The sequence below is a fragment of the Schistocerca americana genome, chromosome 3 (assembly GCF_021461395.2).
Source record: "Schistocerca americana isolate TAMUIC-IGC-003095 chromosome 3, iqSchAmer2.1, whole genome shotgun sequence".
NCBI lineage: Eukaryota > Metazoa > Arthropoda > Insecta > Orthoptera > Acrididae > Schistocerca > Schistocerca americana.
In genome coordinates, this window is record NC_060121.1 from 221,022,329 (window position 1) to 221,094,417 (window position 72,089).

General features: G+C 42.4%; 1 non-coding gene across 1 annotated transcript; it reads right to left on the bottom strand.

Moving 5' to 3' along the window:
- Positions 1-37,985: 37,985 nt before the first annotated feature.
- Trnaa-ugc lies at positions 37,986-38,059 on the bottom strand. The gene has a single exon. It is a non-coding gene; the product is annotated as a tRNA-Ala (tRNA).
- Between the last annotated feature and the right edge of the window lie 34,030 nt (positions 38,060-72,089).

A 72,089-nucleotide genomic window follows, 5' to 3' on the forward strand; every position in this document is an offset into this window, starting at 1 on the left:
TGAATTAGCAAATTTCTCTTTTTCAGGAACCCTGTATTTTATGTTCTCTCTCTAACTCAATCATCTTCACTTATTTGCAATCCAAATAGCAAATCTCATCTACAGATTTAAAACTAAGCTCCGTCCGAACAGGCCTTGGAAGGCTCAACGGCACCGACGACCGCCGTGTCATCCTCAACCATAGACGTCACTGGATGCGGATATGGAGGGGCATGTGGTCAGCACACCGCTCTCTCGGCCGTATATCAGTTGACGAGACCGGAGCCTCTACTTCTCAATCAAGTAGCTCCTCAGTTTGCCTCACAAGGGTTTAGTGCACCCCGCTTGCCAACAGCGCTCGGCTAACCGGATGGTCACCCATCCATGTGCTAGCCCGGCCCGACATCGCTTAACTTCGGTTATCTGACGGGAACCGGTGTTACCACTGTGGCAAGGCCGTTGGCATCTACAGATTTTAATGCCTCATTTCCTAGTGTAAGTCTCTTAGCACGATCGGACGCCTATTTTCAATTACCCTTGTTTTATTTTTGTTGACTTTTGTCTCGTAGCCTCTTTTCTAAATAGATTCGAAATTTCTCCTAAGTTTGCTTTACTGTTTGCTTCACGTACAGATTAAGTAACGTTGTGGGGTGGCTACGGTTCTGTCACATTCCCCAGTCAACGACAGTCTCCCTTTCACGTCCCTCGGCTCCCATGGCTGTAGTCTCGCTTCTGCACGAATTGTAGATAACCTTTCGCTACTTCTATTTTATCCTTGTTAGCTTCAGAACTTCAGAGAATGTATGCATCATCGTTATCATAGGTTTTCCTGGCCATTTCCCTATGTGTGGTTTATGACCACCCTCCACTTGTGTCTGTCCTCATACCATTCTTCTCTCAGGCCTGTGTCCCAGCTGATTGCTTTTGTTCCTGTACCATCCTCCACTCATTCCAAATTTTTCTTGTCTTCCTTTTAGTCTACTACCGATTACATTTGTGTATAGCCATTGTTCTGCTGTACTTTCTTTGTCCATTCGTTTGACATGTTCAGACCATCTCAAACGGGCCTTTGTCAGTTTTTGTCTCAAGGATGTGTACACACTTGCTTCTTCCCTTGTTTTTTCATTTCTTACCCTATCCTCTCTACTTTTCTTGGCAATAGCTGATAACAACTTCATTTGTAAGACTTACAGATTCTTGTCGGCCTGTTTGGTTGTTGTGCAGGTTTACAGGCCATGTGTTGTTATGGAGCTAAAGTATGATTGAAGGAGATTCTGTTATGCTCTTAAGTGGACTTGGTAGCGCGAACGTGATGGCCGAACTCAGTGGATTTTTTTATTTCAGTTATTGATCTCATGCTGTGTCCTGTTAACGCTCGAAATGATCCACACGAGGTATTTGCAGCGGTCCACTGTTTCCAGTTCTGAAACTTCCAGTCTTATTTTTCCTTTCCTGACTTGATTTACATTGCATCCGTTTTTAGTTATTTTTTGTTATTTGTGTGCTTTTAGATGGTCATTTCAAATGGCCTTCTTCCGCTGTATTGCCCCAAATGACTGCACCATCTCAAATACAAATACGTGATGTTGTTATGCTTCATTTATTTCATACCTTCGTCTGTGGCAGTGATAAAAAGTAATGGGGAACGGCATTGTTGAACTCCTGTAGCTGTTTGGAGCCGTTCACAATTACCATTTGCTACCTGTAAGCAACTGCAGCAGTCTTCGTAAAGTATTTTAACTTTCTGAATTAGTTTTCTAGGTACATTTTTATTTCTAGTTACATTACGAAAAGCTTTCTCTGTAGTTTTGGAAAATCTTGATATGTAAACAGATTTATTTTCATTTTGCTAAACACCATGTTTCGATCGTAAACAGATTCTCGTGAGATTTAACGTGACATTGAAATTAGGTCTATGACAAACCATTACTATTAACAAGCATCATGTCATAAACCAATTCGTTAATTCAATTGTAAACCTTGAGCACATATAGCATACAGTAGATCTGTAACGAAGCACATTCTCTATATCTATGAGGGTTTAAGTGTATAATGTGCGAATGAAACTTCAGTGATGTATTAATTTTTCGTCCTCTACTAGTGAATTTTGTCCATTGGTTATTATTACACAGATTCGCCTTGATCTCAAGATCGGATCTATCAAAAACGACTTTACAACTTTGAAAATTCATAATGATTTATTCACTTAAGTTCAAATGGTTCAAATGGCTCTCAGCACTATGGAACTTAACTTCTGAGGTCATCAGTCCCCTAGAACTTAGAACTACTTAAACCAAACTAACCTAAGGACATCACACACATCCATGCTCGAGGCACGATTCGAACCTGCGACCGTAGCGGTCGCTCGGTTCCAGACTGTAGCGCCTAGAACCGCACGGCCACTCCGGCCGGCTGGGAAACTGAGTTTACTAAATCTCGGACGTCGGAGACGTAGTGCGGCGGTGTATCATCGTGCACGAACTGTACTCTGCACTCTTGTTCATGAAAGTCAGTCTGGGGGATTAAAAAGTTTTCCAGCATGTCTAAGTACACTGCTATGTTGATAAATTTCTCTTGGAAAAAGAAAGGTTCGTAAACTTTGCTCTTGTTCAATGCACAAAACATGTTCAATATTGCGCTTTCACGTTCATGTTCCAGAGATTTCTGTGAATTTCAGTTGCCCCAAATCGCCCAGTTGTGATTATTAACTTTATCACTTTTGTGAAAAGACGACTCGTCGCTAAACATAATCTTCATGTTCAGCCAAATTTCAGGCAGAAGTCCTTTTGATCAATCCTATTTGTGTCGTTTTAGTTCTTTCACCATTGTAAACGTTTATGGTATGAGATGCAATCGTTTTATTAACACACGCCAAACAGTCACATGTGGGAAGCCCAGCTCTCGAGAAGCACGCCGGGTTGATTTTGTACGACTGTTAACAAAGCTTTGTCTCATTTGCTCTACGATTCCGTCAGACGTACAGGGACTACCTGAGAATTTCTTATGCCATGCCGAGCATGCAGTTTCAATAAAACACTTATGCCACTCATAAACAGTAGGCTCACTGGGAGGATCTTTACCATACTCTGTACTAAAATAAAGTTGCATATTCGTAGCAGACTTCGGATCTTCAAACCAAACACAGCGGTCACGCACGGGTCTTTGGTGCAACTGCGGTCAACACTTACGGTGACGCGGTTCTGTTCTGGCGTACCATGTGTAGTGTGTATAGGAAAGATGAGAGAATGAAATTTTTCGATGATAAACTTTATTATTTTGTAAGCACTTACGGTAATAGTAATAGGAACTAAGAAAACATAATGTGTTTGAAGTCTTGAACGAAAATCGAAGATTAGGCTCCAGTCAGTTTTTTTTTATTATTATTACATTCTTCTGGCTATATGAGTCATTTCTTGTGTATGTTGACCGAATCAGCAATATTAACGATGTGTAAAAACTCCGCTTTTAAAGGGCAAATATACGATTCTTTATGAATACAAAAGTCATTCAATTAATTTCTCTATCAACCCGATACGAGAGAAGTATTTCTAGTGGATAGAAGACGCAGCAAGGCGAGGCGAAAAAGAACGTCCAATTGCCGAATCCACGCCCCACGGGAACAACAGAGGGTTCGTTTCGGCGGACCACGATTAGATCACACAGACTAGAAGAAGACCACACAATGAAGAGCAAAACGTCGATCTTATCTATTCTATCAAAATCAGCACTTGCAGTTACTCCAGAAAGGACAATTCCTACAAACGTCGACATTACATAAAAAGCTTTGTAGAAAATTTTCATTTTTATTTTCAGTTACTGTAAGGGGCACCTAAAATACTTAACTGATCGGTAAAAGCATCGTGATAGTATACACGAGAGTCAGAACTTGATCTGTTTTCATTCAAGATGGCATCAAGACTGTTAGTCTATACAGGGTGGTCCATTGATAGTGACCGGGCCAAACATCTCACGAAATGTGCCATCAAACGAAAAAACTACAAAGAACGAAACTCGTCTAGCTTGAAGGGGGAAACCAGATGGCGCTGTGGTTGTCCCGTTAGATGGCGCTGCCATAGGTCAAACGGATATCAACTGCGTTTTTTAAAAATAGGAACACCCATTTTATTACATATTCGTGTAGTACGTAAAGAAATATGAATCTTTTAGTTGGACCACTTTTTTCGCTTTGTCATAGATGGCGCTGTAATAGTCACAGACGTATAAGTACGTGGTATCACGTAACATTCCGCCAGTGCGGACGGTATTTGCTTTGTGATACATTACCCCTGTTAAAATGGACCGTTTATCAGTTGCGGAAAAGGTCGGTATCGTGTTGATGTATGGCTATTGTGATCAAAATGCCCAACGGGCGTGTGCCATGTATGCTGCTAGGTATCCTGGACGACATCACCCAAGTGTCCGGACCGTTCGCCGGATAGTCACGTTATTTAAGGAAACAGGAAGTGTTCAGCCACATGTGAAACGTCAACCACGACCTGCAACAAATGATGATGCCCAAGTAGGTGTTTTAGCTGCTGTCGCGGCTAATCCGCACATCAGTAGCAGACAAATTGCGCGAGAATCGGGAATCTCAAAAACGTCGGCGTTGAGAATGCTACATCAACATCGATTGCACCCGTACCATATTTCTATGCACCAGGAATTGCATGGCGACGACTTTCAACGTCGTGTACAGTTCTGCTACTGGGCACAAGAGAAATTGCGGGACGATGACAGATTTTTTGCACGCGTTCTATTTAGCGACGAAGCGTTCTTCACCAACAGCGGTAACGTAAACCGGCATAATATGCACTATTGAGAAACTGAAAATCCACAATGGCTGCGACAAGTGGATCATCAGGGACCTTGGCGGGTTAATGTATGGTGCAGCATTATGGGAGGAAGGATGATTGGCCCCCATTTTATCTATGGCAATCTAAATGGTGCAATGTATGCTGATTTCTTACGTAATGTTCTACCGATGTTACTACAAGATATTTCACTGCATTACAGAATAGCGATGTACTCCCAACATGATGGGTGTCCGGCACTTAGCTTCCGTGCGGTTGAAGCGGTATTGAACAGCAAATTTCATGACAGGTGGATTGGTCATCGAAGCACCATACCATGGCCCGCACGTTCACCGGATCTGACGTCCACGGATTTCTTTCTGTGGGGAACGTTGAAGGATATTTGCTGTCGTGATCCACCGACAACGCCTGATAACATGCGTCAGCGCATTGTGAATGCATGTGCGAACATTACGGAAGGCGAACTACTCGCTGTTGAGAGGAATGTCGTTACACGTAGTGCCAAATGCATTGAGGTCGACGGACATCATTTTGAGCATTTATTGCATTAATGTGGTATTTACAGGTAATTACGCTGTAACAGCATGCTTTCTCAGAAATAATTAGTTCACAAAGGTACAAGTATCACAATGGAACAACCGAAATAAAATGTTCAAACGTACCTACGTTCTGTATTTTAATTTAAAAAACCTACCTGTTACCTACTGTTCGTCTAAAATTGTGAGCCATATGTTTGTGACTATTACAGCACCATCTGTCCCAAAGCGAAGAAAGTGGTCCAACAAAAACATTCATATTTCTTTACGTGCTACACGAATGTGTAATAAAAAATGGGGGTTCCTACTTAAAAACAACGCAGTTGATATCCGTTTGACCTATGGCAGCGCCAACTACTGGGCCAACCATAGCACCATCTGGTTTCCCCATTCAAGCTAGACAAGTTTTGTTCTTTGTAGTTTTTTCGTATGGCGTTTGTTTCATGAGATATTTGGCCTGGTTACGATCAATGGACCACCCTGCATAAGTGAAGATCGTAAGTCTACAAGTCGTAAGAATAAGTTGGTACTAATTTTCAATGTTGTCAATCACTTTTTGGTACAAGCCATACAGATATACTTCCTGAGCAGTGGAATACTCATCTAGGTTATAGCTGCCCTGTAGAAAGCGTCGGGTCTGTTGCGACACCGACGTAAGCGACCTTGGGAGTTCTCTCCGACAACCTGATTAACGAGTTCTGAGCTGCAAAGCCGAGCACCCAGTTATCAGCGCTTCAAGTTCCAGAAAGTTTCGGAGGAGACGATAACGAGACGGCGGTATCGGGAAATCGTTGGCCGGAGTGGCGAAAGAGACGTGGCGGCGGCGAGGCCGAACGCTCCTGAAGGCGGCGCGGCGTGCGGGGCTGTGCGCAGTGCGTGCGTGCAGAGGCGGCTGCCGCGTGCGAGCCGTGAATCACCGCCGCCGCCACCGCTCGTAATTACGTATTTAATTGTTACCGTGACTTTGTCGTCCGCGCCCGCCATTAACGGTCACGCCGCGTTATCAGGCCGGCGCGGCGGCGCAAAGGTGAGGTGGCCACGGACAGCCCACCTCTGACCGCACGACTCGCGACCTTTTATGGGGCTACCAATCCGTGTTGGTACTTCTCCCTGCCACTCCTTCTTTTTTTCCTGCTTCCACCCCGTTTCCCCTCTTAGCTGTTCTCTAGAATATTCATGACGCGAGAATCGTAAATGTTAATTGCAGCTCTAAATTATTCAGATTATTCCGATGTGTTTTGCTTTCGGCTCTGCCTGGCGTGATTTGTTGTGTTGCGCCCGTACTGGACAGCGCGACTGATTAAAAAAAAGGGGGGGGGGGTCCGAATTTTGCGATAAGAGAGTAAAGCAACAAAGGAACTCGACCGCCTCGTGGGATTACGAACTGTGTTTCACTTCCAAGAGCTATTTACAGAAAAAGTAGCTTTTTTTGTCATACAACACGAAGATGAATTGCGCCTTGATTGCGAAAATCTTGCGTGTTTTGCGCGTATTCTACTTCCGTTTACTAATGTAAAATGGGCACGTGCAGAAATGTTAACAGTGCGGAGGGAAGAAACTTCGCGAAGAATATCGCCTCTAGCACCCATAACATCACAAAACTGCAATCACCTTTCGATCGTGCTGTCGGAGTAATTCGTCATTCTTGTCGGAACATGACTATTACTACATACATGTGAACACTGATAATTCGTGTACTTAATGCTTTACTGGTTGGTGGTCTGTATGATATGCCGGTTCAAAAAGACAATTCTAAAACCTCGACACCACAACAAGTATGACACGCCCCTTACTCCATTACAGGTACTTAACATAGCAGCGGCAAAAAGTTTTACTTTGTCACAACATATATATATATATAGTGTGTGTGTGTGAAAAAACTGAATTATTTTCGGGTTCTTCTGGCTGTGTTGCGACAAGAATGGTAGCATTATCATGTATCAGCCCCATCTTCGTTTCTTGACAAAAGAAGAACTACTGAGACCACTTTTCCATACATATAGCGCACGAGAAGCTTGAATATCCTGTCCGGGAACATTATTTTCGATTTGTTGTGACAAAGTAAAACTTCATAAAGACACTCTGATATGATGAATGTGTTATATATGTGTGTGTTATATATATCCAGTCATCATATCAGAGTGTCTTTATGAAGTTGAAACAGTCATTTTGAACACAAAGAGAGACACTGAAGAAATCCAAGAGAGAGAACAAAAATTCACCACGAAAACTTTGGGTTCAAATTGTAGTGACGAAGGAACATGCAGACTGAGAACAAACAGAGAAATTTAAGAGTCCACCAACATTTATTCGAATATGAAAAAACGCACGCGAAAAGCTCTATAGGGATTTAAGGATGGAATCAACTAGGCAGGTTGTGGAATTCTGCGAAAAGTGTCAGTACAGATAGAACTTGGGCAATAAAATGGATCGGTACACAAAAGGAAGACGTGAAGGAAGCAAAAATAAAACAACGTCATACACCAGACAGAAAAATTATGTAGCCAGAAAATTCACGACTGGGTAGTGTAATAATCTACAGTGACCGAACAATTTAGTGTGACTAGCGAAAAGAAACCCGCTCTGAGAGAATGAAATTAATTTGAGCACAAAGAAAAGATGAAACAAAACTCTGAACACGCTCCTTACTGTACACTGTATGTTCAGTATGGCCCAGAATATACATATATATATATATATATATATATATATATATATATATATATATATATATATATATATATGCCCAGTAGATTGCAGATTTTTACGTATTATTTCCGGAGTAGTATCATGCACTTCCTCTTCTTCAGCCGTATTTACATCACAGAAGACGAAACATTTTTAGAACATGTTTAACTGTATATTTCGCACGCTTAAAGAAGAGCCTCGAAACCCCTCAGCGCTGTTGACGAGTTTTCAACGCAAACAGCTTCTGGCTAAAACAATACCTGTCTATAGAGCTGTGACAACACCGAGATGTTGCCATAGAAACGTATACAAAACTGCGTTACGTGACTGGTCGTGGCAGTGGCACGAAGCAGACGCTCCAGGTCCCGTTTTAACTATACGTACTAGAGAGAGATGTCTATTTTATGATCTAATGTGACTGGTATCTCTTCACCTATTATAATTTTACTTGCCTTACAATAGAGACATTTGCTGATAACATTCGTGTAATTATCCAGTTATACGACTGTGATAATCAACATGTAATTTTAATGTTGTGCTGTTGGCAAGGCTGATACGCTTTACATCCATAGAATATATGCATTTGTTATCTGCGTTATCGGAATATCTTTAAAAAAAGTCATGTGCTTAATGACTAAAAGTTTACAAGAATATTGGTGAAATTTTTGATGAACTTTTTTTCGGTCAGTCTGTTCGTTCACGTTGATGCCTCATATACTTGAAGATTTCTGTTTCTTTTTAAATATTTGGCAGGCTGCCTTATTTAAGTGTGTAGGTTTGACAAACATTGCCTTATGTTACTGACTGTGTGTTTCTTTTAAGTTTGCACTAAACAAAGATAGGTTCATGCCAGTGAGATTCAATAATTCTCGGAATCTTGTTTCGAAATTTCTTCCTCTAAGTCCCGTCTATATTTTCTCACATCTCTATCAGTTTGGCATGAATTTTGTGAATCACGCAGTCTGTGGATGTATTTTTCCGGAGGATGCTGAATGCGTACATTGGTCCACTTTTAATGACCTCAGTTCCTATAACGAGTGGTTTGTTGATTTGTTTCAGCTCTATTCTAATTATGATGTGTTGGTGTCAGTAATTTCATAGTGAGTGGAATATCTTTATTTCTTTCTGTGTTCTCCAGCACCACGCAAAAAATGAATTTGAAATCATAGGAAACGGATGAACAACAGCTCGGTGTTGCGTCGTGTGACTGCGTCATGGTTTCCTCACTCCCGTTGACTGTACGAGACGTCTGATTATGGCTTACCACTGCCGAAATGTGGTGTGGCGGAACACGGAAGCTGGAATGCACGTAAGGCCCGCAGCGCCTGACGTTAAAGGCCTTCATTTTCGAAGCAATAGCGGTGCAATCTTACGTCATCCCTCCTGTGCGGGGAATGCTACTGAACATCCGGAACGAAGGCAGTAGACGAAGAACCAAATTTCTTTCTTAACCACGCATGAACTTTCCTGTAATAAACATGACGCGTTTCCAGCAGATGAAAATACAGAAGAAATATTGGTGGGTCTGTTGACTTGAAAAGTTAACCTACTTTCAAAATCAAACTTCATCCTCATGGAAATATTGAAGCAGTCACTTATTTTTTTTTCTTTTATTCAACTGCCAGTGACATAATTCATTATATACTGTTTGTCGTTGATACATCAGTATCGATTTAAATAAGGGCCCTCGGCTTCGACGAAAAGGTAATTGCGCTGGATTGATACTGATTTGACCTCTTTTTTTCTGAAGAAAATTGCTGTGTTTCGTTGCGAGGTGCTGATTTAATCAAAGTTATGTTGAAGCGCTGAGAAACAACTACTCTACTATCATTTCCAGTCTGTCACCGGAAAAAATCTTTTACTGCTTGCAGTTATCGGACTAAAACTTTTTTTTCCATATGTGTTTTCTACCACGTGAAAATCATGATTTTCATAAGCAAGTGAAATTATAGAGTCTAAAAGAACAAACGGTCAAATCTTGGCGCAGAACGTCCAAAACGGCTTTTAAAGTTAACAATTGGTAGCGCAGATAAGACGAGTGTATAGCGTGTAACAACATACAGATGCGTCTAAAGATGTGTTACAAGGCAGCAGTTTCCGAAATTTGGAAAAAAATCACTAGTGCCTTTGTTAGAAAAGCAGGATGTTCCATTGTCAGGGAGCCTTGTTGTCTCGTTGGTGCGTGAGTCTTGCGTACACCAAATCTGGCCGTTGGTATGTTGTAACATTTCCGTCTGTAATTACGTGAAATTTGCTTTATATACTGTATCTAATATTCAAAAGCATGAACTTTTACGGAGATTTCTTTCTGATAACTTTATCTTTGCTTGTAACGTTATAAGAAAACTGGGGCCTAATAGTCTTTTGATTAATCTTAATTACTTTGTAAAAATCAGGAATGATGATAATACTTTTAACTTTGATTTACTTTTGAACTAGAAAATAGCTTTGGTCCACAGTTAACTTTGAAGCAATTCGTTTGCAATATTATTGACCGTGAACAGAAATGAAGTTTAGCCTACTTTCTTAATAACTGCACTCAGAAAAGTTACCGGACTTCGAGAAAAATAAATGACTGCAGTCCTAATGAGAGTAATATGCAAACAGTAATTACACACAAAATGGCTTTTGAAACAATCGTGAACCAAACGAGAAGCTTCCGTATTTAATTTCCTAATTCTTAATGAATGAAATCTAATTTTTTCTTTTTGTTTAAAACGAAGGAAGGTCTTCAAATAACATAGTCGTAAAACGCAGTTAATTTTTTATGCTTTAATGAACATTTAGTCTACACACATAAATAAAACTCACTTTTATTAGTACAGCTCAAAGACAAAGACTTAATTGGCTGGCCGGGGTGGCCGAGCGGTTCTAGGCGCTACAGTCTGGAACAGCGCTACCGCTACGGTCGCAGGTTCGAATTCTGCCTCGGGCATGGATGTGTGTGATGTCCTTAGGTTAGTTAGGTTTAAGTAGTTCTAAGCTCTAGGGGACTGATGACCTCAGAAGTTTAGTCCCGTAGTGCTCAGGGCCATTTGAACCAAAGACTTAATTCCATCCAAGACCTAATACCGAGATAATAAGAGCGCAAGAGAGCTTTTTACTTTCGTACATGTCCCTTTTTTTTATATTCTAACAGTGTTATCTTTGCGTAATTTTTAGGTGAGTATTAGCTATAGGGTTCATGCATCGCTTGATTACATTGATGTTGGAATCAACAAAATTAAATATTGTTTTACTTAAGAGCGTTAGATGCTGTCATATAGTTCAAAAAATGGTTCAAATGACTCTGAGCACTATGGGACTTAACTTCTGAGGTCATCAGTTCCCTAGAACTTAGAACTACGTAAACCTAACTAACCTAAGGACATCACACACATCCATGCCCGAGGCAGGATTCGAACCTGCGACCGTAGCGGTCACGCGGGTCCAGACTGAAGCGCCTAGAACCGCACGGCCACACAGGCCGGCTGTCATTTAGTAATTATTTCTCTTCATATGGGGGGAAATTCGTTAAGTCTCACTGTAACGCCACAATGTGCCTTGCCGGGCGATGTCTGGACTCATGCTCCCATCAGTGGTCAGCTAGTGGTTGATTCTGGACTGCAGATTCACCGTCTAATACGTAATTTGCCGTTTTACCAATGTTGTCGAGTGGCTCCCGTCATTTTCCTGGATAAATTGGGATTAACAAAGACGATCACAATGCGTAACTAGCAGCCCCAAGCAGACTAGTAATTTCCCTCTCGTATAACACGAATTGCTGTAAGGCTAGTAAAAAGTGATCCGTCACATTCATTATACGTTCTTCGTAATTTACCTCTAGCGGGGCAGCATCTTTATATTGTGCTTGAAGAGACAGCTATCGTTCACTCATATTCAAATGCACTCGTGGCTAGCTCTACCCCTGACCTGCCTTCAGCTGAACATATGTGGGTCAGCTTGGACGTAACTTCAACTCAGATCACCCTGCTTACCCTTTAGGCTCATAGCACCACCACAGAAATTTACATTAGTAACTGGAAAGTAAAATGTAACTCGGATGAAATATGTTTCCCGGAAATGCTAAATGGTTCCTGGCGTTGTTGCAGCATAACTGAAAGAAAAAGGACAATGTTGGCAATAGGGGGAAAGAGAGGGGCTCTGGAGGTTGCGTACGTCATCCTTATGTATGCTTCGTTGTATATGTAACATTTACACAGTTATATGGATTAGATGAAAGGAATCACTCATGTGCTTTATCAAGTAAACAACCCGGCATTCACTACAAATTTGACTAGGGCAACGAAAGAATAACAAAGCCAATGTTCGAACCCGGCTTTGATTTAAAGTAATTCTAGTATGAACCATAGCGTAATCCCATTGGATAAGAAAATGTTTAAAAAAGTATTAAGAAGGTCTGACAGAACAGAAGTTCTTTTACAGACCCTCGAAAATTTGTTTTGGTTGAAGTACGAGGATAAGATCTTACAAATACATCCGTGAGGAAAGAGAATACGCGCTACACTTTTATGGATGCTCCTACAAATACAGTAGTTACAGCATGCCACTATTCTCGCAATATTATTTCATACAGAAATGTGAGTTAATCACTTCTGCAAAGAAAGAAATAATGGCTATGTCTTGCATTTGTGAGTTCCTGGATTCTGTGATTGTAAGTTGTCAGACTACACGTCTCATTTGCTTACGTCGATATTCTTAAGAAACCGGGGAACATGGGAGAGGTTATTTATTTATTTATTTACATCGTTATGCAGGAGCATTCTGTGTTACCAGCAGACTTGACATGTGCGTGCCCACGTGCCCATTTCCTGTTCCCCTGAACCATTCTTCACTCTCAGTATCTTACTTGACTAATCACTCTGCTTCATACGTCATGTTGTCGGCTCTCTACGACGACATGTACTCAAAATTATTTCCGGGGATTGGCAATAATGGATGAGGGAGAAATAGCTCCTTGCTGTATTCTCATTACTCCGAAGTGTGACACAATGGTGAAGACAGGAAACTCGTGTTCCAGGGACGCTAAGGCAAAATCTCAGTCCGGCTCAGTCACTACTGACGAATGTGGGATGGCTGAATGTGCATCCGCCTGAGACGTTAAGTCCCATAGTGCTCACAGCCATTTGAACCATTTGAATGTGCATCCGTAGACCCATTCCTTTTCGATCTTTTTTTTATTTCCCCACTTGAGTTAGAGTCTTATAAGTAATGTCATTGCCGGGTAGGAGACATTAACGACAAACAAACCTACATTCTTCGTAAGTGTGTGTTTGCTAGCGTAAGTGATTTTCTGATCTGATTTCGAGTGCTAGTGAATTGTTGCTCAGGGAAAGACCTATGCTTTTGTTCAAAGGCGTCACTTGTAACTATATTACGAATATGACATGCGACGTTACTGAAAGGTCAGTTCCTGTTTCACAGTTACAGTGCGTTGGAGGTGCTACCGAGTGAGCTATTTACACACACACACACACACACACACACACATACGCGCGAACACACACACCTAGTTACTTTCTTGTAATATGTTGGTGGATATATATGTCGCATACATAGAATATTGGCGGTATACTTGTCGCCTTCAGTCCACTTCGACCATTGCAGCTTAGTCTTTTGCAGTGTATATAGCGTTAAGTAATGTAGCTCTAATAACCATTCGCCAGTCCTTAGACAAGTGAGTGAATAGTAGAATTTAGTAGTACTGTTTGAAACTGTTCTTAGAAGGATGGGAGTGTTCACATTAACAGTGACTTTTTTCCATAAGTGAGAGAAGTAAGCAGATGCCATAAAGAGTGAATTAGACTTCATTCGTTTGCTGTCGATGATTTTCGCGTCTTTCAGCTCTTAAACTTGCTTCAGCAGTGTACTGCAGATACGGTACCGATGTTTCCTACAGGGCGTGTCATAGTAAATAACACATAGCGCAGCCATTGCAGAAAGGAAACAACGTATTTCTTATATAAAACTGTTGTAAGTCCGGCTCTGTTGTGGCGGTATGAAACGCAGTTCTAAAGAGCGGGACGGACTGCAGATCCCAGCAGCAGATATAATGTCCTTATGTTTCCTAAGGCAAAAACTAGAAGTAAACCAAAACAAACAGTAAAAACACATTATGTTCAACAACGAAAATCATATAACAAAAATAGTTATGAATGATGTACCCTTGGCAAGTAGTTGCCAGAGACTTTCCCAGACAGTTGGGCTGAAAACCAGATCAGATCAAATGATCTGGCCCATGAATCTGATCGTTAATGACTATGTTGATGATGATGGGTTTCTTAAATTTTCCCTTGAAATCCATCGACTTATTTATCACATATGACTTTTTCAACAAAACGTAGTTTTTAGAAACGTTAATTGATGGAGAAATGTAATCAATAACATTATCCCTTTACCGGGCATTACTACTACTACTGCTACTACTACCACAAACAATGCGAACGTTGATGTAACAGAAGATTTGCGTATACTATATTAAGGATTACGTACCATCTTTGTGTATCCACACCTTTTTAAGAATGTAATCTTTTTTTGGCTCCTGCAGTGAAAGTTGTATTAAAGATATTTGAAACAACTCATTACTAGAGTATGAAGACTGCTAACAGGAGTCTGATAGACCACGCCAGTTATTTCACAGTAAACAGAGGATGATGATGAAACGGATAGTTGAACACTCGATTAAGTCATACTTTTCGTTTGCATTCTCTCATCAAAACTAAAATATTTTTTACTACTTCCTGACGAGATATTGGCTGTGTACCTATAATCATCTGCTATCCTTGTAAATTCTCTTATTCGAAGATGGCATAACTCTGAGTTACACAGTCGATGTAGTGAGTGTGTGAATAGTTGGTCCGGGATAAATTTTGCTTCACTTCAAATTTTCGTATTGCAAATCGTTTCGTTTACATCTCTGATGCTGAATGAATTCAGTTGCTGACTCACCACAAAATTCAGATAACAGTGAACGGTTTTAGAATTATAGATGGCACGCAATAACATACCACCGGTAGTCGCCCTTCCGCCTTCATTGTCTTAATATAACACATGAAACCAGTAACAGTTCCATTACGTTTCACACACCTGTAATTTTTCGTATCGAGAGCGTTTTAGTAGTTAGAGTTAGCGCAATTCATAAAAGCAAATCTACTCTGATGGAAAAAATCACGATACCAAAAAATAATTAATGTGGAGTAACGAAATTTCGGGAATACATTTGTCTAAGTATAACATTTAACTGATTAACATTGCAAGATCTGGGGTTTATACAAGCGCGAGATAGCCATTGCTAATGTGGAATACTGGTGCAATAATAACCGGTGTAACCTTCAGAAGGTTGAATGCAATCATGCAAAAGTGCATGCATGGAGATGTGCAGGTGCCGGATGTCAGTTTGTGGGATGCATTTCCATGCCCGTGGCCGTCCGCGGTTGCCGAGCGGCTCTAGGCACTTCAGTCTAGAGCCGCGCGACTGCTACGGTCGTAGGTTCGAATCCTGCCTCGGGCATGGATGTGTGTGATGTCCTTAGGTCAGTTAGGTTTAAGTAGTTCTAAGTTCTAGGGGACTGATGATCTCAGATGTTAAGTCCCATAGTGCTTAGAGCCATATGAACCATTTTTCCATGCCCGTTGCACTTGGTCGATCAATACAGGGACTGTCAAAGCTATTTGTGGATGACTCTGGAATTGTCGTCCGATGATATCCCATATGTGCTCGATTGGAGACAGATCTGGCGATCGAACAAGCCAAGCCAACATGTAGACACTGTGTAGAGCATGTTGATTTTACATCAGCTGTATGTGAGCAAGCGTTATCCTGCTGGAAAACACCCCCTGGAATGCTGTTCGTGAATGGCAGCACAACAGGTCCAATCACCAGACTGACATACAAATTTGCAATCAGAGTCCGTGGGATAACCACGAGAGTGATTCTGATGTTGTACGAAATCGCACCTCAGACTATAAATCCAGATGTAGGTCCAGTGTCTCTAGCACGCAGATCGATTGGTTGCTGGCCCTCAACTAGCCTCTTCTAACCAACACACAGCCGTCACTGGCACTGAGGTAGAACCAGCTTTCATCAGCGAACACAACAGACCTCAACCCTGCCCTCCATTGAGCTCTCGCTTGACATCACTGAAATGGCAAATGGCGGTGGTGTGGGGTCTGTGGAACGCTCTCTACAGGCCGTCTGGAGCTGTCACTGAAGTAAGCGATTTGTAAGAAATCGTTGTGTCGCTGTGGTGCCAACTGCTGCTTCAATTGCTGCTGCAGATGCAGTACGATGCGCCAGAGCCGTACGCCGAAAACGGTGTCCCCTCTCGGTAGTGCTACGTGGCCGTCTGCAGCCCGGTGTTCTTGTGACCATATAAAGAGGGGTCCAAAAAATGTATCCACTGTTTAAAATTCCATAACTAGCAAACTAATTGACGGAGTTGTCTGATCTTTGGTAGTGTCATAGTTTGTAGTTCCGGCATTCGCGACATGCGCAACGTTGTATTGCGTTGTTTTGTTTTGTCAGATGACAGTCGCCAGATAGTCAGTGTTTTGTTCTTAGTTGCACCTAGTTACTCGAGTAAACAGGGCAGGCGCAAGGCTTACATTCGATGAAAGGAAGTCAGTTTTGAAGTGATATTTTAAGTACGAAAACATTAATGAGGTTCAACGGCAATGGTGAAATGAGTGTCAAACAGAGCCAACGACACGTTTAACGATTAGTCGCATTCGAGACAGATTTGAAGCCGAAGGCTGTGTTAAAGATGTACACAATCAACAATCTGGACGACCTGTAACAGTAACAAGTCCAGCTAACTCCCGTTGTGTGTTACAACAATTCACTCGCTCACCAGAGAAGTCTATGACGCAGTGTGCCCGTGAAACTGGAGTGAGTCGCTCAAGTGTTCGGCGCAATTTGAAGACAGCAAAGTGGAAGTGCTACATCCCACGACTGCTACACACAGTGAACGAGGACGATCCAGATCGCAGAATGGAGTACTGCGAGTAGTTTACTAACATGGTGCGCTACGATGATGACTTTGCAGAGATGATTGTGTGGTCTGATGAGGCACAGTTCAAACTCAATGGTACCGTAAATCACCACAATTGCATCTACTGGGCCGCCGAAAATCCGAACGTCCATGTAGACAAAGCCGTGAATTTGCCAGGAGTAAATGAGTGGTGTGGTTTGTCTTACCGGGGCTTGATTGGGCCATTCTTCTTTGACGGCACAGTTACCGGTGAGGTGTACCTTCAGAAGCTTCAGACTTCCATTTTACCTACCATCCGAGACTTGTATGGAGACGGAAGAGTTTACTTTCAACAAGATGGTGCCCCAGCCCACTACCAAAATTGTATTATGGCGTATCTCGACGAAAATCTACCAGGAAGATGGATAGGCCGTAGAGGTGCTGAAGAGCATCCACCACGTTCCCCAGACCTAACTCCTCTGGACTTTTACCTGTGGGGAACACTAAAGAACGTCGTTTATCGACAAAAGCCACGCACATTGGATGAACTTCGAGAATCCATCGTACATTCATGTGCAAATGTCCAACTGAACACGTTGCAGTCAGCAGTTCGTGCTGCAGTTCGGTGACATCGTTTGTGTGTTGATGTTAATGGTGACCATTTCGAACACCTACAGTGATGTCTTTAAGTTGGACTTTAAGCTACACTTTCACCAAAACTGAGATAACTCCGTCAATTAGTCTGCAAGTTATGGACTTTTAAACAGTGGATACATTTTTTTGGACCGCTGTGTATATTCTCGTGATCACCGCTGCCAGCAATCATGTACAGTGGCTACCTTCTTGCCAAGTCTTTCTGAAATATCGCAGAAGGAACATCCCGCTTTTCGTAGCCCTATTACACGACTTCATTCACACTCAGTGAGGTGTTGATGATGGCGTCGTTGTCGCCTTGAAGGCATTCTTGACTAAAATCAAGTCATCACGTCCAGTCTCAAAGGTAACTAATGTTCACGACCGTTATGGCGTATAGCTAAAGCAAACCTGGTTTGCATCCTCATAGAGGTGCTACTTTCGACTGAGACGAAATTTGATAGAAATGCGCCTACCAACTTTCATTTACGTCGCACAACTCCTTTTAGGTGCTGCTGTTCTTTCCCCTTTTTTTTTCGTCGTTGTATGTGAGTGTAGCGCGTTCATGGATCATCCGTTTACTTTAAATGAATGTTATATTTTGTGTATCAAATGCTATATTATGAAAGAGACAGCTCAGAGCAGCCGATATTTATTTAAAAAAAGAAAAACGAGTCGCGGGGGCGTCTGGTACTGCGGGCTCTTTGGGAGCGACTGTACCAACTCGGCGAGGAAGAAAGAGTTCTCAGCGATCGATCCGGAAGGCTGAACAGATTTCTTGAAGCGCACTTTCGTGATGTCGTGCAGTCCGCCTGTCTGGCTCATTAATGAATTGCCGCTTTAATTGATTAACTTGGCGACTTTCCTGGAAGTGGATTGTGACTTTTATATGACCGCCGCGCGCGCTGTCTGCGCTGCCCTACGCCACCGGGCTTACCTAACCATTAGATCGTTACGAGGCTGCGTCGGAGACGGGCCGATTAGGCGCCACTCGTGTTCCGCAGCTGTCGCTCCAAAGGCCGCCCTGCGACGCGACTTCCCGTCCTCCAGAAGTGTTGGCTCACTCTTGTCTTTGTCGTTATTCCAGTCCGCAGCTCCAACGTCGTAAAACGAGGATTATAGGCACTTGTTTCTTTATTATATACACATGTTGTTGGGGTGATCCATTGTTGTAATTTATAATATTAAAAGTCAAGATCACCTGATGTGAAATAGTTTGTTTATTTCACAGCTCAAAATTTGACAAACAACCTGTGGAGCTGTATTATTATAACTGGAGAATGTTTTCAGTTTGTAGGCGAGATTGATATGTGCCGTTCCCTGTGGCCGAGCGGTTCTAGGCGCTTCAGTCCGAAACAACGCGGCTGTTACGGTCGCAGGTTCGGATTCTGATCGGGTATGGATGTGTGTGATGTCCTTAGGTTAGTTAAGTTTAAGACGTTTAAGTAGTTCTAAGTCTAAGGGACTGATGACCTCAGATGTTAAGTCCCATAGTGCTTAGAGCACCATTTGCCTGATATGTAATTATATTTCTGGGAGGTCTGAGAATCTGAGGCTGAGAGGCAGTTACTTTCAAAACCCGTCACAAAATAAAGTATTTCACATGAAGGATTTCTTTTTTAAGGAGGAAATATGAGTCTTTATTTACAAACTGTTTTTGTACTTACGTCGTAATTTCGCACATTTAAGTACTCAACTACATTGACTCGCAACGTATAGTGGGTGTAAATAACAACGTATACAAAATTTAAAAGAGAGTTTAGAAAAGACAAGAAGAACACTATGCAGCCGGCCGGGGTGGCCAAGCGGTTCTAGGCGCTTCAGTCTGGAACCGCGTGACCTCTACGGTCGCAGGTTCGAATCCTGCCTCGGGCATGGATGTGTGTGATGTCTTTAGGCTAGTTATGTTTAAGGAGCTCTAAGCTCTAGGGGACTGATGACCACAGCAGTTAAGTCCCATAGTGCTCAGAGCCATTTGAACCTTTTTTTTTTTTTAATTTGTATTTGTCACATAGTGCTTTTGGTTCAAATGGCTCTGAGCACTATGGGACTTAACTGCTGGGGTCATCAGTCCCCTAGAGCTTAGAACTACTTAAACCTAACTAACCTAAGGACATCACATACATCCATGCCCGAGGCAGGATTCGAACCTGCGACCGTTGCGGTCGAGCTGTTCCAGACTGTAGCGCCTAGAACCGCTCGCCAACTGGGGCCGGCTACAAATTAAACTTTCGCTTCTTGAGAAGCCCCGCATGAAAAATGAGTGATCGTAAGATAGTGGATACTTTCTGGAAACACTTGTTAAAACATGCTGAAGAGAACTAATAAATAAACCACTGAAAGAAACACATTTTGATTTCCATGTAAGAGAGTAAAATTTATGAACTGCGTGTCATGTTTGAGTTCCAGGTTATAAACGTAGCTCAATGTGGCGAATATTTGCATCCACAACAGCCGGGAATCGCACTAGACAACATTTCATTACTGTTCGCAGCACCTTTCGAACCGTGGACCATGGAATGTTCAGTTGACGCGACACAGCTCGTACACTGCTTGAAAAGCGCACATTGCGTCCAGCATTTTCATCGTCAGCAACACTACTTCAACAATTGTGATTCAATTGGCCGTTGGCCTCCTGAGGAGCATTTCCCAAACCGCTAGTAAATTCGACCGTCCGTATCATGTCCTTCAACCCCGGTGCGGAAAGAGGACCTCCCCGTAGACTTTTAACGCGTCGATACTCGCGAAGACCAGAGGCACTAATTCTGTTGTTTTGGTAAAACAGCCTTACGAGTGACATCCCGCTTACCGTGTCCAGACGCATGTTGCCTATTTGCAAATGTAACCCACACTGACGCTTATGTTTCAACCCTATATCGCCGCACTAATACCGCCGCCTAACGGGAAGCCACAGCACTAACACTACTAACAACGCAAATCCTGCAGCGCACAGTCTGAACATCGTACCCATGAAGTTGAGCGCCCATACGATGAATAGTTTTCCGTATACGTTGGCTTAAGTATCGAAAGTTTAATTATAACCACCCTGAACGTCACAGGTGAACCAAAAAAATGTTCAAATGTGTGTGAAATCTTAGGACTTAACTGTTAAGGTCATCAGTCCCTAAGCTTACACACTACTTCACCTAAATCATCCTAAGGACAAACACACACACCCATGCCCGAGGGAGGACTCGAACCTCTGCCGGGACCAGCCGCACAGTCCATGACTGCAGCGCCTAAGACCGCTCGGCTAATCCCGCGCGGCTCACAGGTGAACCGTTTCCCCGTTAGAGATCCTTGCAAGTTTTGACTCTAGTGGTATTAAGAGATGGTGTTCAAACAGCCGTGTGGAGAATATCGTTTTAGAGATGTGGCTGAAAATTCCAGTTTACATTAGTACACGACTGGCATTTAGGTATTTAGTTCTTCGACTGTGGATCATGTGTTGGTGCTGGAGTTGTCCTCAGTTCCGTGCAAGACAGGTTCCCAACATTTTACAGTTCGCACACAGCAAGGTCTCTGTTTACCGTCAGACTGTTATAAGTGATCCTGTCTCAGGAAGACGGCCATCAAGTTTTTGAAGTGTGCCAGGATTTTTACCAAATCCTCCTCCCTACTACAGTAGAGTCTCGATTATCCGATCTTCGGTTATCCGACCCTTTCACCGCGCCGGCCGTGCGCCAGCCTACGACAGGTCAGCGACTAACGTGTTGTTTGTTGATACTCAGTTCATTGTCGCCGTCTGCTACTCCTCACTCCTCAGTGCTAACTTAGATCTGTAGTGGAGTGGACGTGTCGCACTTTATTGCAAAAATTTGTGGTGGTGGCTTCAAAACGGGAAAAGGTGGTCGTTTCAATGGAAGAAAAACTTACAAGCTTTAAAAAGAATAGACAATGGTGATACTTTATTAAATGTGGCGCAAGATTATAACGTCGGGAAAACAACAGTTGGAGACTGGGAAAGGAACCGCAATGAAATAGAGAAGAGGTGTTCTCAGCGAGCAACCTCAGCTGTTTCGGTAGACCGGAAAACCATGAAAAAATGTAATTATGAAAAGTAAGCGAAGCTTTGTTCCTATGGTTTACTCAACATAGAGATAAAGGTGTACCCATGTCGGGACCTATTTTGCAGGAAAAAGCCTTAAAGTTTCGTAACGAACTAAACGAAGGTGAACCTGATTTCACAGCTAGTGTAGGGTGGCTCGATAGATGGAAGAGAAGATACGGAATTCGGCAACTTAATGTCTGTGGTGAAAGGCTTTCAGCAAATTTTGAAGCTGTTCAATTGTTTAGGAATAAACTTCACAAGGCATTGGACAAGGAAAACTTAACAGGCGATCAAATTTTTAACTACGACGAGACTGGTCTTACAAAATGTTACCGGAAAAACATTAGCGTCAATGGCCGAAAGGCAGCGCCAGGCTACAGACGTAGCAAAGAAAGAGTGACAATTCTTGCATGCAGTAATGCCACAGCAAATTTGAAAATGAAACTGTCTATGATAGGGAAGCCAAAACAAAAAAATCGAGAGCATTTAAAAATGTATCTAAAAATGCTTTACCGGTGAAATATTACAACCAAAAAAAAAGCTTGGATGAGCTCAGGCATTTTTAAAGAAGGGTTTTTAACGAGATCGTGCCCCAAACTGAAAAGTTTTTGAAAGCCAAGAACTTGCCCCGCAAAGCACTGTTGCTTCTAGACAATGCCACTTGTCATCCTAATGAGGATGAACTTCAAGATCAAGATATAAAGGCCATGTTTTCCCTCCAAATGTCACATCCTTATGTCAGCCTATGGACCAAGGACCTTAGAGACACTGAAGAAAAGCTACCTCAGAAACTTGCTTTCGTCTTTAATTAATGCTATGGACAAGGGAGAAGACACGCTAGAGCAGTTGTGCCGCATTAATTTGAAAGACCTAGCTTATGACGTGGCCCAATCTTGGGAGAGTGTTGGAGCAAATACAATTGCAAAATTATGGAAAATTTTGCTACAGGAAAATCAAGAAAAATCTCCAGATGATGAAAATCTACAGCAGCAGACCGAACCAGAAAATACCACCCTGCTTTCATTGTTACGAATAATTCCGCGATGTGTTGACGCTACAGAAGATGACAAAATGAATTTGGAGTGACAGATGAAGAAATAGTCAACATGGTAAACGAAAAAGAAGAAGACGAAGAAGCGGATGTAGTGGAGGAAAGTGCGCCCAAGATTTCTCACAACGAAGGACACAAAGCCTTAGAAACTGCTTTAAAATATGCAGAGCAACTGGAGGAAACATCGTCTACTGAGGTTTTACTTCTTAAGAGACTACGTGATTTAGCGGTTAAAAAACGGCAAACAGCAGGCAAACAAAAGACAATTACTAACTTCTTCACACTGTAAATATCTATTCAGTCTAATTTGATTTGTATTGTCTTAAATTTTTAACTCATTTGGCCTACTTTAGTTTAATTTTTGTGTTTTTTTTGTATTATTTTTCGTGTTATTCGACCTTCCCGCTTATCCGACCATGCCGCGGCCGGTTTAGGTGGGATAATCGAGACTCTACTGTACTCAACTTTTGGATTGTCTCACCCCATAAATGACATGCGTGACAGCTAACTCGGACAGAGTATAATCAGCCAACAAGAGCATCAAAAGAAACTTTCATATAAATACAATATAAGGTGAACAATAGTAATATCATTCGTTTACCACTGACGTTGACACTGTTGGCAGGCATGAAAACTTACCCTTCCTTGCAGTAAACCGTAACTGTGGTGCAAATCAGATTCCGATGTGAACGTGTTGCATACGAAGCAGGCAAAACTACTGTGAACGTTGGCCTAAGGGGAGCCCAGCATCCAAACCACCAAGCCCCCTAGCGGGTCACGTAAGACAACTGTTTCCTTTGATCTCCTGTAACAGCTCTACAAATCTGTGTATGTAGCTTCTAAACATCCCTTTTTGACCAAGTGAGTTGGAGCATGGTGGCTCCACACGTTTTCTGCTGAATTTCATTGAAATGAGAGTCCTAATCCACTCTGCGTAAATGTTATAGTGATTCAGTCAAAAATGCCAACATTGATTTCAAATGGTTCAAATGGCTCTGAGCACTATGGGACGTAACTTCTGAGGTCAACAGTCCCATAGAACTTAGAACTACTTAAACCTAAGTAACCTAAGGACATCACTCACATCCATGCCCGAGGCAGGATTCGAACCTGCGACCGTAGCGATCGCGCGGTCAAGACTGTAGCGCCTAGAACTGCTCGGCCACACCGGCCGGCAAACATTGATTTCTTTTCCATGTGACTAGATTAACATTTCGAAGTACCTCTCTTCTGACGGTACACCGAATCACTAAACAAATTCCAAGACGATTTCAGTTTTAACAACACCAGTAGCAAAAGGGAGAAAATAAAAATCTACACAGATCTTCGGCTGATATACTGTACTTCAGATACGGCATTGGCTTAGTTTATTACATAACTGCTTAATAATCCTTATCAGTAGCGTTCAGTGTTATGGGTTCTCCATTCATTCGCGACTTTAGCTAACTTCTGCCACAGCGTCTACATGCCATCCTTCAAATTTTGTCAGGGTTTCCCTGCTCTTCTAGCTTGATTAAGGCAACCTGGACAACGACGTGGAGGCAATCTCTTCTCTGGCATCCCAGCTGCGTGCCTAGCACAATGTATAATGGTTCATCTTTCTTTCTAAATGTTCGTCTTACTTAGATACAGGCTATACTGCCACAGTGATTGATTGTTCTCCAATGTCATCTACCTTCTAAAGTCAAATAAAAATAAAAGCGGAATCGGATCTAGTGTGTCACAAGTAATATGCCAACTGAAGTTGGTTTACAACCGTGAAACGTATTATTGTCGAGAATCTTATTTACCGCGTCGGGGATATAAAATATTGCATCTATAAAGGGAAGGACAGATCAAGGAATCTCAATACAGCCTGCCGGGGTGGCCGAGCGGTTCTAGGCGCTACAGTCTGGACCGCGCGACCGCTACGGTCGCGGGTTCGAATCCTGACTCGGGCATGGATGTGTGTGATGTCCTTAGGTTAGTTAGGTTTCAGTAGTTCTAAGATCTAGGGGAGTGACGACCTCAGAAGTTAAGTACAATAGTGCTCAAAGCCATTTGAACCACTTTTGAGTCTCAATACAGACGTTTTATTCGCTATAGGATTCTCACACATTTTCAGATATGACTGTGATTATACAAAACCGCAGACCTAACACTATCGAGAGAGACTGGAAATATTGTTTCTTTAGCGATCACTGTGCATCCTGGGTTTGTGTGGATGTCAGGCTGCTCAGAGGAAGTTGCACTATCTGCGTGGCGCAGCGTTGCTTTCGGCCCTATTCTCCAATCAAGGCGGCGGGAGAGATATAGTGAACATTGCGAAAATGGAGTCGTCAGTCAATTCTCTGTTCCTTCCACATACAGCCATTTTAGAGCTGCTGAAGAAGACCTTACCAACGAACGGCGCGCTGATTACGGCGTCTGTTCCCTGCACGAAATTAACGTCTTTGGAGTGTACCTGCCCAACATCCGTCAACATCTTTCTCACCCCTCCTACTAGGCAGCTACATCACAACATTAGCTTACAATTTTTCTGCTGTTACAGATCTGCTAAGGACTGCTGAGTACACATTCAGTTTTACAATCACAGAGCAATTGTGGTAGACTCTGCAAAACACGGTCTTCCTATTTGCTATAAGTGTGTTTACCTGCACTTCGTGTATGGACTTAAATGGATCAGTGGAAAATGGAAAAGACCATTTTCGAGGCTGAAGAGATGAAGAAAAATGTGAAATTCTAAGGTCTAGAGGACATTACTGAAGCCATATTCGGTTTTATAATTGCAGAGCGATTATGGAAGACTCGGAAAACGACAGTCTTCCTACGTACTATAAGTGTGTTCGTCTGCACTTCATATATGGATTCAATCAAAAAAGAAAAGAGCATTTCTTGCGCTGGAAGAGAGGAAGAAAAGCGAGAGATTTTGAAACGTCCCCTTAGAAAAATTATAAATGACTGTGCTTAAACTGACACACAATATCTTTAGTGCAACGCAATCTGACTTTCAAAAATCCCTACAAAAGAATGGCCCTGACTAACAATAACCTATACCTTTCATGAATCACTTACCTCACAAAAATCTTCGTTACTCGAACTACTGCAATACAGCGAGCGCCACTACTGCCAGCTAAATAAAAGATTCTAACTACTGAAGGCACTAACTACTGATAGGAATAGTTAGCAAATGAAAGATTTCGATAGAGAACAAACAATGTATTTACCTTAATAGTGTTCAAAGTCATAATATATTTATCAGTTCATGATATACAGTGTTACAAATTTACTCTTTCTGGCGCACACACGGCCAGATCGTCCGCTCTTAAAATTCTGCCATCTCTCTCCCCACATCCACCACTGCTGGCGGCTCACCTCCAACTGCGCAATGCTACGCGCTGTTAACAGCCAACTGCCCAACACTACAATAGCAAATTCCAACAATGCCGACCAGCCTCAGACTACACACAGCGCAGTCAGTGATTTTCATACAGAGCGCTACGTGGCGTTACCAACATAAAAACCTAAACAGCCTACTTACAATTTTAAAATCGAAATTATCTCCACTCCAAGAATTACGATCTTCTCCAGTTCCAAGGGATGCAAGACAGAGCAACACGCCATCACAGAATTACGAATTGAACGGCCAGTTGGCGTGGCAAAAAAGTGTCAGTATGTGAGGAAAGGACCATCTTGGTTCAGCCCTAAGCTGTTAAAGAGTGGATTGTACAGACCACTTCAAGATGTTATTTAAGTCTTGTCACATTCATCTCCTCGAACGCTGGCCCGGGTTACACTTTACCCAAACATCCAAAAGATGTAGCTTTAAAAATACGTTTATTGAACATTAATTACACCCGGTCAACTTCGAAAAGGAAATTAATTCATTGATATCTACATCTATATTCACATTATTACTCTGCTAGTCAGACTTAGTGTTTGACAAACGGAAGAATCACTTTCAGTCAATTTCTCCAAAATTTCACTCTAGAGTAGCAACTGCTAATAGTAAATACAGAGGACGGACAAATGTGCTGCACGCAGTCTCTTTAGTCGGATTGTCGTATATTCTTGGTCGTCTGCCAGTAAAACGCAGTCTTTGGTTCACCTTCCCTAATATTTCAGTTTAAGCTGGTCGTAACTGTAATCCCTAGATATCAGATAAAACGTCAGCTTTTAACCGTCAGGTTTGAAGTGTTATTAAACAAAGTGTTATACATGGCACGATAGTTGAATATTTGTTTCTAAGATTTATTTCATGTTTTCCGACGTTGAAGGGAATTAATCAGTGCCATTTTTGCTGGTTATTTTTCTTAGCGCAGGGTTTTTTCAAGTTTTCTTCTTTTTTTCCTGTTCCAGGTTTTTAATTTTCATAGTCGAGTTTTTAACACTAACAACGGAGAATCATATGTAATAATTGGAAATCAGCGCTAGTTACGAACCGCAATTCAATGTATAACTCGTCTTTATCGCTGAGCAGCCAAGTGGTTGGTGACTGTTGACATAGATATCACCACTGATGGCGATTATGGCCTAATCTCCCATCGTCGACAAAGGCTTAGGCGTGACACAGACTCGTCTTGAAAAAGGATCGGACAGGGAATCGGGTACTGCATTTTAGAAGGATTATCCCGAAATTTTCCAGAGATCCTTTCACGAAATAACCGAAAGTTAAAATCTGGATGATTCGAGGATTATTTTAACCCTCCTATCCCTGAATGAGAGCAATGCCGTAGCTAAAGCACTACCGCTCGGTAGTGCGCAAAATGGCGTTACGTTTATGACCAACACATTCACTCCTGTGGCAGCCATTATCTAGAAGTAACCAGACTAAATAAAGGTCCATTTCCGCTGCGCATACGCTTATAATAGGAAGTGAAGCTGCAGTGAAGGAGAAGAGAGCAGCTTGCAGCAAAATATCTGAATATGCATGCGTTCCGTAGATAGTCCGGCAAGTGGACCGGGCTGCAGCTGTTTGCAGCTTCCCAATTGCCTGCGCCGTATTTGGGAACGCCTCCGAGAGGCGCGCGTTTAAAAGCGGCCGTCCCTGCCGCTGCCGGCTCGGTTCCACGTCAGAACGCGGCCGCTCCGGATCCCTTACAAGAGCCAACACTCCCGGCAACAGTTTTGTGGAGGCGCGCGGGACTAACTAACCGTGATGTATTAGCCGATAAGTACACGACCCGGCTCGCGGTCTCTATCTCGGCGGCGATTTCTCGGCGCCGCCCGACATGACTGTAAATTAATGCACGCCGCATCGGGCCCCTCAGGTAATACTAATTAGCGGCGTACACGGAGCAGCGGCCGGCGCAACAAATCAAGTGCGTCCAAAGCAGTGGGAGAGGTCGCAGAGGGGGAGGGAGGAGGGGGGAGGGGAGCGGTTGGGGAGACAGCGTCGCGCCGTCGATAGGATGGCCAGCCGAGGCGACGCCGCGGGGACATCTCATACAAGAGACCAATTAGAGCTCAATCAGTGAAGAGTCACCACATCAGATGAACACCAACAGGACGAGGGGAAAAAAACAGGCACGCACACGCAGTCACACGCGGGGCGGAGAGCCGGAAGGACGAGGCGAGGTCCAGGCGGACAGAGGAGAGGAGCGGGCGGAAAGAAAACGAGGAAAAAAGGCGGAGGAGCCGAAGGAGGCGTTAATTGGAAGTAGGGACAGCGTGAGGTCGAACTGGCCCTGCCCGGACAAACATTAAGCCCGGCACGGAATTAACGACAGCGGGAAAAGCAAATAGTGCGTGACAGTCGCGCCTGTACACAGGCGGGTCCGCAGCGCCGTCGTCTCGCCGCGGCCGGCTGGGGCCGGTTTAATTGTTGGTCGTTCGTTAGGCGGGCGCGATATCTGGCCGCGACACCTGCGCGCTCGGGCCCGCCAGCGCCTAATTGTGGCCGACCGACCCTCGGGGAACCCCCGCCGCAGGCGCCGGCCGCTTGTTTCCTGCCGAGCGTGCTGCGGCCACGCGCTGCCGTGATCGCTTTTCAATGACCCGAGTTTTCCTGGGGATCCCACACGACTGGTGCGTCTATAGGAATATTCCTGGTGCGTTCTTCGCAACTTACGCGCCCTTTTAGGGTTCCGCATCTCGGTAAAAATGGTGCCCTTGTAAGGATCACTTTCTTGTCCGTCTGTGTGTCTGGCTGACTGTCTTCTGACTGATAACGCGCCTTTGTTTCAGGGACAGGCAGAGGTAGAGAGCTGAAATTTATGATAGCTGGTACACGAAGGGTCATGGAGTAGCGATATGGACAAACACAGGCGATGGTAGTATCGTGTACAGAAGATGTAAAATGGCAATGCATTGGCAGAGTCGTCATTTGTACTCAGGTGATTCATGTGGGAAGGTTTCCGACGTGACTTGGCCGGACGGCGGGAATCAACAGTCTTTGAACGCGAAATGGTAGTTGGAGCTAGACGCATTGGACATTCCATTAAGGATATCGTTAGCGAATTCGATATTTCGAGGCCCACAGTATCAAAACTGTGTTGTGAATACCAAATTTCAGGCATTACCTCACGCCAGGAGGGCAGCGCGGAGGGTAAAAATCGAAGAGGGAGACTAAGAGATGAAAACACTAAACAGATTCAGAAGGATGTAGGTTGCAGTAAGTACTTGGAGATGAATAAGCTTGCACAGGATAGAGTAGCATGGAGAGCTGCATCAAACCAGTTTCTAGGCTGAAGACCACAACAACAACAATAACAACAACAAGAACACCTCACGCCACAGACAACGCAGCGGCCGATGGCCTTCACTATACGACCGAGGCTAGCGGCGTTTGCGTGGAGTTGTCAGTGCTAACAGACAAGCAACACTGCGTGGAATAAACGCAGAAATCAATGTGGTATTTACGACGTTAGAACAGTGCGGCGAAAACTGGCAGCAGACGACCGACGCGGTCCCGAGTTCGATTCCCGGCGGGGTCAGGGATTTTCACCTGCTTCGAGATGACTGGGTGTTTGTGTAGTCCTCATCATTTCATCATCATTCCTGAAAGTGGCGAGATTGGACTGAGCAAAGGTTGAGAATTTGTACGGGCGCTGATAACCGCGCAGTTGAGCGCCCCACTATCCGAAACATCATCATCATCCAGCGCAGTCAAAAGACACAGCCAAATATGTCACATAACTCACTCACCAAAACCTATAAATGACCTGCCTATACATATGTGGTTGGGTGGTCTAGCGGTAAAGCGCGTGCCTGGAAAAGTCGCGGAATCGAGTCTAAGTTGGACAACGTATTGTTTAGTCGTAGTTTTAACCTAGCGCTCTACTTTCAAGGATGCGCGGAGTCGCCACAAACAGCACGTGGCTCGGATTTCACGTTAATCTGTAGGTCTCCTTTCCCCAGTTGGATGATTGTGGTAGATTGGAGACATGCAAATCGCCAAAGTGGCGTCCAATTGAAAGATTTTCATCAGGCCCTTGAGCTACAACAAATTACTATTATTTTCATCTGCATACGTAATTCCACGTCTACATCTACATCTATACCCTACAGCTTACCTTGTGGTAGACAGTAGAGGGTACTTTGTGCACCATTGTCACTTCCTTCCTTTCCTAATCTAGTGGCAAATGGTCTGCGGAGAGAACGATTGTCACCAAATATGCAGACTGAAGGGACGAATGAAAATTTCCGCCAAGACCGGGATTCAAACCTGAGTCACCTGCTCACTAGGCAGATGGGCAAATCACTACGCCACCCTGGCACAATGGCTTTGCACAACTGCACGGATTACCGTAGCACACCTCCATCCACAATCCAAATTCCCATTCACTCTTCAGCCCACTTGGTATTTACTCTGCACTCGAACAACATTGCAGAGGCTCTTCAACTGTACTGGAAGAGCACCTGAGCACCTAACGAAATGGGGGATCCTGCCTGAAACTCAGACATAGGTGCTTTAATCAAATGGAACTAAATGGTTTCTGATACCTTTCCAAGTCTCAGACATCTGTGATATACAAGGTGTGACGATAAAATAATGAGACTGACTTTCTTTGCAAGATGTGGCAACTCTGCAGGCTTACGGAGGCAATATATCTTTGACCTTGGTCTACAAGCTGCCTGTAGTCCAAGCAGCACATCGATGCAACTGCTCAGTCATGACCTGTGTGGTTGGTTTTTTCAGTACGATCCAGAGAAAAAAACGCCAAAGTTCGCAATGGTGCTCAAAGGGATCACCCAGACAAAAAAAAGCTCGCATGTCAAAGTCAAAGGTGAAATCCATGCTTGTGTGCTTCTTTGATTCCAAGGGAATTGTTCATAAAGAGTGGGTGCCTCCTGCACAAACAGTTAACCAATATTACTACAAATAAATTTTAGAAAGACTTCATAAAAGAGTTCTTCATGTCCATGCCAACATTGCTAATAATTGGATTCTCTTCACGATAATGTGACATCCCATACTGCTCTGTCAGTACAGCAATTTTTAACCCCAAAACAAATTTCAGTACTACCACGGCCATCTTATTCACCAGATATCGCTCCGTGCGACTTTTTTCTATTTCTAAAAGTCAAAACGGTGGTCAAGGGGCACCATTTTCAAACAACACATGTCCAAAAAGCTGTGACAAGGGTCTTGGAGGATATTACGGAAGATGCGTTCCAGAAATGTTACCATCAGTGGCAGAAGCGCTGGAAAAAGTGTGTGCAATCGGAAGGGAACTACTTTGAAGGAGACAACACTAAACTTGACTAAAACAGTAAGCAAAATTGTTTTCACATTAGTCTTATTACTTTATTGTCGCACCTCGTACATATGCAGACTGTGCGACGAATGAAAATTTCTGCTAGGATTCGAACCCGGATCTCCTGTTCCCTAGGTAGATGTGCTAACCCCTACGCCACCCTGGCACAGTGGCTTTGCACAATTGCACAGACTGTCCTAGCACACTTCGCTCCTCAATCCAAATTCCTATTCACAGCTCAGCGCACATGGTATTGCCTAGAAATTCGAACGACATAGATGCCTACGATATTTCACATGGCGTTCTTTCTAGATTCAAGAGAAAACTGTGGCAAGTTAAAGCTCTCAGCCACAATGAAACGGGATCCGAGATCCGCACTGCACGAAAGGTGGCAGTCAGGGTTCGCAACTCGATTCAGCGCCGAATTTTAACTTTATACGAATGTATGAGGATGGACCTTGCCATCGGTGGGGTGGCTTGCGTACCTCAGCGATATAGATAGCTGTACCGAAGGTGAAACCACAACTGGGGGGGGGGTATCTGTTGAGAGGCCAGAGAAACATGTGGTTACTGAAGAGGGGCAGCAGCCTTTTCAGTAGTTGCAGGGACAACAATCTGGCCTTGTAACATCAACCAAAACGGTCTTGCTGTACTGGTACAGCGAACGGCTGAAAGCAAAGGGGAATTACAGCCGTAATTTTCCCCAAGAGTATGCTATTGTATGGGTAAACGATGATGGCTTCCTGTTGGGCAAAATATTCCGGAGATAAAATAGCCCAACATTCGCATCTCCGGGTGGGGTCTACTCAGGAGGATGCATCATTGTTATATGTGTGAAATATTATGGGACTTAACTGCTAAGGTCATCAGTCCCTAAGCTTATACACTACTTAACCTAAATTATCCTAAGGACAAACACACACACCCATGCCCGAGGGAGGACTCGAACCTCCGCCAGGACCAGCTGCACAGTCCAGGACTGCATCGCCTCAGACCGCGCGGCTAATCCCGCGCGAATTCATCATTAAGAGAAACAAAACTGGCATTATACGGATCGGAGTGTGAAATCTTAGATCCCTTAGTTGGATAGGTAGATTAGGAAATTTAATAATGGAAATGTATCTGTTCAAGTTAGACATAGCGGGAATTAGAAAAGTTCGGTGGCAGGGGAAACAGGACTTCTGGTCAGGTGAATACGTGGTTATAAATACAAAATCAAATAGGGGTAATGCATGAGTAGACTTGATAATGAATTAAAAAATATGAATGAGGGTAAGCTACTGTGAACAGCATAGTGAACGCATTATTGTACCCAAGATAGCACGAAGTCCACACCATCCAAACTAGTACAAGTTTATATGCCAACGGGACTCTGGCGACAATTTTGTTGTTATGAGCTCTAGATTAAAACTGAATAAATTGGAGAAAGATAGGAAACTGAAGATATAGGACCTACATAAGTTGGACGAATCAGAGGTTGCTGAGAGTTTGAGAGGGAACGTTAGGCAAAGGTTGACTAGAACAAGGGAAAGGAATACAGTAGAAGACGTATGGGTAGCTTTAAGAGACGAAATAGTGAAGGCAGCAGAGGATCAAATAGGTAAAAAGATGAGACCTAGTAGAAATCCTTGGATAACACAATAGATACTGAATTTAATTGATGAAAGGAGGAAATATGAAAATGCAGCAAATGAAGCAGGCGAAAGGGAATACAAACGTTTAAAAAATCAGACTGACAGGAAGTGCAAAATGGCTAAGCAAGAATGGCTAGAGGACAAATGTAAGGATTTACAAGATATTTAATTACGGAAGAGATAGATGCCGCCTACAGGAAAATTAAAGAGGCCTTTGGGGAGAAGAGAAGCAGCTGTATTAATATGAAGGGCTCAGATGTAAAACCAGTCATAAGCAAAAAAGTGAAATTTGAAAGATGATCGAAGTATATTGAGGGTCTGTTCAAAGGCGATAAACTTGAAGGCAATATTATAGAAAGAGAAGTGGACGTAGATGAAGATGAGATAAAAGATACGATACTGCGAGAACAATTTGACAGAATTCTGAAAGATTTAAGTCGAAATAAGGCCACAGGAGTAAATGATATTCCGTCAGAACAACTGATAGCCTTGCGGGAGCCAGCCATGACAAAACTCTTCTATCTCGTGAGCAAGATGTATGAAACAGGCGAAATGCCATCACACTTCAAGAAGAATGTAATAATCCCAATTCCAAAGAAAGCACGTGCTGACATGTTTGAAAATTACGGAACTATCCGTTTAATTAGTCATGGTTGCACAATACTAACACGAATTCCTTACAAAAGAATGGAAAAACTGATAGATGCCGACCTCGGGGGAGATCAGTTTGGATTCTGGAGAAATGTAGGCAATACTGAATCTACGACATATCTAGAAGATAGATTAAGGAAAGGCAAATCTACGTTTATAGCATTTGTAGACTTAGAGAAAGCTTTTGACAATATTGACTGGAACATAGAATACTCTCTTTGAAATTCTGAAGGTAGTAGGGGCAAAATACAAGGAGCGAAAGACAAGCAGTAAAGGAAACAAAAGAAAAATTTGGAGTAGGAATTACATCTGAGGGAAAAGAAATAAAAGCTTTGAAGTTTGACGATGACATTGCAATTTTGACAGAGACAGCAAAAGGCTTGGAAGAGCAGTTGAACGGAATGGACAGTGTGTTGAACGGTTGGTACATGATGTACACCAATAAAAGCAAAACAAGGAATGCAGTCGAATTAAATCAGATGATGCTAATGGAAACAGATTACAAAACGAGACACGTAAAGTAGCCGATGAGTTTTGCTATTTAGGCAGCAAAATAACTGATGATGGCTGAAGCAGAGAGAACGTAAAATGTAGACCAGTAATGACAAGAAAAGTATTTCTGAAGAAGGTAAATTTGTTAACATCGAATATAGATGTGTTAAGAAGTCTTTGATGAAAGTATTTGTCTGGAGTGTAGCCATGTGTGGAAGTGAAATACGGACGATAAACAGGTTAGACAAGAAGAAAATAGAAGATTTTGAAACATGGAGCTACAGAAGAATGTTGACGACTAGATGGGTAGATCGCCTAACTAGGTACTGGATAGAATTGAGGAAACAAGAAATTTGTTGCACAACTTGATCAAAAGAAGGGATCGGTTGGTAGGACACATTCTGGGGCATCAAGGAATCACCAGCTTAGTACTGGAGGGAGTCTAAGAGGTAAAAATCTTATAGGGAGACCAAGAGATGAATACAGTAAGCGCATTCTGAAGGATGTAGGATGCAGTAGTTACTCGGAGATAAAGAAGCTCGCACAGGATAGAATAGCATGGAGAGCTGCATCAAACCAGTCTTCGGACTGAAGACCACAACGACAACAGTAACTTACAAACGTCAGTTCCATTCACTTCCCAGTATAAAAGCACTTGTGCCAAGGACGGACAACGACTCAAAATGTCTGTCTCTTTTACTGATACTGTCCACAGAACGTATTTTCATTCTTTCTTTCTTTACTTTCATCCCTCGTACTTCTAGTTTTTCCTCTCACTTCATGTAAACCGGTTTGGGAGTATACGTTAAATAATGTGAGAGAAACTCGCCTTTCTGGCTACTATTTTTTTAATAGTATTTCGTAGTGCTCGAGTCCCATCTCCCACAACTGCGGCCTCACCTTAGCACCAAATCCACATCCTTCCTCTGCCTTTGTTCAAATTTGTTTCCCTTAGTACCAGAGAAACCTACTCCTAATTATATATCCTGCCACATTCTTTCACAAAGTCAATTAAAGCAGTAAAGGTCCACTTGTTCTCCCTTAATCATTTTTAAGTATTTCGGCTCCTCACGTCACACTCCAGGATATCGTTTATGTTTTAAAAACGGTGCCAGATGTGTTACATTGATTTCCTGAAACCAAGACAAAAATTCCATCAGTAGGCCGAAAAAGAGGGAAAGCTAATAGAAAATAGTGCGGATGTTGTATAATGCGATCTCTATCGAACGAAAGTGATTTCTTCCTATGAATAACTTTTTGGGGTGCTGATCAGCCCGAAATGTGATATGCAAAGCGGTGTCAGTAAAGCGTGAAGGCCATCTGGTGATCTACTAAATCCCGTTTAGTTTCCCTTGGTTTTCTTCTGCTGTGATTTTCCACTGTGTCACGACGTCTTAACTTGGTCGAGGAGTTCTACTCCAAAGAATGTAACATGTTTCCCATTCGTCAGTTACGTGTTCCATTGATCATTTGAACGATTTTTTTATCTAAATGATGTGGAACGAATCAGTTTACAGAATTGAGAGCGAGACGGCAGCTGGAACTATGAAAGAACCCCTTCATATTCAATAATGAACTTCGGCTAACTGCCGGCCGGAGTGCCCGAGCGGTTATAGGCGCTATAGTTTGGAACCGCGCGGCCGCTACGTCGCAGGTTCGAATCCTGCCTCGAGCATGGATGTGTGTGATGTCCTTAGGTTAGTTAGATTTAAGTAGTTCTAAGTTCTAGGGGACTGATGACCTGAGATGTTAAGTCCCATAGTGCTCAGAGTCAATTCCATAAATATTCTTATCGTTTGAAGACCGTGTCATATTGTCAAAGGGACCAAACGGCCACGGTTGCAATATGAGTTAAGGTCTACAACGCAGAGGAACTTCCATTATCTGTCTTAGGCATATTTTTAGTTGAAGCTGACAATGAACGTTGTTTTTCAAGTTCTAAATTTTGATCCAATGATGGTGATAGCCGAAACTAAAAGTAAAGAATTTTGTGTTCTGCCTTACGGCAGGTCTTGTCATGGGGGAAGCCTCGTCAGAGAGGTCCACCGCATGAGCGTCTAGGGAAATAATTCCAGTGGTGGTTTCCCGTTGCATTCCACTGATGATGCTGATGATGAAATGCTAATAATGACAATACAATACCCAGTCCCTGAGAAAATCTCCAACCTAGCCGGGAATCGAACCCTGGCTCCTTGGCGTGACAGACCGTCGCCCTGACCACTCAGCTATCTGGCCGGACATAAGTAAAGAAATGTTGAGTGATTAAGAAGTTTTTGTACGCAAAATGTGAAGAAACTGGACTGCAAATTATACTCAAGATTCACTGAACTTGTAAATCGCAATTTAATTGTAGTTGAAGATTAATCTTATCATTTTTTTATTGCTTAGTGGCATACAATAAATTAAAAAAGACATAGTAACGAGAAACTTAAAAAGAATACATACATAACAGCTGATACCATTAATGTAAGCTCACATTGGTCATCAGCCTGAAACAAATGCTTAACCACCGTTTCAACATACAGTTACCATTTGGTAACATTTCATCATGGAAATGAAATGGTCGTGGTGACAGACATGTCTTTTTTTATATCCTTTTGCCGTCGTTGCATTTGATCCCAAGCGCAATCGAGTACCTGCTAATTGAGATTTTTTTATATCGATAAATTTGCACCCGCATGAAGATATTTTTCAGGGCCCGAACCAGAAAATGATTTGGATGAGCCTGTTCTCGCCAAGACCATATGGTATTATAGCTACACAAAGAGAGCCACGCTCCTCGACAGCAGCGTGTGATGTGTGTGTGTGTGTGTGTGCACTGCGCAGCCTCATTGGCATGCAGCACATTCCGGACGGGCCGAACACAAGCTGACAAATTCTCCCTGCGGTTCTGTGTCGCCAGCATCGTGTATACTTGCTTCCCAAAACACAGGTGTCTGTAGTAATGGTTTACGTGTTTGGTAGAAATTCTGTGAGCAGAATACTTTCAGCGTTCGAAAAACAAAGCTTTCTAGCTGGCGGTTGTGTGGATTTTAGGTTACCTTGCTTTATCATTGTCTCGTCTGTTGTTTCGAATCAATATCTTGAACGCCGTCTCAGCTTCCATACACAATAGTAATGAGTAAGAGAAAGTTTCCTCGGGTTCCGGCTGATGGAGCGTTTTTATGTGAGATTTTGGGGAAGGCATGCTACTATCGAATTCTTAAGCATTTACTAAATTGTTTTTGTTTTCTGACAGCTATATTCTACACACTAAACCATACTACGGTACGTTACTTAACGGAATTATACGAGGAGCGTTCAATAAGTAGTGCAACACATTATTCTCATCCAATTTCTGTTGAAAAAAAATGCGGAATTAGTAGTGGGACATTGTGGAATATTCCTGTTTCAGTCCCTATAGCGCCATGAAGTTTCGACAGGTGGCGGAGCTGTTCGTTGTCTTCGGAATGGCGTCTGTAACGGAGGTGCGTTCCAAGCAGAGAGTTGTCATTGACTTTCTTTCGTGGGAAACCGGAGCATCGCTGTTACTCACGGGCACTTGCAGGGTGTCTACGAAGACCTGGCAGTGAACAAAAGCACGGTGAGTAGCCTGGCGAAGCGTCTGTCATCTTCGCAACAAGCTGGCACAAACCCGTCTGATCCCTCTCGAGGCGGTCGGCCGCACACAGATGTGACTTATACGATGTTGGAACTTTGATATGTCCGAAAGAACAGATACCATTGGTGATCTTGCAGCTCTCGAAGGAAATTACAATGAAATCCAGACCGTTAGGCGTTGATAAATATCAACGGGGATAGTTTAAAATGTGTGCCCCGACCGGGACTCGAACCCGGGATCTCCTGCTTGCATGGCAGACGCTCTATCCGACTGAGCCATCAAGGACGCAGAGGATACAGACGACAGTGCGACTGCAGGGACTTATCTCCGGCACGCTTCCCGTGAGACCCACATTTCCAACTTACTGTCCACACACTACGTTTGTAGTGCCCCTGGCCACTATACTCATTACTCGAGGCAGTCAATGTACCGCTTCCCGTAAGAGTTCGAGCAATGGACATGTCCGAAATAACAGATACCATTGGTGATCTTGCAGCTAGTGGGTAGGGCACTACAAATGTAGTACGTGGACAATAAGTTGGAAATGTGGGACTGCCGGGGAGTGTGTCGGAGATAAGTCCCTGCAGTCGCACTGTCGTCTGTATCCTCGATGGCTACGACCCTATGGCCTGCAGTGTGGAGAGCGGTCCAGAAACCGTTCCTCCCCACGCGGGTACGAGCCGCGTGGTACCAGGTGGTGAACGGGAAGGTTGTAACTCGACAAAGGCTGCACGCTATTGGGATGACGGATTCCCCCCTTTGCCCACGTTGCCACCTCGTGGATACTGTCGAACACCGTTTAACATCTGGACCGGCGTTAGAGATATGGCTGCTACTGCAGAAGATCCTCGCCTGCTACCTACGTATCACGACTCGTACAATTGAGCCACGGCTCCTCCTTTGTCCAGAGGATACTTATTTCCCACCTGCGAAGACTCACGCTCTCACATGGTTTAAAGGCATGTCCATATACTACCTCTTTCGGGATGACGAGAAGATGGTACTTGATTACTGGCAATTTCTCCAGGACAGTCATAACACACTTGAGTGTACCCCCCGATACCGACAACTATTTGCGAACTATTTGCGCAGTGTCTTCGATAACCACCCTCCCAGTTGGGGGGGGGGGGGGGGGGGTACCGGGCAGAGGATGACCGCCGTCTAGAGCTCCAAAGGCTGCGAAAGGTTGTACCAATTTGGAACATGGAATCTGTACGCAGATGGGCCATGCACATGGAATGGCGTGCGGGATTTGGTTACATTTTTCTTTCTTTATTCTCTATCAACACACTATTGGTTTCAAATTCTATTTCATAGTTTAGGAGGAACTCTTTTTCTGTTGTTGCTACGGATGTACATTCTAATTTTGTTTGTCGTAACTGAAAGACGCCTTTTCCATATTACAAACAAAGAAAAAGTTGGCAGAGAAATAATTTACAATTAAAAAAATAAAAAACAATAAAAAAGTAAAAAAATAAAAAAATACAACAAAAATATATATATGAAAAAAATAAAAACGAACAAAACAAAAAACAAAATAAGAAAAAAAAGTTGGTAGAGCGCTTGCCGGCGAAAGGCAAAGGTCCCGAGATCGAGTCTCTAAAAAAAAAAATGGCTCAGTCGGATAGAGCGTCTGCCATGTAAGCAGGAGATCCTGGATTCGAGTCCCGGTCGGGGCACACATTTTCAACTGTCCCCGTTGATATTTATCAACGTCTGTAAGCAGCTAACGGTCTGGATTTCTTTATAATTTCCTTCTCATTTGAGGTGATCGACGGGTCACAGTCAAATACCTCCATGACAGCGCAAGGCCTTACACTAGTCTGACCACCCAAGAGGAGCTCACAGAACTTCATTGGACTGTAGTTACTCATCCACCCTACAGCCCAGATCTCGCACAATCCGACTTCCTTGTGCTTGCCCCAATGAAGGTTGCACTCCATGGGATGCAGTACGTGGATGATGGGGGGGTTACTGAAGCAACAAGACTTTGACGTCGACAAGTAGAGTGGTACCATGATGGCATACACGCCCTCCCAATGCGGTGGCGTGAGGACGTCACATTGAACGGAGATTATGATGAAAAATAGAGTTTTGTAGTCAAAAGAGTGTGGAATAATATGGTGTATTGGAATCCTGAAAAAAAGAAACCTGCTTTCAGAAAAACATGTGTTGTATTAGTTGCTGTACGCCCTTCGTAAAACTCAGTGTCATAACAATGCACATTAGATGATTATTTAATATCCTTTTCACTCTTTGCTCTTCTGTCGTTTAAATTTTTAGAGAGATGTATTGGATATTATATCTATTAGTACTATGTTTGCACTTTGGGAAAAAGTGGACTCAGATAACCAAAAATCCATAATAAAGTCGTTAAACTGAGTGTTACATCAGCATAGACCTATATCTAAATATTAGTTAAATCTTTAGTAAAACACGTGTTATGACGATTGTTAAGATCTACATGGGCACAATACTCAGCGGCAAACCCTAACAAATGTGGTACTCGTCCAGTCTTCTTCGAATGTTTCATTGCTCTTACAATATTATTTCCTGTTCATCACTGAATGTTCTCACAGAAAACTCATTATTTCCTAAAACGGGGTTCGGGCCACTATTTGTTTCCCTGTGCAACTTCAAGTATACACTTATTGTACTTTTTGGAACTATAAATAAATGTCGGCTAGACCGTTCGCCGGGTGCAAGTCTCTCGATTTGACGCCACTTCAGCGACTTGCTCGTCGATAGGCATGAAATGATGATGATTAGGACAACACAACACCCAGCCTCTGAGCGGAAGAAATCTCCGACCCAGCCGAGATGGGTGTAGCATACCTGAAGAAACTTGTGGACGCTTCCCTTTGCTGCATTCGGGCCATTATCAAAACTGTACTTGGTGTTACAAGCAAGATACAGCGTATGTCTCCTGGGAGTGCCTAATTTTTCGCTTAATGTGTTTCTGTGAACTGCATGAACTGTCAAACTTATTGCTATCATCAGGTTTATCACCAAATGTAAAATAATGCAAGTTGCATGGTATAGGCACCAAATGCCAGTGAACTAAAATGAGATAAAAATATCTGTCGTTGAATAATCAGTACGTTAACCAATGGCCTTACTTGATCCAAACGAGAATGCGTTTTCCCTCTGTCACAACGCAAACGGCAGACGTCGTAAGCCTCTAATTATGTTCGTCCACATCTTATTCGCTACTCAGAGGCGAATATTCTCCCACTGCGTGCACCTTGGAAGAAAACTGTTCATGTACCTGATTTCTATTTCCCGAGGGACTGAAACCGTCTGAAATTTGCAACTCAATGTTCAAACAATCCTGTGACAATTGTATTTCTTCAGGAAATACTACAAACGCCCCTAACAACTTTTATTAAAAGCAATCTTGATTTCATCTCTGCGTTTGAATCTCGCAATGATGAATTTTCTCTGGTTAAACAGACGATTTACGATGGAAGTGACTGCCGGCATTCGTAATTTAAGTGCTGGCAGACTTCGTTATGTTATTTATGACAGGCCGTAAATCACGTGCTAGATGGATTCCATGGCAGCAGACGTCGTGTCTGATGTGAAGTAAAACTGTGTTATTTAGCCGGGGGAGATGGATTTCTGGAAGAACGGTAACATGTGCCGGGGGCCGACCTATTACTAAAGGTATAATGCAGCCGGCAGTATATGGAGCGAAACCAGACCGAGAGTCTGTCGAACAAATAATTCAGAAGCCAATAATCGACAGGAAAAGTGATGCAAAACATGATTAGATTCCTGTACAATACCGTCTGGCTGCAGTAGAGTGCACAGTGTAATTACCCTTCCGTAAAAGTTAAAGTAGCCCGGCAGACACTAGTTCATGAGAATTTCCCACATGGTAAGCAACTTATGCTTGAATTGTGGAACAACTACTCTGAAGAAGTCTGTCTCATGCACCTAACGGGATATATCCTGAACCGTTTCTTTTTTTCACTAGTAGCCGAGGTTTTAGTATACTTTCGTTGTTGCTATGACAACAATAACGTAGGATGATTGAATGGAAATGGAATTTTGCCAATAAAAAGAGTATTCAGAATTTATTTGACGAATCACATCAAAGGTAATATCAGTTTACCTCTTTACTTTGTGAGTTGGAATTAAACTATGGATTCAGAACTTAGGACTTCGATAGCTAGAAACTTCTAAAAATATTTTTGCCTTCTGACAAACCCTATGCGTGCGAAAAATTAAAAAATGGAAAACGATCTCATCGTATTCTATGATGAATTGTAGGTTTCCCTGTAACAGCCTGGTTACTGAAACACCATGATTTTCATACCAACCTTCGCATTTATGAGGGTATTATTTATTCTTTTTTCTTACAGTATACCCTTTTCATTATGACAGATAACCTTTGGTCTTAGAAAGCATGGTGAATCTTTGTTTATGCCCGTTATAGTACTCTCATGTTACAGTAAAAACGTTGTAATTAATCAGTGTCATCGTAGAATATAAACAAACGTCTCATGGCTAATGTTGTGTGAAGAAACTGACCTTACAAACGCGTCGCTTGATAATAGGAAGCAATGAAGAGGACATAGTGGCAACTTCATCCTATAAGTCTGCCTGAGAGGCATGATTAAACAGCGCAACTGTACGCCAAAAGACACGAACCCCGCTCTGACAGTCAATTTTAACTCGTCACAAATGTCCACCTTTGCGATTGAATCAGATGAAAGAGCAGGAAGCATGTAACAACATCTTGAAATACGTAGAGAAAGGAACTGTTGGCAGAATGTCTATACGTACACTTTATCTTACCAGTTTGCAAAAGAGATTACAACATAGTGCCACTAAATCAGTTGTGGAACAGTTATGAAGCACGGTCGAGAGGTAAATGCATACATAAGAACAGCTGCAAAATACTAACTCGAATTCCTTACAGACGAATGGAAAAACTGGTAGAAGCGGACCTCGGGGAAGATCAGTTTGGATTCCGTAGAAATGTTGGAACACGTGAGGCAATACTAACCTCACGACTTATCTTAGAAGAAAGATTAAGAAAAGGCAAACCTACGTTTCTAGCGTTTGTAGACTTAGAGAAAGCTTTTGACAACGTTAACTGGAATACTCTCTTTCAAATTTTGAAGATGGCAGGGGTAAAATACAGGGAGCGAAAGGCTATTTACAACTTGTACAGAAACCAGATGGCAGTTATAAGAGTCGAGGGGCATGAAAGGGAAGCAGTGGTTGGGAAAGGAGTGAGACAGGGTTGTAGCCTCTCCCCGATGTTATTCAATCTGTATATTGAGCAAGCAGTAAAGGAAACAAAAGAAAAATTCGGAGTAGGTATTAAAAACCATGGAGAAGAAATAAAAACTTTGAGGTTCGCCGATGACATTGTAAGTCTGTCAGAGACAGCAAAGGATTTGGAAGAGCAGTTGAACGGAATGAACAGTGTCTTGAAAGGAGGATATAAGATGAACATCAAGAAAAGCAAAACGAGGATAATGGAATGTAGTCAAATTAAATCGGGTGATGCTGAGGGGATTAGATTAGGAAATGAGACACTTAAAGTAGTAAAGGAGTTTTGCTATTTAGGGAGTAGAATAACTGATGATGGTCGAAGTAGAGAGGATATAAAATGTAGACTGGCAATGGCAAGGAAATCGTTTCTGAAGAAGAGAAATTTGTTAACATCGAATATAGATTTAAGTGTCAGGAAGTCGTTTCTGAAAGTATTTGTATGGAGTGTAGCCATGTATGGAAGTGAAACATGGACGATAACCAGTTTGGAGAAGAAGAGAATAGAAGCTTTCGAAATGTGGTGCTACAGAAGAATGCTGAAGATAAGGTGGGTAGATCACGTAACTAATGAGGAGGTATTGAATAGGATTGGGGAGAAGAGAAGTTTGTGGCACAACTTGACTAGAAGAAGGGATCGGTTGGTAGCACATGTTTTGGGGCATCAAGGGATCACAAATTTAGCATTGGAGGGCAGCGTGGAGGGTAAAAATCGTAGAGGGAGACCAAGAGATGAATACACTAAGCAGATTCAGAAGGATGTAGGTTGCAGTAGGTACTGGGAGATGAAGAAGCTTGCACAGGATAGAGTAGCATGGAGGGCTGCATCAAACCAGTCTCAGGACTGAAGACCACAACAACAACAACAAGAGTCAGGGAAGGCTGTTATTCAGTAGTAGCAGTAATTAATAAAAATTTCGTGTAGCTCAATGGCAAGATACACGCCTTTCAATTGGACGCCACTTCTGTGACTTGCGTGTCCTAAATCTACCCCAGTTACCTATCTGGGGAAGGGGGACCTACACTTTAACGTGGAATCCGAATCTCGTATCGTTCCTGATGACGCCTCACAGCGTTGAGAGGTGAAGGTCAGATTAAGGGCAGTCTAACAATTTTCGTGGTCCGATCGAGATCCGGTCCCACGCCCTCTCAATGTCCAGTCACGCGGTTTACTGCATACAGGTCACCAGCCGCGACAGTTGGGAACAAAGTTGTTTCAGAATTTGATGTCTAAAAGATATTGCTGCAGTTCTGTTTTATGACCCAGTCTTCTTCAAGATAGACTTCTATCAAGCTGTTTAGGACAGCTGAATTAAATGGCAATACCAGAAGAAGATAGCAGTCTAGGCATTCTTGTTATTTGCCAACGATTATGCTATTCAAGTAGATAGGGAAGATGCAAGTTAAATATTCCGTATTCTGAAAGTAGAATCACAAATTTGGGATCTACTCTTCAGTATATATATATATATATATATATATATATATATATATATATATATATATATAAACAGAATATTTGCAGATAGGACACAATGAGGTACAAGGCCAGTCATTGAAACAGAGCGACTGAAGCCACTAAAGGGTGTACGTAGTTGGGAGTCACTCTGCAGTATTGTTGGCCAGGAACAACATGCCGAATGAAAGTACTTGGGAAATGAATAAGGAGCAACGCCAAAGATTTGCTCGTGTTGCAAGTAGATATTTGGTGAGAAAGCAGTGGACATCTACAAGACTAGTCATGTCCCTACAGTCGCCTTTGGTATCTTCTTAGCTTTGTCGTCGGTCTACGCAACTAAATGACGGGCTGTTTGTTTTGTCTCGTTCGCTTTTCGCTTCTTTATATTTATGAAGTATCTTCAGCGGCCTGTGATACACGTTTGTTTCATTTATATAATAACTGTGCTAAAGAGTTATTACAGGTTGGTTACTATACTATAATTTTTGGTTATTCTCTTATTGTAAGGTGAGAAGCAGCTTCTTGGAGCATCAGCTTCGTGGTATATTTCAGCTGAACACTTCATATTCATTGTGTGTGTGTGTGTGTTGGTTGTACATATTCACCGTATATAATGTTGCCAAATGTCACTGTGTATTTTCCGTTCGTCTTTTGTTTGTATTATGGGGCTATATGTAATTTGACATTAGTCTGTTTGTTGTGTGAGAGTCCTTTACTGTCCGGTCTGGAAAAAAGGGGATTTCTGAGTGGAAGGAATCATTTTCTTGTATGTGTCTGTGGCAGGACGGTGAGTTGTTATTTAGTCTCGTTATGTTCTGCTTCTCTGATTGTTATTTTTTTAATTGGCTAGTATTGTTGCCAACGAAGTGGGTATTGTTTTATTCTCTTTTATCATTACTTAGATTGTTACTTACCATGTTTTGTAGATCTTCCGTAATGAGCCTTCGCCCCCTCGTTTTATCTATTGACAGTCAGAAGAGGACAACTGGTTGGCCTGAACCAGTTACGGCATTGTCAAATGCTCATATGATTGCGTCGTATAAAACAGGAAAAAGTAACAGCCGTAAATACTCGCACATGTAATTACCTGCAGTGAAGTAAGTGTCTGAAGAACTCGTCCTACAGCCTGCTACTGAAGCGTGAATAACAGTGAATATGAGTACGCACCAGAATAGTTCGTCTTCTTAATTGTTCTGCGAGAAACTAATGTCGACATTTGAGGTTCATGTTCGTTGAGGTGTCTCCATTATTTTTATAACTACGCGTTCGTTTCTGCTGTTGTCCGCTCTATTCCTTTTTTAAAATTTTGTTACGATTTCTGTGTTATTAGCCACGATTTAAAACTGACGCAACGACTAGGTGCGCAGTTTTTGGTCGTGTCGTACTGCGAAAACTTAAATTACTGTAGGTTGCCACCAGATGTGTAAACTTTAGGATTTACAAAAAATTTTCCCTACATCTCGCATCTAGAAAATGGAGAATATTTATGTACAAATGTAAGTTGACCTTTTGCCTTTTGCCGGCCGCGGTGGTCTAGCGGTTCTAGGCGCTCAGTCCGGAGCCGCGCGACTGCTACGGTCACAGGTTCGAATCCTGCCACGGGCATGGATGTGTGTGATGTCCTTAGGTTAGTTAGGTTTAAGTAGTTCTAAGTTCTAGGGGACTGATGACCATAGATGTTAAGTCCCATAGTGCTCAGAGCCATTTGAACCATTTTTTTTTGCCTTTTTTTCTGTTAGGTAACAGCAGTGAAGTGGTACACATATATGTGTATACAGGAAAAGCGTTCAATGTCATCTGCTTGTACAATGGGACATACTTCACTTTGTACTTTTGCTTGAAATTCAGAATTAGTGTTCTGAGGTTCGAGACACAATTGTTTCGTTCCACTTCAGCAAGATTGTTATTTCCTTTGGATTTCTTTTGGAAGGTATTGCTGTATTATCTCAGCGCTGTTACTACCGAAGAAGCTGTATTATATTTCACTCATCTACTCCGATTGTTTTATTCTAGGAATCAGTAGTCTCTTTGCCAGTGGTAGAGACTGCTCCATCATTCCTTAGTTTCTAACTGTTGCTAATGGTTCTGTCTGAGCTGTAACAGTCTAAATTTCAATTATTTAAGCAAATGATTGTGTGTTTTTTGTATTCAGTCTTAATATAGCGTCGCTAACTAACTTTGCTTTGCTGTTGCAGTTTTGATTGCTACAATTAGCTTCCTCCACCCTAAAAGTTAGTAAAAGCTTGGCATTCTATTTTATTCCTTTTCTTTTTTTGTTGTGACTGATCACTTACCAGTTTCCTATAGATAACAACATTTTTCTCAGCTTTACTCATATTGTTACCAAATACAATTCGATACGACAGTTTTCGGCAGCGCTTTGACATCTCCTGCTATGTGTTTATTCATAATGCACAAGCGTCTACATTTCGTAAGACAGTGGCGGAGCTTAACGACTTTCGTTGTAATATGGATAAATTTAGGGAGAACTTACTAGTTGGCGTCGACTAACATGTTACTGGTTATGTAATATACTCTTTCATGCTTAATAATTGATTCAAGTATTATCAAACAAAACTTGTTCTCTACACCATTTAATAGTTAAAAAAATTAGAGTAATTTCCTGTTTGGTAGGCTGGCCGCTGTGACCGAGCGGTTCTAGCCCCTTCAGTCCGGAACCGCGCAGCCGCTACGGTCGCAGGTTCGAATCCTGCCTGGGGCATGGATGTGTGTGATGCCCTTAGGTTAGTTAGTTTTAAGTAGTTCTCGGGGACTAATGACCTCAGATGTTAAGTCCCATAGTGCTTAGAGCCATTTGAACCATTTGAACCTCAGATGTTAAGTCCCATAGTGCTTGGAGCCATTTAGAGCCTGTTTGGCGGGTTGTTCTTCTTCGTAGAAGAAGTCGAATTAAGCATTTCCTGAAGTAATTATTGTGGTTTAAGAATTGCCTTTACTGGCTGCGTTCTTAACACATTTGAGAAAGGGAAATAAATGGTCGCAAACATGCTGTTGGTATGTAGAACGTTTATTTATTGTTAAAGTTGAACTCTTAAGGTCTCAGGACACTCTCACACTAAAATAATAAACCATTGACATTTTCAGTCGTGCTGGTTGTGGGGCCATCTTGGAAGATGTAATCCCCTACATGGAACGTTACTTGCTCCACTGGATGAATCTAGTATTATTTCATAGACTTACAAAGTGCCTCCCTATAAGGATGATTGCAGGATACACTGAAAACCATGAAATGCGCACCCAAACCATTATGGCACAGTTACCATTCTTCGTTCAAGTTTATTGTAGGGTTTCTGAGGGAAGGGGAAGGGGGGAGGGAGGAGTGGTCCATTACACACACTTAGGCTCATAGAATTTGATTCGACTGGTTGTTAAACAGGGTTTGCACTCCAAGCGTGATAGTAGTTCAAATTAGGGTTTCCCAAACTATGTTCCGTGGAACACTGGTATTAAGGGGCATGTGAATAAGTGCTCTGCAAAAGACTGTTAATAACGTGGCAGGATTCGAACCTGCGACCGTAGCGGTCGCGCGGTTCCAGACTGAAGCGCCTAGAACCGCTCGGCTACGCCGGCCGGCGTGTGACGATGTCACTTGGTTTGCAGCACACACAACTCCAAATCCAGGGTGTCTGGTTACTGCAGAGCTCCAGAGTAATTTCAAAGTTGGTACAGTACAGGAGAGACTGCACTCCTGCATATGTTTTTAATACATTATTTTGACATTTTAACTGAGCACCATTACTCTATAGCCGTTTTCGCGGATGGGACGAAATAGGTGGACTCCGTTGGCTGCTCTGTTGTTGTCCCTGGTCATATCCTCAAGGTCCGACTGACTCGCTACTTTACTGTCTTCGACGCGGAATTATAAGCGATCGTACGGGCACTGGAACAGATGAGATGTGCTTCAAGTGCTAAATTCCTTGTCTGTTCCGATTCTCTGAATACGCTTCTACCGAGCGAGGTGGCGCAGTGGTTAGCACACTGGACTTGTATTCGGAAGGACGACGGTTCAATCCCGCGTGCGGCCATCCTGATTTAGGTTTTCCGTGATTTCCCTAAATCGCTCCAGGCAAATGCCGGGATGGTTCCTTTGAAAGGGCACGGCCGCCTTCCTTCCCCATCCTTCCCTAATCCGATGAGACCGATGACCACGCTGTTTGGTCTCTTCCCCCAAACAACCCAACCCAACCCAATACGCTTCACACTCTACAACACTTGTACCCGGCAGATAAAGTAGTCCAGAATATTCCGGGCACCCTCCTCCGGCCGGCCGCGGTGGCCGAGCGGTTCTAGGCGCTTCAGTCCGGAACTGCGCGACTGCTACGGTCGCAGGTTCGAATCCTGCCTCGGGCATTGATGTGTGTGATGCTTTAGGTTAATTAGGTTGAAGTAGTTCTAAGTTCTAGGGGACTGATGACCTCAAATGTTAAGTCGCGTAGTGCTCCGAGCCATTTGAACCATTTTGAACCCTCCTCCAACTACGATGGCTGGCTACCAGGGCACATGGGTATTGCGGGGAACGAAAGAGCAGATGTAGCAGCCAAGGAGGCGTTCATGATCCTCAGTTACTTCAGTGTGCTATCTCCTCGCTGTTCAGGTACAGAGCCATGCGTCGATGGGAAGACGAGTAGCTGGAAATGACAGATAATAAGCTGCGTCTAGTAAAGCCCACTACGCGGCCATGGCGTACCTCCTTCTAGCCACGAAAAAGGAATGAGGTCCTCCTTACTCTTCTCATAGGGCACAGTTGCCTGACCCACCCCTTCTTGCTCCGGCGCGACGACCCTAGAATGTGTGGTGCTTGTGGCATCCAGGTAACCATACGTCACATTTTACGAAGATGTGTTTTATTTTCGGACCAGAGAGCAGCGTCAGGTTTTTCCGATAGATCTGCAATCTATTTTAAACGACATTGAAACGAATGTGGTCTGATTTTTAAGGTTTTGTGATCTGTCCAACTAGTTTCCGCAAATTTTATGGAGATGTACCTAATGTGTTAACAGGGTGACTGGCTCACTCGTGTTTTTTTGTAAGTGGTCAGCCAGTCACATTTCCTGGTGCCTTTCTTTTAGCTCTTCTGTGGCTTTACCTAGGTTTTAATCCCATGTCTAGCACCTTTTATCCTCATCCGCTGCATTAAGGCCTGTGAGATAGAGTGATTGTGCTAGTCGACGTGAATGAGGTGGGACTGAGCGAAAGAGTGTCATTTTGTAGATTTCTTCTTCACTGTGTGACAATAATTTTAGTCATTTTATTCACATTCGGGTCTTTTAATATGTATTGGACCACTGATAATCTCGTAAGCTCCAAACACCCACCCACACACACACACACACACACACACACACACACACACACACACGCATGTGGACTGCTACAGGTCACACAACACTATCACTTCTGGTTCGCGTAGCTTGTAGTTTGGACAGCAACCGTTACATTTCTGACTTTTCATCAGTGGTGGCTGCTCCCTATTTTACCGGTCACCCTGGCATTACCTTTCAGCAGGGTAGCGCAAAACCGCATGTTGTCCTAGCTGGCCTGACCAACCTTGATACGTGTTTCCCTGGCCACCACGTTCTCCAGATCTCTCAACCATTCAGACCTGAGCCGGCCGGAGTGGCTGTGCGGTTAAAGACGCTGCAGTCTGGAACCGCAAGACCGCTACGGTCGCAGGTTCGAATCCTGCCTCGGGCATGGATGTTTGTGATGTCCTTAGGTAAGTTAGGTTTAACTAGTTCTAAGTTCTAGGGGACTAATGACCTCAGCAGTTGAGTCCCATAGTGCTCAGAGCCATTTGAGCCATTCAGACCTGATCTCGGGTTGCGAGGAGATTGATATAAAGGGTGAGCACAAAGTCTTGCCCTGATTATAAAAATTTATAACAGAATAACCGTTTGACATAACAAGCTCCATTTGATGCTGTTACATATGTTAGTGTAGCTAGTTTTTTTAAAGACCACTTACGTTAGTAAACCTCAACGTGTGCTCCCTTGGTAGCTCGGAGAATGTCGAGGCGGTATTCCAGTTCCCGCCAGGTGTTTCGTAAAATGTGTTCTGTCACAGTACCCACAACAGCTTGTATCCTAGCCTTCAGTTCGTCGACGTCTGCAACTGGTGTGACGAAGACTCTGTCTGTGATATAGGCCCAGAAAAAAGTCAAGGGGCGTAATGTCTGGAGAGTGCAGTAATGTCCGGATCGGTGGATTGGAAGGAACACTCGAGCACCCTGGCCACCCCACTCTCCAGACATTACGCCCCTTGACTTTTTTTTTCTGGGACTATGTCAAGGACAGACTGTACGTCACACCAGTTGCTGACGTCGACGAACTGAAGGCTAGGATACAAGCTGCTGTGGGTACTGTGACAGAACACATGTTACGAAACACCTGGCGGGAACTGGAATACCGCCTCAACATTCTCAGAGCTACCAGCGGAGCACACGTTAAGGTTTACTAACGTAAGTGGTCTTTAAAAAAGGAACTAGTACGCCGGCCGGAGTGGCCGTGCGGCTCTAGGCGCTACAGTCTGGAACCGGGCGACCGCTTCGGTCACAGGTTAGAATCCTGCCTCGGGCATAGATGTGTGTCATGTCCTTAGGTTAGTTAGGTTTAATTAGTTCTAAGTTCTAGGGGACTGAACACCTCATATGTTAAGTCCCATACTGCTCAGAGCCATTTGAACCATTTTGAACCAAAGGAACTAGTAACACTAACCTATGTAACGGTATCAAATGTGAATTATTATGTCAAACGGTTATTCTGTAATAAATTTTTATAATCAGGGCAAGACTCTGTGCTCGCCCTGTACGCCGCCTCTCGCAAGCCACTACGATTGAGGAATTCCAAAAAATGGTTCAGATGGCTCTGCGCACTATGGGACTCAACATCCGAGGTCTTCAGTCCCCTAGAAGTTAGCACTACTTAAACCTAACTAACCTAACGACATCTCAGACATCCACGCCCGAGGCAGGATTCGAACCTGCGACCGTATCGGTCTCGCGGTTCCAGACTGAAGCGCCTAGAACCGCTCGGCCACTCCGGCCGGCTAACGAACTTCGGCATACAGTAGAACACCATCAAATGATTTACCTTCATCAGTCATCCGACATCAGTTCAATACGCTGACCAGTCAGGCTAGCCAAGTTGTTGCTGTCAGAGGTGGATCGTGTCTACCAAATTTCGCAACTTGTATAGTTCCAAATCACCTACAAATTTAATCATGGTTTCTTCCAACTGCACTGTACGAACAAAACAAGAAAAAATTCGTTATCTTCTGATGTTGCAATATTAGTGGCCAGCAGCGTGTTTCATTAGCTTTATTGTGGGTAGGGGGCATGGCAGGTGGACGTGTTCGTGAAGTTGTCAGTGCTAGTCTGTTGGGCAGGTGTCGACTCGAGAAGCGTCTTCCAGAGTAGACTCGTCTGGAGAGCGCGGGCCGCGAGCACGGTGACGCCGAGGCGGTGGCGAGCCGCACCGTGGCCTTTGTTTTCCCAGTTCATCTGGCGCTGTCAGCCAGTTAATGAGATATTATTCAGCTACTCCATCACCTGTTCGGAGCGCCTCTCTCCTCCACTTAGCCAGGCGCTGGCCCGCCCTGCCCCGTGTTATTTCTAATAATAAATCTCGCGTAATGGCGGCCGCGGCCACACCGGCTTCGCCGATCAGCATTCGAGCGTTCCGGTGCGCCACGGGCGGGGGCGGTCGTCCCACCCGCTAACCCCCACCCGCCGCCACTCTTCCTCCGCCGCCGCTCGCATCCTCACCGGCTTTCTCCGATTGACGGCGCCGCGATGAAATCGGAAATACGATTCTGGCGTCGCAGCGATAGGCGCACACCCGCCCGCGACCCGACATGTACGCCGGATGCTCCGCCAGGCATTCGTCGCGGCGTCGGCAACTATTCCGAGGCGGCGCTTCTCTCTTGCCTCCCACGACAGCTCCACTTTGGTCGCACCTTTTTACTCCTTAATACCCTTTCTTTTCTATAATCGTTAGTCCTGAAGCGCTCTAAGACCTTTCCTATGCTGTGCTAGTATTTCTTTTCAAGTTTATATGCCAACTAGCTCTGCAGATGATGAAGAAATTGATGAAATGTATGATGAGATAAAAGAAATTATTCAGGTAGTGAAGGGAGACGAAAATTTAATAGTCTTGGGTGACTGGAATTCGGTAGTAGGAAAAGGGAGGGAAGGAAACATAGTAGGTGGATATGGATTGGAGCTAAGAAATGAAAGAGGAAGCCGTCTGGTAGAATTTTGCGCAGAGCATAAATTAATCATAGCTAACACTTGGTTTAAGAATCATGAAAGAAGGTTGTATACATGGAAGAACCCTGGAGATACTAAAAGGCATCAGATAGATTATATAATGGTAAGACAGAGATTTAGGAACCAGGTTTTAAATTGTAAGACATTTCCAGGAGCAGATGTGGATTCTGACCACAATCTATTGGTTATGAACTGAAGATTAAAACTGAAGAAACTGCAAAAAGGTGGGAATTTAAGGAGATGGGACCTTGATAGACTGACTAAACCAGAGGTTGTAGAGAGTTTCAGGGAGAGCATAAGGGAACAATTGACACGAATGGGGGAAAGAAATACAGTAGAAGAAGAATGGGTAGCTATGAGGGATGAAGTAGTGAAGGCAGCAGAGGGTCAAATAGGTAAAAAGACGAGGGCTGGTAGAAATCCTTGGGTAACAGAAGATATATTGAATTTAATTGTTGAAAGGAGAAAATATAAAAATGCAATAAATGAAGGAGGCAAAAAGGAATCAAACGTCTCAAAAATGAGATCCGCTAAGCACGGATGGCTAGAGGACAAATGTAAGGATGTAGAGGCTTATCTCACTAGGGGTAAGATAGACATTGCCTACAGGAAAATTACAGAGACCTTTGGAGAAAAGAGAACTACTTGTATGAATATCAAGAGCTCAGATGGAAACCCAGTTCTAAGCGAAGAAGGGAAAGCAGAATGGTGGATGGAGTATATAGAGGGTCTATACAAGGGCGGTGTACTTGAGGACAATATTATCGAAATGCAAGAGGATGCAGGTGAAGATGAAGTGGGAGATACGATACTGCATGAAGAGTTTCACAGAGCGCTGAAAGACCTGAGTCGAAACAAGGCCCCGGGAGTAGCCAACATTCCATTAGAACTACTGACGGATTTGGGAGAGCCAGTCATGACAAAACTCTACCATCTGGTGAGCAAGATGTATGAGACAGGCGAAATACCCTCAGACTTCAAGAAGAATACAGTAATTCCGATCCCAAGAAAGCAGGTATTGACAGATGTGAAAATTACCGAACTAGCAGTTTAATAAGTAACAGCTGCAAAATACTAACACGAATTCTTTATAGACGAATGGAAAAACTGGTAGAAGTCGACCTCGGGGAAGATCAGTTTGGATTCCGTAGAAATGTTGGAACACGTGAGGCAATACTGACCTTACGACTTATCTTGGAAGAAAGATTAAGGAAAGGCAAACCTACGTTTCTAGCATTTGAAGACTTAGAGAAAGCTTTTGACAATGTTGACTGGAATACTCTCTTTCAAATTCTAAAGGTGGCAGGGGTAAAATACAGGGAGCGAAAGGCTATTTACAATTTGTACAGAAACCAGATGGCATTTATAAGAGTCGAGGGACATGAAAGGGAAGCAGTGGTTGGGAAGGGAGTGAGACAGGGTTGTAGCCTCTCCCCCATGTTATTCAATCTGTATATTGAGCAAACAGTAAAGGAAACAAAAGAAAAAATCGGTGTAGGTATTAAAAATCCAGGGAGAAGAAATAAAAACTTTGAGGTTCGCCGATGACATTGTAATTCTGTCAGAGACAGCAAAGGACTTGGAAAAGCAGCTGAACGGAATGGACCGTGTCTTGAAGGGAGGATATAAGATAAACATCAACAAAAGCAAAACGAGGATAATGGAATGTAGTCGAATCAAGTCGGGTGATGCTCAGGGCATTAGATTACGAAATGAGACACTTAAAGTAGTAAAGGAATTTTGCTATTTGGGGAGCAAAATAACTGATGATGGTCGTAGTAGACAGGATATAAAATGTAGATTGGCAATGGTAAGGAAAGTGTTTCTGAAGAAGAGAAATTTGTTAACATCGAGTATAGATTTAAGTGTCAGGAAGTCGTTTCTGAAAGTATTTGTATGGAGTGTAGCCATGTATGGTAGTGGAACATAGACGATAAATAGTTTGGACAAGAAGAGAATAGAAGCTTTCGAAATGTGGTGCTACAGAAGAATGCTGAAGATTAGATGGGTAGATCACATAACTAATGAGGAGGTACTGAATACAGTTGGGTTAGGAGTTTGTGGCACAACTTGACTAGAAGAAGGGATCGGTTGGTAGGACATGTTCTGAGGCATCAAGGGATCACCAATTTAGCATTGAAGGGCTGTGTGGAGGGTAAAACTTGTGGAGGGAGGCCAAGAGATGAGTACACTAAGCAGATTCAGAAAGCTGTAGGTTGCAGTAAGTACTGGGAGATGAAGAAGCTTGCACAGGATAGAGTAGCATAGAGAGCTGCATCAAACCAATCTCAGGACTAAAGACAACAACAACAACAACAAGGAATTTTTACACTCAACACCCGCTATAGCCCGTCTTGCATGTTCTAGTCTTTTTTTAGCGTTCCATATGTCAGTCGGTAAAACCGTTACGCCGCGCGGTCTTGGGCGCCTTACCACGGTTCGTGCGGCTCCCTCCATCGGAGGTTCGGGTCCTCCCTCGGGCATGGGTGTGTGTGTTGTTCTTACCGTAAATTAGAGTAAGTAATGTATAAGCCTAGGTACCGATGACCTCAGTAGTTTGGTCCCACAGGAGCTAACCACAGATTTCCAAATTTCCAATAGCACAACACTTATAGCACACCCTGTTGCGCATCTGTCTGGTAGGCTGGCTGTGAAGACTCCTTTTTCTCAGGAACAGGTAAGCATACCAAGATGAAAGTGATGTCACATACTAAAATCTACGGTTCCTTGGTGGTGTGAAAAATGTAAGCTTCTTAGTCAATGCAGTCAAAAGATACGGCCATTAATGTCACATATTTGATAGTCGCAGACTCACTCATCAAGTCCTTTAGATGAGCTGTCTGTATACATGTTGGGCCTGGTGGTCTAGCGACGCCGGTACGTAGCCTTCAAGTCTCAACGATATGAGGAGTCGCCAGAAACAACATATGGTAGACTGTAGGTCTCCTTTCTTCCCTTTGAAGAACTGAGGTGCGTTAGGGGGATGCAAGTAGCCGTGTGGCGTCCATTAGCAAGCCTTGCTCCAGCCCACTGAGCCATACGAAATTATTATTATTGTTATGATTATTATCATCTAAGTACATAATTAAGTTTGTAAGGAACCTTCAGCGTCGTACTCGCACTTGTCCAGTTTTTTCTTTTATTTTTATTCATACCGCTGGTTTCGTAGGACCAAATTGAGGAGCTAATTTCCATGGTTATGATACGAGCCAGTGCGTGAAATAACACCAGAAAGGTTACTAATAAATAGAATAACATTCACACGAATCCTGTGTAGACGAAAAGCTGCTGAGTACATTAGCATAATCAACTATATAACATAGGACTTGATATATATATATATATATATATATATATATATATATATATATATATATATATTCAGAAACCACCCACAGAATAAAAAGAGTGAGCCATGAGGAACTTCTTCAGTTTGGACTAGAAAGTGCGAGGATTACTGTTAAAATTTATTTTGAAACCTTGCGGTAGCAAGCAGAATTCTATACTTCTTTCTGCACAAGAGCCAAGGAGGTGTGATCTATATGCAGGTTGGATTAACTGAGTGAAAGCTGCTAATTCCTGGGGAAAAGCTCATATTGTTGACAACATTGAGAGACCAGCATCAGAATGGCCAGCCCCTGAAGTTTGGTTCGACAAGAGGTTTGTGAATGTACACCACATTATCTTCGAACAGCCCATTTCTGAGCCAGAAATACCCTATGTGAACGGGAAAAGTTACCCCAGAATATAATGCCGTATGTCATAAAAGAATAAAAATAAGCACGGTATACTAATTTTCGTTTTGGACTGTTACTTACCGTAGAAAGTGTTCTCACGCAAATATAGCAGCATTCAGTTTTGGAACAAGATTCTGAACACGGGCTTTTCATGACAGCTCACCATCTATCTGAACATATAAGAATTTGGGATGTTTAGGCTCACTAATTATACTCCACTTCTGTGTACTCAAAATGTCAGTTTTCACTGTGTTGTTCACCGTTTCTATTATCCCTTCTACTAATCGTTCCAGCGCCATGTTAGCCATTTCTGGATGCTCTGACAGACACCCTAGTAGGCTATCCCTTACTCTGGTAATGTTCTTTCACTGACTTATTTCCTCGACTGTTCTTATTAGTATGTCTGCTTTTCGAGTTTTATCTGTCCACTTCATTTTTAACTTAAGAAACGCAGGCACCGACTGGAGAGCACATTGCAACAGTGGTAATTAAGATACAGTTAAGCGAACAGAGGTCGCGTATTATTTAATGTACTGCTAGTTTCTGTCGTCGGACGGGTTCATCTTCAAATATTCGTTGGCCCGATGACAACACAGTAAAGATCTAAACCTCCGCCCGGCACCTAAGATCTAAACCTCTTCAATACATGTTACTACACATGAGCCAAACTGAGTTTAGGTGAATGGCGGGATAGTCTCTTTGAAAGTGTATGGTCGATTTGCATCCTATTTCTTTCACAACTCCAGCTTGTGCTCCACCTCGAATGACTTTGTCGTCGCTGGAACGTTAGACCTTAATCTTCCCACCTTTTTGGCGGAGACTGCCAGTTACATCCCACAGCGACTGTCTGCCAATGATTTATTCCAACCCACGCGTAAACACCTTCCACCAGTGCAGTGCCATCACGTCCATCTCATCCAGTTTCTTCAACCTCCAGTTTTGTTTTCATCAGGTAGTTCTGCAGTGAAGTTGTGTCGTGGCTATCGGGCTCTCTGCTTGTCTCGATTTAAAGGGTAAAGTCGTACAGACGCGCCTAACAACTCAACAAAGAGGCAATTTGCTTTCTGTAAAATCCCTACTTTGCAGTGCAAAGTAAGTTCTGCGGTCTGGCCAATCGGGACCGAACGACCACAGTGTCATCCTCTGCCAGTGTCCTCATTTGGATGTAGTATGGAGGGGGTGGGGTGAGCGCAAAGCTCTTGCTGTCGTTGTCGCCTTTCAAGCCCTCGGATCCGCTAATTTCTCATTCAAGCAGCTCCTCAGTTGGCTTCACTAGGCTGAGTGCAGCCCGTTCCATTCCTCCCAACAAGGAAAAATCACTGGCGTTACCGGGAATCGAACCCCCGTCTTACGCATAGCAGCTACACATGCTGTCCACTTACGAGGAGAACACGGCAAGTGTCATCATCCGATTGCCCAGAAATTTCGTTCAGTGGAAGAGGAGCCGAAGTATGCGAATACGTGTCACAACTTATCCGCAGATATTCGACTGTTTCTGACAAAACGGCCTTCAAAGTCTTAGACGTAATTTAGCTACCTTATAGCGCGCGATGAGTTCACCCGAATTGGTGGTAAAATGGCTTTTTGCGTCCCGTGTTCGAAACCAGATTCTTGTTTTTATTTATTTTACGTTATTTTGTTTTATTCATCGACTTAGTAGGTTACTGCACGAATGTTTCTCATCAACTTAAGGGACCGAGGGCGTTATATTAATTGTAAAATTGTAACTAGGTTTCAAAATAAGGTTCATATATGAAGGGCTTATTTCAATAGTGGTACAAGTCCATTTTTGTTCAGTTGGAGATACAGGGTCCTAAAGTTAAATGAGCGCTGAAAAATCCACAATTGAGATACCAGAAATATTCAAGCATATAGCTTCTTGCTAGAGATGAGCCTTTCCTTCAGTTTATTTGGATCATTAATTTCAGAAGCATTATAGGCAAAAAAGTGGAGGTAATGGACTTGTACCACTATTGAAATAAGCCCTTCATATTTATTATATAATATAGTATTTTCAGGTGTTGCTATCTTTTAAATTCTCATTTTCTTATATTGCATTTTTAATTCTTATGTTTTATTCTCGTGTTTATTCTTCAGAAAGATTTAGTGAATTCTCTTGGATAATACCGATCGTAGAAACATTCGAAAATAGGATTACCGAATACCACGTGTATCGCGCGAAGGAAGGTTTGGCACAGCGACATTTATTTATATGAATCTCACTGCATAAGATTTCATGCATTCGCAATAGTTTTGCGGCATAGCATGCATAACGAATTAGTTATCCGAAAAATTGGCGCTTACAGTTCCATATGAATCAAGATGCGTACAAGAATTTCACCGTAAACAATTTCAAATAATTTTTTAGCCATTTATTGTTTCTTTTCTTTTTTTTAATTTGTTCACCAGACGTCCAATTAGCATACGAATACGGACAAAGTTAATTCATTATACACTGGAAAACATTCCTGTAGTGATCTCCTACGGGCAGGGGTAGATAACTGGCAAAAACGAAAAAAATGAAAATAATAATCGGGTTTCGAATACGGGCGAAAAATTGTCAAGTCGCGACGCTAGCCACTGTACCACTTCCTCGGTTGGACTGCTTGCTCGATAAAAGGCACATAAATTATCTCGGAAATCTTAATCATCGTTTCCTCACACGGGAACCTCCACATCGCACCCCCCGCATATTTAGTTATAAGTTGGCACAGTGGAAAGGCCTTGAAAAACTGAACACAGATCAATGGAGAAAACAGGATAAAGTTGTGTGGCAGTATGAAAAAAATAAGCAGAATATACAAACTGAATAGTCCATGCGCAGGATAGGCAACATCAAGGAGCGTATGAGCACAGGAGCGTCGTGGTCCCGTGGTTCGCGTGAGCAGCTGCGGAACGAGAGGTCCTTGGTTCAAGTCTTTCCTCGAGTGAGAAGTTTAATTTTTTATTTTCAGACAATTATTATCTGCCTGTCCGTCCGTCCGATGCGAGGTAAAAACATATGTTTTGACAGAGCACAGGGTAAACTGTTCGACTGTGAAACTGTTGCAGTCATTTGTTGCAGTTTATGTGACAAACTCTTATGTTTTCATCACTTTTTTCGGAGTGATTATCACATCCACAAGAAAACCTAAATCGGGCGAGGTAGAAGAATCTTTTTACCCATTCGCCAAGTGTACAAGTTAGGTGGGTCGACAATATATTCCTGTCATGTGACGCACATGCCGTCACCAGTGTCGTATAGAATATATCAGATGTGTTTTCCTGTGGAGGAATCGGTTGACCTATGACCTTGCGATCAAATGTTTTCAATTCCCATTGGAGAGACACGTCCTTTAGTCTACTAATCGCACGGTTTTGCGGTGAGGTCGCGAAACACAGACACTAAACTTATTACAGTGAACAGAGACGTCACTGAACGAACGGACAGATGATAACTTTGCGAAAATAGAGAAGGGAAACTTTTCACTCGAGGGAAGACTTGAACCTAGTACCTCTCGTTCCGCAGCTGCTCACGCTAACCACGGGACCACGGCGCTCCTAAGTTCACACGCTCCTTGATGTTGCCTATCTTGCTCATGGACTACTCAGTTTGTATATTTTGCTTGTTTTTTTCATACTTCCACACAACTTCTTCCTGTTTTCTCGATTGATCTGCGTTCAGTTTTTCAAGGCCTATCCACTGTGCCAACTTATAACTAAATCTGAGCGGGGTGCGATGGGGAGGTTCCCTTGTCAGAAATAGCCGAGTATCTACGGATAAGCCGAGACACGCGTTGGCTTATGTGACTCCTCTTCCACTGAACAAAGTTCCCGGGAAATCGGGTTATGACAGTCGCCGTGTTCTCCTCGTTAGCTACGGAGTAGGACTTAACAGCGCCCAGACCGACACTTGTATGCTGTGTGTGATTCACCCTGTGGTATACTGCTGTGAGTATCTGTGAACATTATCCGCGATAGTGGGTGGAAATATTGAGCAACTATTTTATTTTATGCATGAAGTAATTAGTCTGTAAATGTGGCGTAATTTTATATTGTCACTTTTTCCGAGAAAAAAACAACTACTTCTTCTCAGTTATTAGCGTGGATGCATTTTCATTATTGCTGAACACGTTAGTGTAAGGAAGAGGATGAAGTGGAGAAAACGATTGTTCCTCCTTACCTCTGTCCATGACCATGGAACAAGATCTCAGCTGAACTTATATTTCCAAGGAAGTATAAACATCAAGCTCAAAACAGTATTTTTACCTTTAAGAACCACATTCAGTACTGTGATGGATTACATAGATAAGACAGCGTACGGGTTTGGTAAAAAATGTGACACAAATAAATAACGATTATTTAAAAAATCCATAATTTGATATAACACTTTCACAAAACGTTTCTTCCTTCTTCTTTATTTTCTTTTCTTTTGTTCTGGAATACCAGACAGCATGCATTGTATAATACTAACACCTTATGTTCTTTCTAAGCTCAACATCTCACTCGTTATAGAGGGATGCTGACTCAGTTTTCCAGGTCAGTAAGTGGGAAGTTGCGCTACATAAAACAGAAATCAAATATCACCGCTATAGGCCCGATGTCAGTAGACAGCACGTGTAATGTTATATTGTGTTCGTATAGCATTTGTATAGAGTGTGCAATGATTGTTAGTGAGAAATGAATTATCAGTGTAGCACTAGTCTGCCATATTACTAAATAACTTCTTTGAAAACGGTACTGCATACTAGGGAAAAAGATTGCTCTTGCATTCTGGAGGGTGAAGGTCAAAGCCTTCATCCGGTCATCTTGATTTATATTTCCATAGTTTACCTCTATTACTTCAGGAAAATGCCGGGATATTCCTAATTTGCCTCTACGTCCAACAACATATCCCATCCTCGTCAAATTAGACCTCTACGTTTGTAAGCGTCTGAATGAACGAATTACGTTATGTTTGTTGTTCTTGAACTGTAAATACCACGACGTGTCCAACATACACTGCCCCCCCCCCCCCCCCCCCCCCGTCGGCGTCGGAGGTTCGAATCCTCCTTAGCGTAAGTTAGTTTAACTTAGTATAAGTAGTGTGTAATCTCAAGGACCGTTGACCTCAGCAGATTAGTTCCATGAGACCTTACCACAAATTTCCAAGGTACCACTGCTTGTTCCTTCTGCGTGGCTTTGTATTCACATTTAGAACAAAAGAACCAACTAGTTTTTTAGCTTCATCACCATTTCTCTGTACTGTAGATGTCTTGGTTCACACGCGTGTCAGAGACTGCATCATGTCCTTAGAACAATTTGTCGGAAACAATACATGGTAATTTCAAAAGTTGTACTTTTTCTCTTCAGCTCTTCCCGACAATACCCGTAGAATGTCTCATCGTTCTGAATTTCTGATTTGCTTTCTGTACCAGTATTTGACATAACTTCTGTAAATATATTATGTGATAGGAGGATGCGAGATTTTAATTAGTGTTAACAGAGAGAATAAACGTACAAACTTACCTGTGGCGAGTTGACGTGTTCTTCAAATGACATTCTCCTAACAGTGAAAAGAGAAAGGAAAGTGAAACTAGCGAGTTCAGCGCTGTAGAAAGCAACTGGTAAAAGTATCTTACGGAAGAAAATCAGATTTTCAAGTTGTTACGCAGCGATTTAGTGAATTGTTTATACACACGTGTTAGAGAACTTGAAGCTTTTTGCTCCAGTGCAAAGATTTCTAAAACCAATAATTTGTTGCGGAGCCCCGAAAGTGCGGAAATTCTTAACTTCGTCCATTAGAAAAGGTTTGTTAATTTATAGAGTTCCAGTCGGGTCTGTTTGCTTAGCAAAATAACACACAGAAAGAAAAATAATGTGTAGATTGTCCTTATGGGTGAATATGACACGTTTCCGCATATACAAGCTTTCAGTGTTTAGGCAATTACAATGTAAATTGTTAGACTTTAGTAAAAAATAATAATATTACCAGCAACTAAAGAATAATATGCTACAAATACAAGCTGTTATTGATTTATATATCTTTTTAATCGTAAAAGATCTTACACCTTGTTAATATATTTATGGAATTCATTGTTACGAAAGCTACTATTGCTGTAAGGTCTGGCATATAAAACTACAGTATCTTGTGTTTGTCTCACAGAAAGATTCCCGGTTTCTTTTATTTCAGTACTAATGAGACTTCCATATCAGTTCACGATATATGTTTTGAAATTCACATAGGTTGCCGTCCTTTTCATTCTAACGAAATTTCAATGTATTGTTATTAATGCATTATTTATCGTAAAATTACTTGCACTTACCTAAATACTGATAACAGCAAAAAAAATTTTCACGTAGAGGTTTTTTATGTTAATAAATCATTGCACTGTTCCTCCTACCTCCTACCGCACAAACAGAATTACTTTCGCAAGGAGTTTGAAATACAGCAACCATTTTTGTCAACGGTGATGTAAAATGTCTCTCGAAGAAGAGCAGTAAAGAATCGATTTACAGTTTCCGTGAAGAAACTGTTTACAATATATAAATCGATCTCATTTACAGGACAGTCCAGCAAAATATTTTAGAAACAGAGCAAATGCAATCCGAAAGAAAGGCACTGACTCAGTAACGATTGTGTGCAAGGTGCAGATATTACTGTGTCTGTTCGCAGAATTGACAGAAAAAAGGATATATTAGTGGCAGATGAAGATCATAATACGAGTCTGTCGAACAGATTGTTAGCTATACTGCATTTGAAGACTAACGCGAGATAGGAAGATGAAGCATCAGATTAGTCGCAAAACTGTGGACAATTATAAAAATAAAAATAAATGTGACACGTTAATTCACTTTCTTATTGTATTATATTTACAGTACGCCCATTCATAGTCATGAAATCGGGCCTAGGATTTAGTGGTAAAGCTCCTGACTGAAGTCTGAAAGGTGTCGGCTGGACTACGGAATATTTCATTTGCCCTTAACCTAACCTTTATCCCTTAATGATGTGACGATATGCCACGAATGACACGTGGTAAGGTCTCCACGTTAAACTGTAGGCACGCTTTCCCCTTATTTCACACGGAGATATGAAAAAATTCTTTATTGTACTCTATTAACTTAGCCATGTGTTTTTGTTTGCATATCTTTTATTTACAGGATTAACTATAAACAATAAATGATTAAAATTCAATTCGCGATTATGTTTATTGGGGTACATATTACTTTCTGAGTTAGGTTTATGACACGCAAGTCGCTGAAGTGACGTACTGTCGAAATACTTACACCAGGCCGTAGAGCTTTGCAGAATTATTATTATTATTACTCTTTCCTGTCTCAGACGTTATGTCTGGTTAAAAATGGAAAGTGACGTGGACCTTGATCAAGCGTGACTTCCTTTTAACTGTACGGTGTATGTTACATTGCATTTAGGAACTTTTGGGTAATTGAACATGTATCAATAATTACAGATTTCTGTAGTTGTATATATACGTTTGGATGTAGCTGTATTGTGTTGATGTACTGGTGGATATTGTGTGGTATGACTCCTGTAGTTGATAGTATAATTGGTATGATGTCAACTTCATCCTGATACCACATGTCTTCGACTTCCTCAGCCAGTTGGATGTATTTTTCAATTTTTTCTCCTGTTTTCTTCTGCATATTTGTTGTATTGGGTATGGATATTTCGCTTAGTTGTGTTAATTTCTTCTTTTTATTGGTGAGTATGATGTCGGGTTTGTTATGTGGTGTTGTTTTATCTGTTATAATGGTTCTGTTCCAGTATAATTTGTATTCATCATTCTCCAGTACATTTTGTGATGCATACTTGTATGTGGGAACGTGTTGTTTTATTAGTTTATGTTCTATGGCAAGTTGTTGATGTATTATTTTTGCTACATTGTCAAGTCTTCTGGGCTATTCTGTATTTGCTAGTATTGTGCATCCGTTTGTGATGTGGTCTACTGTTTCTATTTGTTATTTGCAAAGTCTGCGTTTATTTGTTGTGGTGTTGGTATCTTATTACTATTATTATTATTATTATTATTATTGTTATTGTTATTACTATTATTGTTGTTATTACTAATAGCCTATCACAGCCATTAGCAAACGACACTAGTCTCTTTTAAAAGAAAAAAATCAGTGCACTAAGTTCATTCTAAATTTTGTTGAAACACTCTTTATGTGCATACGAAAGTCTATAAAGCAAACCACCCAAAAATTGAAGTAAAAATTAAAAGTAAAATCATACTTCATTTTAAATTCGATAGCATTAGGTATGAAAGGTACTAGTGTTACAAGGTTTACATTGGTATTTTCACAGGTATTCCCCCAGTGCTTGTGTAGAACTGGAACATTAAAATATATATGTAAATGTCTACTACCGCCAGCAAACATGGAAACAATGGTGTGCAGGTCACTAGAGTTGACAGTCTAACCATAAACCCGTACTTTTGGGTTCTGTTAGCGAGTTCTTTACCGCGGAGACCACTTCACCTATTAACCCGTGCTGTCGAAGTGTCTGTATTCAATTAGTGTAGCTGTTCGACTTGCAATAACGCGTCGTACGCAAATGTTGCTCTCAATGGCAACAGCGAATCCAATAACTTTTGCTTCTCTTTGCTTCGATGCTTTCTGCTGTAACGAGACAACGTCGTCGTGCTTTGTATGTCTTCGATTTCTCAATAGTTGGCGCCGGTTTATTGATTCGGTGTCAGCCTGTGAAGTATGCTGTGGAGACAGCTCGTATATTTTCCATGGCCTTCGACCTCGTAAATTGGCTTTGTTTCAGTGCAGAACACATTGCTCCTGGGTCACGTCCGCTTAGTAGTAATGGTGCTAGAAGAGCTGCTTCGTGGAGTGTTCAGTGAGCATCGATTTTATTTTGCACGGCGATACGAAAAAGATTCCCTACTGTATTCTGTTAACTTAGCTCATGCGTTTTTCTTTGCATTTCCGCAATTATTTATAAGGTATAGCAGTTGTTTGTACTCCAATATTAATGACTTAAACTCCTTGTTCGTATCCTTCACTTGTTCATTTATTGCAGCCGTTATGTGCATAAAATATATTTGATCTTTATGGATTACTCCATGTATTCAACCATCCTTTTTATTTTAAATGCGGATGAGTTAAATGAATGTTGCTGATGGTTTGGATGCGACTTGAGAAGAATGATTTAATTTGTTTGTCTTTACCCGATTTGAAAGGTGTCCATTTGTTTGGGTAAGATGTTCGAACACATACCTTTCTGCAAAAGTGCATACGTTATCTACTTTTTCTGTTGTACAAGTATTATTTATTTCTTCTTCCTGCCACTTTACATTTTAAAACGAATTTCTGTTGTAGATTAATATATCACTAGAGATCACATCTCGCATTAAGTCAAATTACGTAGTCTGCCATTAACTTTTGATTTCTGTCCAATATTTCACATTATTGTTGAATATTCGTTTGCGTATCTTGGTAGTTATTTGTATAGAGGAACTTCGGGTGGTATGGAATACCACATATTTTTGTTAGTTGTATGTTCAAACGGAGCTATTCTTCGCTCTTAAACGCACTTTATCGTAAACTTCAACTACTTGACGATAAATATTAGTATTTCTTTTAAGAGAATTTAAGAAACGTGCAGTGAAAAAAGTTTTTAAGAAGTTGAACTTGGAAGACAATTTGAATGGTCGTTGAATAAAAAATACGACGGTAAAAATACACATACTCATGAAAATTTGGGACAAAGATATGTTTAATAATAACGTACATAAAATGCACTTCTGCGATTTCCCTTCATTTAAACTCTTAAAAGAATTACTGATCAGTAAGAGAAAAAATAATTTGATTCAATAACAAATCTGTTAAGTTCTGAAACAATTATTTGTTTATATGCTTGTATTAGAGGTGATTCGTTATAACTGAAGAAGTCGCAAACGTAATCTTTGTTCTCAGCACCTGCACAGAAATACGAAGTATTTCACATTGTCCGACACGCCATCTTTGACTTCACAACGTAACAACAGAACCAACTGCATCCATTGTCAAAAATCGAGCGATATATAACGACCTGCTGCTCTTTTACTTAATAAATTGCGTAGTTCTAATCGTTAGTATACATTTTCTATAATTATTGCATATTTTTGAAAACTTACCTTTGAAAATATTGTGAAACTAGGAAAAGAAAATTTCTGCGCCGTAACCCACACGATTTTTGGAGACCTATTGGACCCGCTGCCAGCATCGCGGGGATTCTTTTTAAGCAGGTCATGCGTCTCGCTCTTCTGAGCACCACTCCGCGGATGAGAAATCAAGTTACTCCATGTCGCTCGGTTCTTCCTCAACACCCGAAGTTCATCTGTTAAAATATTTCATTAATTTGATGTTTAGCATTTCTGCAATCGACGTTTGTGTCTTGTATCTTATCACGTTGTCGTCTGGTCTCGGTGGAGTTAAGGGGAGAGCCAAAAAACCTACTGCAGCCTGAAAGCTCACTTCCAAGGTCTAAAGTACTGGGAAGTGCCGCCCTCTCGCGAGCGAAATGTGAGGCAGTTCTTCAGTCCAGGCTTGCTCGTGAACACTTCAACTTAGTGCTTTGTCGTCTGTCAGGGCAGCGAGTGAAAGTTTGTTTCCGCTCGTCTCAGAATTTTCAGAGTGTGTGGACTTTTTATTATATGATTGATCACTTGTTAGTAGTAGCCGTATGAATGTCTGTCCACTATGTTTAAAAGATTCTGAGCATTCAAAACGTATTAAGAGTGGTTGGTTAGGCTTCGTTTTTAACTCACATATGAAGCTAAAAGTGAATGTACTCAGTGACACAAACTAGTATTAGAACATTAGACAGCGATGTTAGAACGCTAATCTTTTTTTTTTTTTTTTTTTTTTTTTTTTTTTTTTTTTTTTTTTTTTTTTTTGTTTGTTCATAGTGACTAGAAAAAAAGCACAAGTATTTTTCACAGAGTGAAAGATAAAGGGATCCGTGCCGTAAGGGAAGAGAAAAACGTATTCTTAAAGTAGCATAAACTTTCAAAGAACTGTTGCAGGTTTAATGAAATAAAATAAGAAAACTAAAGGTTCACTTTCTAACACACTGTCAACTAAATTCTAAAGAAAACCTATAATAGAGAAAAGCTGGAAAAATAGTTAATAACGTACCGGGTTCAAGTAAAAGGGATGTTTTATGGGCCCACTCTAAAAGGCAAACGTCGAAGAGCTTGTGACGTAGCTTCAAAAAATTATCCTAGACACTTGTTTAAACAAGACGAAGCCGGCGAGGCTTAGGTGGACCTCTTCATTCAATGACACAAATACTATTCGTAATGACCCATTTACCAATGGGTCCAACACGAAAAAATACAGTCTTTTTAATCAAATATCCATAGAAATACAACTATCTCACTTATAAAGTCATCAGTACAGATAAAAAAGAATTACCTTTCCCAAAGCAGAATTCCATATTTGATCGCAGGCGACCGAGTTGACGCCCTTGCATATGCAGACAGCAGGCAACAAACAATAACTGTATCCAGAATGAATAATTTACTCTGCAGCGGAGTGTGTGCGGTCTTGAACTTTCCTAGCAAATTAAAACTGTATGCCAGACTGGCATTCGAATCCGGATGAAAGATTCATTGCGGTACCATTTTTGCGGAGGCCATTTTTCCGCAATTTCTTTTGTTGCAGGAGCGCTAGGCTCGTTAGATATGCAGGAGACGTTCTGTGGTGTTAGTAAAGTAGGACGGAGATGTTGGCGGAAGTTATTCTCTGAGGACCAGTCGTGATTCCTTCTGCATATCTCAGTCGATAAGAACATTGACCATGAAAGACAAGACTCCGGATTCGAGTTCACACAGTGTGTCACACAGTTTTAATCTAATAAGTTTCAACAAGTAAAGTGCTTGAAACTTCCCGGCAGATTAAAACTGTGTGCCGGACCGAGAAGGTAGGAGACGAGATACTGGCAGAAGTAAAGCTGTGAGGACGGGGCGTGAGTCGTGCTTGGGTTGCTCAGTTGGTAGAGCACTTCCCCGCGAAAGGCAAAGGTCCCGAGTTCGAGTCTCGGTCCGGCACACAGTTTCAATCTGCCAGGAAGTTTCATATCAGCGCACACTCCGCTGCAGAGTGAAAATCTCATTCAAGTTAAGTGCTTGCTTGTATGAGTGCCTCTCGCCACTGCGTTCCTCCATTTGGTGATATTACCACGAACGAACGTAAGCAGCTTACAGAATGTGCTACTTCGGGGATAATTTGCGTTCCAAGTACGTCGAACTGGTTTTAGGTCAACATTTTCACTACTTTGTTGAAACATTTTCTGCGAAAGGTCAACCTGTCCGAGGAATCTCGAATTATTCCCCGTCTTGAGCGGACATTTTAGCCGTATTCGTAACATTTGTTTTGCTACGAGAATGTGTTGCTCAAAATCAGGACTTTCCCCTCTTCCTTTTCCGTGTTTAGCCTTCACATGAAAATAATTCATTTGTTGTATGTTCACTTAAGTTCTCTTGTGGATCTTCGGATTGAGTGAACACATCTTCTTATCCACATCAGTACTCCTTTTACAGTTTGTGCCGGAGGGTACTTAATTTTCCCGCGATCAACCCCACTCGAGCATACAAAAAGGACAAAAGAGTTGTCGGTACACATCTGTACGTGTTGGTATTTCTTTTTTTCTATGAGATGGCACAGTGGTTAATGCTCTGAGCTCGCATTCAGGACAACGACGTTCAGTCTCTGTGCCAGCATCTAGGGTTAGGCTTTCCATAGTTTCCACGAAGCATTTCACTGGATAGTTTCTGTGACTAGATGTGAGTCTCCTGCCCCATCATTGCGCAATCGGAATCAGTCCTATGCCCCAAGTGACCTCGCTATTGAGTAGGTGCTAACCACCAATCTTTTCTTGCTTCCTTCCAGTTTTATAGCCCTCATCATCATTATGTGAGCTGTATGTGAGAAGAACTAATCTGTTTCTTGATTGGCCGGCCGAAGTGGCCGTGCGGTTAAAGGCGCTGCAGTCTGGAATCGCAAGACCGCTACGGTCGCAGGTTCGAATCCTGCCTCGGGCATGGATGTTTGTGATGTCCTTAGGTTAGTTAGGTTTAACTAGTTCTAAGTTCTAGGGGACTAATGACCTCAGCAGTTGAGTCCCATAGTGCTCAGAGCCATTTTTTTTGTTTCTTGATTGGTCTTGGAACACAAATGGATATGTAATGCAAAAATGGCTCTGAGCACTATGGGACTTAATGGCTCTGAGCACTATGGGACTTAACATCTATGGTCATCAGTCCCCTAGAACTTAGAACTACTTAAACCTAACAACCTAAGAACATCACACACATCCATGCCCGAGGCAGGATTCGAACCTGCGACCGTAGCAGTCGCGCGGCACTATGGGACTTAACTTCTGAGGTCATCAGTCCCCTATAACTTAGAACTACTTAAACCTAACTAACCTAAGTACGCCACACACATCCATGCCCGAGGCAGGATTCGAACCTGTGAGCGTAGCGGTCGCGCAATTCCAGACTGTAGCGCCTAGAATCGCTCGGACACTCCGGCCGGCGTTATGTAATGCACATCTGCCCTTCTACACTCGTGGTTGTTGTGGACTGGCAAGACAGCCAATTCACAGTGACGGGTAACCGAAAGGCACGCGTTTAACTCACGCAGGCTGGCGTGAGGTCTGAAACAGGATACGTAATGAATGCTATAAAGAAAAGTACGTAGCTGCTGGAATACTTAACTTTAATTCACAATTGGTGAACATTGGTCTTGTTGATACAGTATATGCGTCATTAGATACATAGCAAAGGATAATTGGCGCCTTGCTAGGTCGTAGCAATTGACTTAGCTGAAGGCTATGCTAACTATCTTCTCGGCAATTGAGAGCGTAATTCTCAGTGAACCTTTCCTAGTAATGTCGGCTGTACAACTGGGGCGAGTGCTAGTAAGTCTCTCTAGACCTGCCGTGTGGTAGCGCTCGGTCTGCTATCACCGACAGTGGCGACACGCGGGTCCGACGTGTACTAATGGACCGCGGCCGATTTAAAAGCTACCACCTAGCAAGTGTGGTGTCTGGCGGTGACACCACAGTGATCATTTCTGTGTTTCTCAAACTCTGAGTACACAAACCCACGTCGACTCGCCCAACCCTGTTTGGATCATCTCCATCAGTTCTGTTAATCTAACTTGGCAAGGGCTTAAAACTAACTAAAAAGTCTGTCAGACGAGAGCGTTGTAGTCAGCCACCAGCGTGGAAGCGTAATACTTTCTTAGAATCCTTGTAGTGAGTCTCATTACGGCAGCTGTCTTCTCGAGCACTGAAGTTATGTGGTATTTCCCAATTAAATCGATACAGTTTGATAAACCGAGATATTCCAATGATAACTTGTGGTGCAGTCAAGTAATGACGCATTGTTCCGTCGTTTCGCTGTTCACGGTGTGGAATTACAATTGATGGTGTTAACGGCAGCTGCCAGTAGTTACAATAAGAGAAGGTCAGATTCATTTCGCCACGAGTTTTTTAATTAAGCGACCTACGTGGGTGCAAATAAATCCTCTGTGAAAAGCCTCAGAGGTGCACTGAACTTACTCTCCTTGTCATATTTAGTGTTTTCTACTATGTAACTTGGATTTATTTCGTAAAAGATTCACAATATCGAAGCAAAATGTTTTGTAAATGACATAACAAAAGAGAAGCGCAATATGTACAGCAACTAACTGAAGTACTTCGTTTACCCGTTGACAACGCCCGTGGAAAGCACAACCCAGAGGTACAGCAATGTATATTTTTTACCACGACACTTGTTACCCCCAAAAAGGCGCCGGTGCAGCCGAATTTCAGTTCCATTAGCTTATGTTTAGAAGCTGAAATCGCTGTATCCGCACGCTTGGGCACCACATGTAGCGCTGATTCTACAATATGTCGAAACTGTTACTGTTACCCCTTTTTTAATTTTAGAGATCCGTGCAGGATGGACCTTGAGGCCCCTGAGTAATATTCGTGGGTCTCTCAGTGCAAAACTATTTCTTGGAAGTTTTTGCTAGTTCATATTTTGTTGCATTTTTATTGTGCCCTGCCGCCACGGAGACAAATCCGTAACCTTGATAAGCTAATACATGTTGTCCACAGGTATCATCCATCTTGTTTTCTAAGCAGTCTATTGTGTAAACGAATTGCGGTTTGGCAGTATGCTATCAGTGCCTGCGAACCTGCTTTACGTCACGTACTGTTCTTGACAGATATTTGTATGACGATTGCCTTTGCTTGTGACTAGTTAATCGTGCAGCAGACGGCCGTTATCAATTTTTTATTTCATGGAGAGGATTTCTTTACTTTAAAAGGTGTCACCATTTCATTTATGTGATTTATTTATGTGGCAGAATTAGAGCCGTAAATTACATGAAACAGGCATTTTTCGTGTCACATATTTCATTCGTTATCACACATATGTTATAAGAGCTAATACGAATTCCAACACTTTGAAATAGCTGTGAATAAATGGAGGCGTCAGTAGTAACAATAACAGAGAAAAAACCCACTTCCTATTTGTGTATAAAAAGTTCAGTAGTAAATACAAATTAGAGGCAAGTAGA